The sequence below is a fragment of the Gossypium hirsutum genome, chromosome D03 (assembly GCF_007990345.1).
Source record: "Gossypium hirsutum isolate 1008001.06 chromosome D03, Gossypium_hirsutum_v2.1, whole genome shotgun sequence".
NCBI lineage: Eukaryota > Viridiplantae > Streptophyta > Magnoliopsida > Malvales > Malvaceae > Gossypium > Gossypium hirsutum.
The window spans coordinates 37,276,164-37,346,854 of record NC_053439.1 but is presented as its reverse complement, the minus strand read 5'-3'; the positions used below and the strand labels follow the sequence as shown (position 1 = coordinate 37,346,854).

Genomic DNA, 70,691 nt, shown 5'->3' with positions numbered 1-70,691 from the left:
CCTGGCAGAGCACGCAGCACTGGGGCTGGGCAGAAGCAGGAGCGGCGGCCAGTAGCTGCTAGGGTTCTCTGCTGCTGAAAATTTTTAGTTTCCTGGGCTAGAGTTTTTTATTTTTGGGCCTGTTGAGTGTAATTTGGGCCATTGTTTTTATTTTTTACTGGGCCAGCAAATTTGGACTTCTACAGTAAATATGAAGAGTAATCTTAGAAGTTTGTAATTTGATAAGTTTTAATTTTGTAATTTTAAAAGATTGACACAATCCTTTAAGAATATCAATTATAGATAAGTTTTATTTTTGACCGTCAATGTATAGTAAACTGTATCGTTGGATTTAGGGAAATTCAATTGTAATAGAGTTTTCCCCTTTATTTGTAATTACTCAATTATAATCATTTATGGTAATTGAATACTATTGAAGTATTTACTCAAACATTTGGTGTGCTTTTGCTTTTTTGTGGCTTTTTTGTTCTTTCATTACTCTTTTATCTTTGAGTTGCTTCCATTTTAATTTTGGTCTTAGAGAATTTTTATTGAGAATTTTCATAGTTTGAAATCACTCAATGAGTAAGGTTATATTTTGGATTAGGTTATTTAGTCAACTAAGTTTTTTTTTTTTTAGGTTTTGGGTAATGAGTTTAATTGTTATTGGGTTAATGATTTAATATAAATATAAATATATATAACTATTATTTAACATATATAGTTAATATAATATTTTTATAACATAATATATTTAGGCTTGCCTAAGGCCCAACTTATAAAAACGGGCCTTAAATTTTTTCCAAGCTCATTTTTTAAACTTCGTATTTTGTTTAAATTCTCTCAATTTTCAAACGAACCTTCAAGTCTAGACAGATGCCCAGCCAATGAGTAGATTTACTTACGAAACTCTTTAATTGAGTGATAAATTTACTCGTTTAGCATTTTTTTAATTTTAAAATAGTTGGGTTGCATTATGTATAAAAATTTCCATAATAATTGTACAAGCCCAATTTTAGCCTAAGGCCCAAAACCCAAACCAATTAAACCCCCAAACTAAACCTACCCAAAAAACCCATTACAAGCCCAATAATAAATCAGGCCTAACCTAATTACATGTCAAAACCCGAATGGCCCAAAAGGCCCAATAACCCAATTGGCCCAAAACCCTCTGACCCATTAGTCAAACTAGGGTTTCAGAAAGTCTGAAACCCTAGCGACGCATCTACTGACTGTTGGACTTCTGTCGCCGCCGCCTTCTAACGCCGTCGCCTACCACCACCTACTCCATCAATGCCTGCAAAAATGACAGAAAAGAAAGCAGAAACACGCAACAAACAGTGCAAAACAGTAGAAAAAAAACAAAAATACATTCTAAATCGGCTATAAAAGCCTGGAACGAATGCTTGTAGCTTCTTCTTCCTTTTTTCAGGATTTTTCAGAAAATAAAAAAGCAAAAAGCCTTAAGGTGATTTTTTGGATTTCGGTTTTAGATATCTATTTTTGTTCTTTTATCATTTTATTTTATTTTATTTTTTTCTCTATATACGTAAACAAAAGCGAATATAAAATAAAAAAAGGAAGAGGGATACCTGAATCACCTCGTCGTCCCACCGTCTTGGCCGTCGTCGGATTTGAATCGAAAAAGGGGGGCTCTCTGTTTTTGTTGTTTTTTTTCTAAAAAAAATATAGAAAAAAGTTTCAAGGTTAAGAATAGCAAAAACAAAACCAGCAAAAACGAAAAGGTTTTTTTTTACATTCTCTTTATTTTTACGAAGCCTTTTTCTTTATTTATTTTTTAGTTTTAAAAGAAAAGTAGTATATGTACATATGTTGAATATATATAAAAAAGAGGAAACTTACCTGGCGTTTGATTGCCATACGCGGCGGCAACGTGGTGGCCCTGTTCGCCGGTTTTTGCGTTCTGGCCGGAGTAGAGGGAAAGAGTTTTGAGAGGATTTTCAGTTTTTTTTTAGAAAGAGGGCTGAAATGAATTTTTGAGAAAATTTTTATTTAAATAGGCCCCCAAAATGACGCAGTTTTGGGCATGCCTTTTAGGTAGGGGTGAGTAAAACTCGATTCGATTCGAAAAAATCGAAAAAAAATTTGAATTTTGAGTTAAATGAATCGAGTTATTCGAGTTAATCGAGTTATTCGAATCAACTTGAATTTTTTTTCGAATTTCGAGTTCGAATCGAGTTGAGTTTTCGAATTCGAATAACTCGAATAATTCGAATATCAAACTATAATATTTTACAATTTTACCCTAAATTCCCAAACCTTTTTATTTTTCCCTCAAAACTTTTACTCCTTCCCACTTCCCCCGAAAACTTTTACTCCCCTCCCCTCCCAACCCCCCAATCTACCCAAAATCTATTTCCCACCAAAATTTTACTCTCCCATTTACTTTTTCTCAAAATTTTACTCCCCAAAACCCTCAAAACCTTTTATTTTCCCCCCAAATTTTTACTCCCTCCCACTTTTCCCCTAAAAGTTTTATTCTCTTCCCATCCCACCTCCCATATACCCCAAACCCTCCCCCCTCCAATTTTTTTTTAATATTTTCCCTCCAAAATTTTACTCCCCCTATTTACTTTCCCTTATTCCCCAAAACTTTTTATTTTCCCTCTAAACTTTTACTTCTCACCCTTTACTCTCAAAGAAAAAATCAAAATTATCCAAAAAAAAGTCACTAAGCATAAATAGTAATAATTTTATTTATATCTACTATTTATATTATTAAATTAAATTTCACATTTTATATTATTTATATTATTGAATTGTTTAGTCATATTGAATATTTATATTAAAATTGAATTATTAATTATGCCATAAAATATTCATGTTAAAATTTTATATTGGTATCAATTTCACATTTTATTTTTAAAATAAATTTTATTAAAAAAATCATATTTTTACATTTAATATATTTTTTAATTCCAAAATACATAGTGACAAGAATCTGAAGATAATTGAAACAACTAAGCAAGCAAAGAAGCTAACCAGTATATAAAAAATTAATAAATAAATTATGAGGTGATGAAAGTTAATAAAAAATTTGATTAAGGTGGTCAAATTTCATTACGATGGGTGACAATAGTTACAAGGACCCAAAATTATTTTTTAAAATTTAACTCGAACAAATATATTCGATTCGATTCGAATTCCATATCACTCGACTTGATTCGAGAAAACTTCAAATAAAGTTAGGATGATAAAAAGAGATTCGAAAACTCGATTAACTCGAAAATTTTCGATTCAATTCGATTCGATCGAATGCTTACCCCTACTTTTAGGCACCAAAACAGCGTCGTTTTGGTCAAGATCAGACCGACCCGACCCGAATCGCCTAGGATCCGCGTGTTTCTGGATAAAAGGGGTTATTTGTGCCCCCAGTCCTTCCGCTTTTGAGGCTGGTTATAATTGGGTCCTATCCCTTTTTACGTTTTTTAATTTTGCCACAGATTTTTCATTTTTCTTTTAATTTGGTCCTTAGACCGTTTAAGAAGGAAAACGCATGGAACGACGCCGTTTAAAGGGCAGGGAATAATTTCCCATCTGGTCCTCACCCGTTTCTAGCGCTTCCCATTGGGTCCTCTTTCTCTTTATTTATAATTTATACCTTTTAAATCTCATTGTATCCTGATTTAGACCAACTTTTTTTTGTGTTATCTTTGTTATTTTAGTTATTATCAGTCTCATATATATTTACTTTATATTTTTTTAGTTTATGTACATATTTATATATCTATATACATTTATTTTATTTTATTTTTTTCATGAATATAGATATATACTTGTATATATATTTTATATATATAGTTTTTATATACATATACGTATATATACATACTTACATATACTCTTATATTTAATAAACTTAGTATACATATATATATCTTTTTCATATTTTTTATGATTCTATATATATACATACATGTATATTTCTCTTACATGTACATATATTTTATAATTTTTGTCTATTTTCTTTATTTTTATTATTGTTTCACTTGATGTTCATTTATTTATTTGCTTATATGCCCATTATTATCCTAAAAAATGTTTTAGCTTTTATTTATTTATTTACTTGTTATGGTATATACATAATTGTTTTGTGTTATTTTTTATTTTATTTTTATTTGTTTTTGCTCGTATTATTTTTACTTTCATTATCATACTTGTTATTCTGTCATATATAATTTTACCCGAATTCGTAAACAAGAGAAAATTTTAAAAATAAAGGCAATACTCGGTATTTGGGATCTTCGAGAGGATTGAGCCATAACGTATTGGGTTCCAATTTTCTTTGTTGAATCTAAATAATCGAGAATGCTTGTATTTTAAAAAAATAAATAAAAACTCATTATTGGGAATTCAATCGTTGTGTCCTAGCGCATTGGATATGACACGTTGTTTTCTCGAAACGAGGAATTTTTTTAAAACACAAAAAATAAATAAAAGCAATATTTAATGTTTAGAATTTTGAGAAATTGTGCCCTAACGTATTGGGCTGCGATTTCTTCATCTAACTTAAACAATTAAATATCCTTTTAAATTTTATTGCATGAGTTTTTTAAGGATAAGCTCATCTTTGAGGATATAAAATATCATACCCTAACTCATTGGGTATGCCATTTTCTCTCTCTGAAATGAGAGGGTCTTAACATATAATTTGATTTATATAAGTTTTTAATACAAGGATCGTATTTCGAATTTTTTTAAACTTTTCAATCTTCGACACTAAGACATTAATTAATCAACTAGGTACAAATTTTGGGCGTTACGAGGGTGCTAATCCTTCCTCGTACGTAACCGACTCCCGAACCCGTTTTTCTGAATTTCGTGGACCAAAATCATTGTTTTAATAAAATAAATTGTTTATTAAAAACAACCGTTTTTTAAGGTTGCCCGATCACACCTTATCAAAAAGGATTGGTGGCGACTCCCATGTTCGTTTTCGTTTTTTAAAATCCAAGTCGACTCCGATTTAATCAAAAAATGGTGTCAACAGCTTGGCGACTCTACTGGGGACTAAATAAGAGAGTCAAGCCACAGGTTGATTATTTCTTTTCTTTTTGTCGAAAATGAAAAATTTGGTTCAAATTTACGATCCTTTTGTTGCACGTAGTCTGCATCGTTTTGTTATATCTGCTTTATTTGTTTAAGTCTCGATATAGTTTTTGCATATTGCATTTACATGATCGTTCGATTTTACCCTTTTAAGTGGAAGTGAGAAACTACACCTTCGTGAGGTTTTCACCTCCCATGGGATAGTGAATCGCTTCCGGGATATATCCGTACCTATGTCTTCGTGAGATTTTCATCTTCGCATGGCCATAGGGAAATGTATTCCCCTGAACTAAACTCAGTCCATATGAGCCTATAATGGGTGAGGATCGAGGAATCTGCTGGTAGAACCAAATCGCATATAATAAGCCCTAAGACCTTACCCTAGGTAGAACCACACCGAATCCCTAGAGGTAACCCGAAACTCGGTAAATCTATGATCATTTTGTTACGTTTTGTCTATTTTGTTGTTATTACTTCGGTTTATAATCACTCTATTGGTTTGAATTTTTTGATATGTTTCTGCATATTGCATTACATAACCGCTTGATTATACCCTTTTAAGTGGGAGTGAGAAGCTATTTCCTTCGTGAGGTCTTCACCTTCGTGCAGGATAGCGGATCACTTTCGGGATACATTCGTACCTATGTCTTTGTGAGATTTTCATCTCTGTGCAGCCATTGGGAAATGTATTCCCCTGAACTGAACTCAATCCGTATGAGCCTATAATGGGTGAGGATCGAGGAATCAGCCGGTTCAGGTACCCTTACTTTAGAGCCAAGCTGCATACAGTGAGCCCTAATTGCCCATCTTAGGAATAATTACACCAAACCATAGTGGTCTTCCGAGTAGGGGCTCAATTTGTTTCTTTCTTGCTTGCTTTTGTTTAGTACTAATCTGTTTTCTTTTGTTTTGGTTATGATCGCATTGCATTTTCATCATAGAAAAGAGGTATTGATTCACGTTCAGTTACTAAATAGAGAGCTTGTCACAGAAAATGAGTTTCTTAATAAAGTGGAAAATAAAATGGTCGTCCTAATACGGTCCGAGAAAACGTAACGAGGGAAGGATAAGTGCGTGACTTTGCTTCGTTGCTAGAAGATTCAAACTGACGAAGATTATTCGAGAGCTACTAACAGAGCTAATGACGCGAGGACAAATGACCAATGGGTCGCGGCTGGGATCAAGTAAAAATGAGATAGATAATATACCCCTTTGAAGAGTTCGCAAGATTCGATTTTAACATACGAATTTGAGAAAAAGGATCGATGTATTTACCTCGAGTATTAGGACAAGGTCGTATATGTAAATATCCGTTTTATGTAAAGAAATTTGTTTTTAGTAAAGTTTTCTAGATGGAATTGAATTAGAGTCAACGTCTTTTTTGCATTCATGCATCTACATTACATTTTATTGCATGCATCAAATTTTACTAAAAGACCCTAATCAAACGAAATCATTTCAGAGTCAATGGAAACCAACCTACCAAACCAACACCCTCACGGTACCTGAGCAGAAGCTAAAGGAATGGATCAGAGATTGGAACGATTAGAGCAAATGCAAATACAGATGCAAGAGCAATTGACTAAATTTCAACAAGTATGAAGGACCAGATGCTAGATGTCCAAAGAAATCTGATGAGCCAGTTAACCCAGTTATTGGATAAAGGGTTAGAAAAAGGAAAAAAAACCCAGCGGTCCACTTTGGGGATGATGAAGACCCTGCTTATTTTCCAAGCTTTACCCCAACAAACATCCAGGCACAACCAAATACATATTAACAAAGAGTAACTGTTAACGTCTGACCACAATACCAGACCGGTACCTCGACACCGGTGAATTTCTCAATGGGCTCAGGATCCAATTTGAGGAGCAATCTAGTTAAACTTGTTGCCTGTGATGATCCGAAACAAGCAAGGGTAGAATACTTAGATACTGTAAAGGCCTCAAAGAAGAAAATAGATAAAAGGGATAATGCGGGCAAGTATAACAAGGGCTACTCAAAACCAATCATTGTGGACCAGTCAAAGACAAAAACCACTAGCCATCAGGTCCCCCAAAGATAAGAATCTGGCACAAAGTAAAACATCGAGAAGCCTCAATTTGCGCTAATCCTAATGTCGTACTAGGAGCTGTATCAGAGTTTATTTGACGCACATGTTGTTTCCCCTTTCTACTTGAAGCCTTTACAACCTCCGTACCCCAAATGGTATGACACGAATGCGCAATGTGCCTATCATGTGGGAATTATGGAGCATTCTATAGAAAATTACACTGCCTTTAAAAAGTTGGTTAAAAGGCTCGTCAGTATGGGCATCGTCAAATTTGATGATTCATCTAGTACAGACAATCCGTTACCCAATCACATTGATAATAGGGTGAATACGATGTATGAAAAAGGAGGGAAGTGTTCACATCAATGCCATACATGAGAACACAATTGAAAAATGACCTTATTAGATATCTACCCTTACATACTTGGGGGTGTTTTGAACAATGAGACTGTGGAAGAGATCCTTATATTTTTTAAACCCAACTCAGAGTAATGTCTAAAACACGCTTATTGCTCTAAGCCTAGGAGCAGTAAGAATCCTTTTGTGAGATAGGCTTATGTTCAATATATTTATTTCAATAAAATACATCTTTGTTCCTCACTTTGAGCAAATATTCTTTTATTGTTTCCATTTCATTCATAATCATACTATACAGATAAATATTCTTAGATTCTTTTATTCTTTGGATCTACTTTCGTACCTATAACAGGTCTCCAGATATTAGTAATATGAGCGACATTGTTATTGACTCAGAACCTCCTTTTGAGCAGAATATGTGTCTAAATTAAACCTTAGGACTTTGGAGATAACTGAGCCTATAGCTTATCTCCTGATTTGTTAAGGATGGGAGAACAAGATCCTACCTTACAAAGAATCAATGGAAGCCATGGCCTTTCTCTATGTGGGGCACAGATGTCATAGGACCGATCTCGCCTAAAGTTTTTGACGGTTATCTTTATGGTCATCAATTACCTCACTAAGTGGGCAAAAGCTGCTTCATATGCCAATGTCGCAAAGTCAACAGTCTGTGAATTCTCGAAAAACCATATGTCAGTATGGAATGCCAAAAAGGAGCACATCTAACAATGCACTAAAATTGAACAACAACACGATATCAGAAGTTTGCAGTCTACTCAAGGTTAACACATTTCGCCCTAAAATGCACGGTGCAGTGGGAGCAAAAACAAAACAAAAAAGAGAGGAAAAACTGCTACTGGGGTAACACATTGGCTTATCGCAGTTTAGCTCATTCATTCTCTCCGAGTGTTGGATCAGATCTCGATTGAAGAGAAATGTTCAAAGTTATCCGTCTTGGTCAGATGTACCAAAAATAAAAGACGTGAGCTCACCAAAGAAGGTTCGCCTTAGAGAGTTCCATGAGGGGGACCTAGCATCGAAGAAAATCCTCCCCATACAAAAAGGGCTTTAGAAGAAAGAGGATATCAAATTGAAAAGGACCTTATGTGAAAGGTTTTATCTGGAGAAGCGTTGATTTTGACTAGAAAGGATAGCAAGGACTTACCTGATCCTACGAGTTCGAATTCAATCAAAGAATGTTAAAAAAAACAAAAAAAAATAAAAGAAAAAGAAAAGAAAAGAAAAGAAAAGAAAAGAAAAGAAGAAAAAGAAAAGAAAAAGAAAAAGTAGAGGCCAAGGTGAAAACCCACAATAGGCGCCTTGAGACCAAATGGGTTTTAAATTGAAAACCCAGGAATGGGCAATTCAAATTTTGATCAAAGGTGGGGCATGTGGTAGCCTTGTCCTCTCTGAATTAGCAAGAAGGTGAGAGACGCTACATCTCGAGGCATCAACAAAATCTTTTAGACACATATCAAGTTCAAAAGGGTCCTCAAGAAGTTTAGGCAAAGAAACTCATATTACGATATCTGAGGCACCTATTTCTATTTTATTCGTTTTCATATTTTGGCAAAATATGCCATCTTGATCAATTTATTCTCATTTCGTATCTTGGAATGTTATCTTGATTAATTTATTCATTTCGAACTTTGCTCTCAACAAAATTTCATCTTATCCATTTTAATAATCTTTTTCAAGCATTTTTCATTGAAATAACGATTAATGGACTGATAATACTCAAGCATAAGAAGTTCTACATATTACTCTGAAGGTTTCTAAATAGTATAAGGACCTAAAACAGGACTATTGTTTAGAACACACCAAGTTTAAAGGTTGAAATATCTAAAAAGGAAAAGTCTAAATTAAGACCATCCTTTTGGATTTTGTTGTCTAAACATTGATGGAACAAACTGACAAGATGTCGTGTTGGTGACAAAGCTTCAATGAACAAATCAGCAATGATTACCGAGTGAAAAGAAGAGGTTTCTCGGAAGAGAAAGTTCTATAATTATGCATAAACATTTGGTACAACACCTTGGGAATGGTGTATGAGACCAAAGAAATTCAGATCCTGTATCCCTGAATTGCAGCGGGAGAGGATTGGGAAAGAGCCAGATCTTATTCTCAGTGGGAGGAGGATGGTTCAAATTTTATGTCCCAAAGTTACAGTGGATTGAACTTTGAAGATTATAGTGGGGGAAATCCGATTAAGTAAGATACGAGCGTTACCAACCAGACAAGATAGCATTCTGACGGTAATAAAGCCTTATTGAACAACGAGCAATGACAACCTAAGCGTTAAAGAGGGATCATTCTCATGACATTTCTGCATTCATGCAAATATCATTCATACACATCTAGTGAAGAGTATTTGATTCATTTTGATTATGACATCCTAATCACTAGGCATAAATAAGTCTATGAAATGGATTTTACATATCCTGTTCCCTAGAGAATAGATCAATGAAGTTACCCATACCCCTGAAGTTGCAGTGGGATGGATTGAAGTTATCATATCCAGCCTGACCTCCCTGAGTTTCCAGCGGAGCAGATTGAAGATAGCAGATCTTGTCTTCCTGTATTGGCAGCGAAGCAGATCGAAGACACCAGCCTCGCCTCTTTGAGTTTGCAGCGGAGTAGACTGTAGATAGCAGATCTTATCAAATCGAATCTTATCTCTCCGGAGTTGCAGTAGAGCAGATCATATCAAACATTATCTCTCTGAAGTTGTAGTAGAGTAGGTTGAAATAACAAACCTTATCCCTCTAAAATTGCAGTGGGGCAGGTTGAAGATATAATTCCTATCTCTCTGAAGTTGCAGTGGAGCAGGCTGAAGCTACTAATCCTATCTCCCTAAAGTTGTATTGAAGCGGATTAAAACGATGAATCCTATACCTTTGAAGTTGCAGAGGGTTGGATTAAATCTTATCATATCAAATCTTATCTCCCTAAGGTCGCAAGGAAGTAGGTTGAAGCAATAAGTCTTATCTCCCTGAAGTTGCAGTGGAGCAGATTAAAACATCAAAGTCTTATTTCCCTGACGTTGCAGTGGAGCAGGCTAAAACCACAAATCTCGTCCCCCAGAAGTTGTGACAGAGTAGATTGAAGCTACAAGTTGTATCTTTTTGAAGTTGCAGTGGAGTGGATTGAAGCAACAAGACACAGTGGACTAGAATAAAGCTACCTAAAGAAGAGAAACACCAGAACGAGTCAAGAATCAGTGAGACCGGACAAAATTGGTTTTTCTTAGTCTTTGCTCTGTTCTTATTATACGACAACGAGTAAAGAGGGGTAGCTGTACAAGCCCAATTTTAGCCCGGGGCCCAAAACCAAACCAATTAAACGCCCAAACTAAACCTACCCAAAAAACCTATTACAAGTCCAATAACAAATCAGACCTAACCTAATTGCATGCCAAAACCCGAATGGCCCAAAAGGCCCAATAACCCAATTGGCCTAAAACCCTCTGACCCATTAGTCAAACTAGGGTTTCAGAAAGTCTGAAACCCTAGCGCTGCATCTACTGACTGTTGGACTTCTGCCGTTGCCGCCTTCTGACGCCGTCGCTTGCCACCACCTACTCCATCAACGCCTGCAAAAATGACAGAAAAGAAAGTAGAAATACGCAACAAACAGTGCAAAACAATAGAAAAAAAACAAAAATGCATTGTAAATCGGCTATAAAAGCCTGGAACGAATGCTTGTAGCTTCTTCTTCCTTTTTTTCAGGATTTTTCAGAAAATAAAAAAACAAAAAGCCTTAAGGTGATTTTTTGGATTTCGGATTTAGATATCTATTTTTGTTCTTTTATTTTTTAATTTAATTTATTTTTTTCTCTGTATACGTAAACAAAAGCGAATATAAAATAAAAAAGGGAAGAGGGATACCTGAATCACCCCGTCATCCCACCGTCTTGGCCGTCGCTGGATTTGAATCGAAAAAGGGAGGGCTCTCGGTTTTTGTTGTTTATTTTTCTCAAAAAAAATATAGAAAAAAGTTTCAAGGTTAAGAATAGCAAAAACAATACCAGCAAAAACGAAAAGGTTTTTTTTACATTCTCTTTATTTTTACGAAGCCTTTTTCTTCATTTTTTTTAGTTTAAAAAGAAAAGTAGTATATGTACATACGTTGAATATATATAAAAAAGAGGAAACTTGCCTGGCGTTCGATCGCCATATGCGACGGCGACGTGGCGACCCTGTTCGCCGTTTTTGGGTTCTGGCCGAAGTAGAGGGAGAGAGTTTTGAGAGGATTTTCAATTTTTTTTAGAAAGAGGGTTGAAATAAATTTTTGAGAAAATTTTTATTTAAATAGGCCCCCAAAATGACGCAGTTTTGGGCATGCCTTTTAGGCCTCAAAACGATGTCATTTTAGTCTGGATCAGACCGGCCCGACCCAAACTGCCTAGGATCCGCGTGTTTCTGGATGAAAGGGGTTATTTGCGCCCCCAATCCTTCTGCTTTTGAGGCTGGTTACAATTGGGTCCTATCCCTTTTTACGTTTTTTAATTTTGCCACAAATTTTTCATTTTTCTTTCAATTTGGTCCTTAGACCGTTTTAGAAGGAAAATGCATGGAACGACGCCGTTTAAAGGGTTGGGAATAATTGCCCATCTGGTCCTCGCCCGTTTCCAGTGCTTCCCATTGGGTCATCTTTCTCTTTATTTATAATTTTTACCTTTTAAATCTCATTGTATCCTGATTTAGTCCAACTTTTTTTTTGTGTTATCTTTGTTATTTTAGTTATTATCATTCTCATATATATTTACTTTATATTTTTTTTGTTTATGTACATATTTATATATCTATATACATTTTTTTATTTTATTTCTTTCATGAATATTGATATATACTTGTTTATATATTTTATATATATAGCTTTTATATACATATACGTATATATACATACTTACATATACTCTTATATTTAATAAACTTAATATACATATATATATCTTTTTCATATTTTTTATGATTCTATATATATATACATACATGTATATTTCTCTTACATGTACATATATTTTATAATTTTTGTCTATTTTCTTTATTTTTATTATTGTTTCACTTGATGTTCATTTATTTATTTGCTTATATGCCCATTATTATCCTAAAAAATATTTTAACTTTTATTTGTTTATTTACTTGTTATGGTATATACATAATTGTTTTGTTTTATTTTTTTATTTTGTTTTTATTTGTTTTTGCTCGTATTATTTTTACTTGCATTATCATACTTGTTATTCCGTCATATATAATTTTACCCGAACTCGTAAACAAGAGAAAATTTTGAAATAAAGACATTACTCGGTATTTGGGATCTTCGAGAGGATTGAGCCATAACGTATTGGGTTCCAATTTTCTTTGTTGAATCTAAATAATCGAGAATGCTCGTATTTTAAAAAAATAAATAAAAACTTATTATTGGGAATTCAATCGTTGTGTCCTAACGCATTGGATATGACAGGTTGTTTTCTCGAAACGAGATTTTTTTTTAAAACACAAAAAATAAATAAAAGCAATATTCAATGTTTAGAATTTTGAGAAATTGTGCCCTAACGTATTGGGCTGCGATTTCTTCATCTGACTTAAACAATTGAATATCCTTTTAAATTTTATTGCATGAGTTTTTTAAGGACAAGCTCATCTTTGAGGATGTAAAATATCATACCCTTACTCATTAGGTATGTCATTTTCTCTCTCTGAAATGAGAGGGTCTTAACATATAATTTGATTTATATAAGTTTTTAATACAATGATCGTATTTTGAATTTCTTTAAACTTTTCAATCTTCGACACTAAGACATTAATTAATCAACTAGGTACCAATTTTGGGCGTTACGAGGGTGCTAATCCTTCCTCGTACGTAACCGACTCCCGAACCCGTTTTTCTGAATTTCGTGGACCAAAATCGTTGTTTTAATAAAATTAAATTATTTATTAAAAACAACCATTTTTCAAGGTTGCCCGATCACACCTTATCAAAAAAGATTGGTGGCGACTCCCGTGTTCGTTTTCGTTTTTTGAAATCCAAGTCGACCCTGGTTTTATCAAAAAAATAGTGTCAACAATAAGTATCATAAATTTAATTGCAATAATTAACAAAATATAATATATCAAAATTTAATTTAAATTTAATAATTAACAAGTATAATATATTAAAACAAATATTATTAATTGGATTTTAATGATATATTTATACTTGTTTCTTTTTTGGATGATATAAGGAAACAATAAATCCTCATGCGTAAATGAAAATACCTATAATTATAGTAATACCAACTTGGAAATGAAAATACCTCCATAAAAGCAAAACTCAATTAATTATATACTCTCAATGTAAGTTTTAGACTTCATAAGCAAAACTATAAGGTTGACAAATATCATTTAGGGATATACCAAAATATTTTAGAAAAAATTGTCATGTGCTATATTTTATTCCGCAAGCAACTTTAAAAAATTTTATGCGTCTTTCTTTTAAATATTTATTACCCCCATAAAATATTTGTCAACTTTCTACTTTGCTTGCGGAGTTTAAAAACTCCCCATTATAATAAAAAAATATGAGGAGTATTTACTATTTATTTTATTTATATTTTTGAAAAATAATAACCCACTAAAATAACATTGCCACTTAAAAACTTAGGGTGTGTTTCGCTTCAGGAAATAAGAGTCTGTTTTCATTTTTATTTATTAGAAATTGAAAAATAATGAAGTATTTGGTTAAAAATTTTGAAAATATTTTTTAAAAAAAGAAATGAAAATTTTCGAAAAGCAGAGAATAACAGAAAAGAACATGTTTTCTTTTTAATAATAATGTTTTTGAAAAATGAAAAAGTTGAAAACAATGAATTATGCATTAAATTTACTTTATATGGAGTCCTTTTAGAAGTTACTTTTTATTTTCATAACCTTTAAAATTTTTTAATAAGCATTATTATCTTCTACATTCTTAGTTAAGTAAAAAATACTCTATAACCGGCTATGGGTTGATATAATTTATTTTTAGGTATAGTAAAATAATAATCAAATATTAATTTCTTTTTCTTTCTTTTTTTATTTCACAAATAGACATGAAAATTTGACAAGTGTCACTTATTATTATTATTTTACTATATCTCATACGACACTTGTCAGCCCTTAATCATGTTTGTGGAGTCTAAAAACTCTGTTGGCAGTACACCAAATAATTTTCCTTAAATAATTAAAAAAGACACTTGGCATCATCTTAGACATGTTTGTGGAGGGTTTTTTTTTTTAATTTCACTGGCCATGGACAGAATAATTACCCTTTTAATAAGTTATACTTTAATTTAAGAGAAATTTTTTGGTATACTACCAGTAAAGCTTTTAAACCCCACAAGATTGCCTTATAGGGATATAGTAAAATACTTTTAAAAAAAAATTAAAAAAAGAGACGAATGTGTTGTGGAATAAAAAAAGTGAATTGTCAAGATATCAAATACTCACTCTTAGTCTAATTATTTACTTATTTTTTCATTTATAGTATGAAAAATATATACCAAACACGTTTTTACTATTTTCATTATTTAAAACAAATTTCTATTTTTATTTACCAAACCTATTTTTTCAAGTCTCGAAAAATAAAAATGAAAATTATTTTCTGAAAATAAAAACGGAGGGTGTTCTCGGAAATCAAACGCACCCTTACTTTCCTATTTTTAAATTTCAAATTATTTTTATTTGAAAAAATATATTTTAAATTAATATTTAAAAAAATCAAATTAATCAAATTTAAAAAACTTCTCATCATCTATATTAATCCTTATTTGTATAAAATCTTCAAATTAACTCAAAAAATATTAAATTTGTGACACACTTATAAAAATATTAAAAATAACTTCTCATCGTTTAAAAGAATTCCTCTGAATTACTTTTCAAAATCTAATATAAAGAAAATATTCTTTTCGCCCAATTTGTTTTTTCAAAACTCACAGTTTGTTTGGTTAAAAAATAAAAATTAAGTTATCCTACTTTTTATTATTTAAAAATCAATTTTAAATTTGGATTAAATTGTCCTGTCACCTATAATTTAGAAGGAGATTTAAAATTGGAAGGAGAAGAAATGTGAAATTAAATAGAGTGAAGGGAGTAAGAGCAAATTTTAAGGCATTTGATTATGAAATGTAATTTCAGGCCTGTTGAAAATCTAAGTATATATATTTATACATATTTACTTAGCATTCTCCATCTTTTACTGAGTCCTTTTTTTAGCAATCCAACAAATCCGCTCATATCAGACCTGTTCAGCTCAATTTGCTACCCTTTTCAGTTTCATCTTTCAACAATAATCTCTCTCTCTAATCCCCTTTTCTTCTTCTTCTTCTTCATTCTTCTTTTCTTTCATCAATTTATCTGACCATTTCATTGATTCCTCAACACACACACACACTTGAAATGCAACCATGACCCTCAAGGGTGGCGCCACCAGTGCCTGCGCCGCATGCAAGTACCAACGCCGTAAGTGCATCCCTGAATGTCTTCTTGCCCCTTATTTCCCCGCCGATCAAACCAAAGTCTTTCAAAACGCTCATAAATTGTTCGGCGTTAGCAATATTGTTAAGATACTACGAAGCTTAGATCCTTCCCAACATGCCGAAGCAATGCGTTCCATCAAATATCAAGCCAATGTCCGTGATCGCTTCCCGGTTTACGGTTGTTTGGGTGTCATTCGTCAGCTTTATTATCAGATTCAGATGTTGGAAGAGGAAATGCATACCGTACTTACACAACTCGAGATGTATAGACAACACCATCATCACCAACAACAACAACAGCAACATCAGCACCAGCACCAAATTTCATCAATGGCGGACGATGTCATTTCTCAGTTAGAACTCGGCATGGCATCGTCTAACAATGCTCTTCCTCTCTTTAATCAAGTTACTCATCAACCCTACACTATGCAAAACACTTACTCCTCCTCAGACATCGATTCTCCTCCTAAAGACAATGTAGAAAACAATTCTTTGTGGATCCAACATCTTTTTTTCGACACTAATAATCACGGTACTAGCAACAATGATAGTCCCATTGCCATTCAATCTCAGTTATTGGTCCCTAACTCCGAACCCTTAGCCGATACTCAACACCAAGTGGTTCAAGATTACGATGAAATTCATCCCTTTTTCGATTCCATCGACGACAGACAATCTTATATTGATACCAAAGATGCCGAAGACTCCAGCAGGTAACAACAACCACCATCTAATTTCTTAAAACATTCAAACAAAACCGATATTTTTTTATTCATAATTTATGATTGGAGAAATGAATATAGAGCAAAATGCAGTTCAGAAGAATCACTCAAAGAGACAACGCAATTAATGGTGGGGAATGTTGGAAGCAAAGATTTGAAAAGTGCAGCCGCTTGTTTCAGTCTCGCCAGTGTCAACTGATCAGCTGCCACCCAAAAAAACTAGTACTGCAACTCCCATTCCTTTCTTCTTTTTCTTTTTCTTTTTTCTTAATCAGATCTTATATAGTGCACATCCCACAATTTTGAGTTTTTTTTTTCTTTATTGTAAAGTTTTAATATATATTATATACATATATATATATATTTGGTAATTTTGGTAAATGATTTTACATTCAGTATTCACACTGCTGAAATAAGTGTTAATTCTTTTTTTCACTAGATAATAATAAACTTCCTTTTTTCCCAAGTTTAGATGATTATAGCCATTTACATCATCCTTTTTGTAAGTACTTGTGTTGCATATTGGATAGGGATACTTTGATATTGGGTTAAATTTAATTCATTAATTTTTTTTATCCATTAACTTTTTAATTTATGAATCATCATTATTCATAGCTTGGTTCATGAATATAATTCTCCAAAAACTCTCTAAATAAATAATTATAATAATTTTTTATTAAGTTCATATATTATTATTATTATTATTAGATATTTTATCACTTGAATCTAATTTAATTTGGTGTGGATAGTATCTGAATATGATATTTCTTTGTGGAATTCTTGCTTAATTTTATTTTTATCTTTAAATAAATTTGATTTAACAAATTTCAATTTTTAAAAGATTTGAATCTTCACTCAAATATTATGCATACTTATTCAAAAATATTATAAAATCAATTTGATATGTTATTTAAAATATAAAGACTAAATATAATTAGTTTATTTGATAAATATAAATTTATATTTTATATTTTTCATTTTCAAAGTTTCAAATATGTTTGGATATAAATTTGCTTTTGAATAATCATTGAGTGTCTAATTGTGTTCACCATATGTGTCTTATAGCGTAGGTGCAATGTCAAAAATTGTGTGATGAGATTTAAGATTAAAAATTTTGTATTAAAATTATTTTTTAATTTTTTAGAAGAAAAAAATTTATCAAGCTAAAAAGAATTAAATTGAATTAATAAGATTTGAAAGGACTAAGTTGGAATTATATAATTTTATGGAGTGAGCCTAAATATATATATATTGAAATAAACCTTAATTGTTGAAAAACATAAATTCAAAATTCAAATATTAAACTAGAAATAAAAAATTATCACTTATAATTAGACCTGATCATGGGTCGGGCCACTCGCCCTGACCCGAAGGCTGCCTGAAATGTGGGAGGGTTCGGGTAAGGTATTTTTGGCCCGGGCCTGGCTTGGTCCGAATTTACTAAAAGACAAAAAAAATCTTCTCTTTTTTTTTGTTTTTGAATTTTATTTTCTGGTTGTTTTCTCCCTATTTTGCTACCACTTTACTATTATGTTGTTGCTATTTTTATTGTTATTGTTTGGATATTGTATAAAACTTATTTTATTGTTAATTTTGTTATAATTTTAAAGACATTTGTTAATTTTGTTATTATTTTAAAGGCATTTGTTAATTTTGTTATTATTTTAGAGGCATTTGCTTGTTAAGTTGTATTTATTTTAGTGTTATTTAAGTCTAAATATTTTTTAAAATTTATTTTCAATTTGTTGAGAAGTATTTATTTTGATGTTTTTAGTATTTTTGATTTATTATATATATTTAAAAATTATATAAGAATAATATAAAAAATTAATATGGGCGGACCGGGTCGGGGACAGGATTTTTGGGCCCGGTCGAGCTTGGGCCTAGTAAATGAGCCTAAATTTTTAGTTGAGCTTGGCCCAAACCTGGCCCGGCCCAACCCATGAGCACCTCTACTTATAATTGATAGTTTACTTTTAGGAGAAAATTTATTGAATAAATAGATATGTAATTAGATCTGATTATGGGTTGGATTAACCGTCCAAGTTCGGGAGAACTGATATTGTTGTTACCTTCATTTTCTTCAGTTTTTTTTTCTTGTGTAGCTTTGTGAAGAGTGAGAACTCCATTTCAGTTTCATCTAATTTTCATGCTATTTCAGTATCTGGTGATAGTTTTGGTGCTAGTTCAATAATTGCTGATATGTTGGTATTGGCTTATGTGAACAATATGAAAAGTCATTTAGCATTTGAAGCTTTTAAGAGAGCCGGTGACTATGGCTTTAAGTTGTCAGCTGCATCTTGTAATCCTCTATTGAGAGCTTTGGTGAAGGAGGATAAGATTGTAGATGTGGAGTATGTGTATAAAGAGATTATTGGAAGGAGAATTAAAGTTAATGCAATAACTTTTAATACGGTGATCAATGGACTGTGTAAAGTTGGGAAATTGAATAAGGCTAGTGATGTTTATTCAGGAAATGAAAGCATGGGGGGCCTTGCCAGATGTAATTACCTATAATGCTCTTTATCTCTGGTTATTACAAGAAAGGTAGGATGTATAAAGCTGATGCTATTTTGAAGCGGCTAAAGCCTTCTTTGTATTTTTTTTTTTACTTTACGAGGAATTTTCTTTTGTTTACTCCTTTTGTTGTTGAGAATGAAGACAGTGTTGAGATCCTATACTTTAATGGCGTATAATCTTAGCAAAAACTTTATATTTTTTGTTAGCAATCTGAAAATATATTTTTATTAATAATTAAATCATGAACACCAACTTCTTTTTCCCTCAATTCTAGCATTGCTATTATAAACTCACCATTTTCCGAGACTTCATTATTTCATAGTTGTTTTGTTGTCATTCTGCCGTTATTTGACTATTATAATGTTACTTGAAATATTTACAATATTTATTTATAGACATAAGAAGTATAAATAAAATAGAGATATACTTCTAATGACTATTAGAATTTAAAGTTTATCAAAACTTATCTAGATCTTGATGGACATCCACTTAATAAGATATTCATAACACTCTCCCTTAGATGTCCATTGGTAGATAATGTGTCTCGTTAAAACCATACTAAGATAAAAACCCTGTGGGAAAAAAATTCTTAGTGAAAGGAAAAAGAATACACATATCTATAATATGCATAATACGTTGCCTCATTAAAAACCTTACCAGGAAAACTCAATGGGGCAAAACCCATCATGAAAACATCACATACCTTTTTATATTCTATGTATTCAATCTTGAATACTAGTTTTTCAAATGACTATTTGAATGTATTTGCTAAGCATTTATATCACTATTATTTTGAAAGTCATGAGTGAGGGAAACTACTATTCACTATGTCAAATTTACCACAAATGTTCAAATTATTTCAATTCATATAAATGAACAATTTCCCGAGAATTTCAATATGCTTCTGGCATTCTAAATCCTTTAAGGATTTTAATATAAACTTCACTATATAGTGATTCATAAAAGGTTGTAACAACAACCATTAGACGCAAGTTAAATTTTTTATGAATTGTTAGTTTAACAATATATCTAAAAGTTATTGCATCCATCATAAAAGAATATTATATCTTTCATAATCAATGCTAGAACTTAGCAAAAAAATTCATATTTTTATGCCGCTTTTGCAAAACTGCTTCATTTGTACCCTCACTGACTTTATATCTTTAGATATTTGGACTGTTGGTCCAAAAACTCTACGAATTTGAGTTGCGTCTTTCTATTTTGACCAATCTATTCAATATCTACATTTCTCAATAGATTTATTCAAGATCCTTCTTTTATTTCATTATTTCAACAATAATATTGCATGCAAAACCATTGTTGATCACTCTTATTTTCGGTTCCACATTTTCTTGAATTGATATAACTTATCAAGATATCTTATTTTTACTATTTTAATCTTCAATTTCAGATACCTAAATCTCTTTTGGAGTTTTAGTTATGTCTTTGGTCTATTCTGGAGCACCCGTCTCCACTATATAACCATCTAGAAGAAATATTTTATTTTATGAGAATTTTCATATTTGGAACTTGTAATTGAGTTATCCTTATTGAACTTTCGATTCAAATTACTCTCCCTGGCTCATTACAAGTCATTATTTCTCTCCCCCTAATGCCGAGAAAACTATATCAAAATAGTAGTCACAAATCATGTATAATTGAATCTCCAAAATATTCAAAACGTATAATAAGACAAGGAGCTCGTAATTAATATATATTCCCAACTTTCGTTGATGATTCACTCATCTTTGTGCATTGTGGTGGATCAATTGGAATATATATGCACATACAAAAGTTCAAAGATGAGAAATATTTAGCTCTTGACCAAAAACCAACTGTAATGGGGAGTATTTATAACTTATTGGCTTGATGCATACAACACGTAAATAAACATAATCTCATGTTGAAATAGGAAGTTTAGTTCTCATAAATAATGGTTTAGATATTAATCAAAGACGTTCAATCAACAATTTCTTTAAATCATTATGCGCATAAATAACAAACTTTTACAAAAGTTTTTCAAACTCAATCAATAAAAGATTGAGATATAAACTCATCAGTATTAGAAAAATGAATTGTCTTAATTGCATGAACTAAAATTAATTATTTAAACAAGAAATCTTGCAAACGACAGATTGCAAGTTGGTAATACATACGCGATTATTTTGTAGATGCATCTACCAAAATCATATAATATCAAAGCCATCCACATGGTGTATGAATGCGCCCATATTCATTTCAAAAATGCAAGACATTAAATCTCAACTTTAGCTTGTGAGTTTCTAACAATCAATTTTTATTGAAAACAAACAATAAATGAGAATTCTTTCAGACCCCCTCTATTTTTTTATTTTCATTTTGGCAACTTTTACTTCTATATTATTGAATATGTCTTAAAATCTGAAAAATTCGTGGGAGGGGTCATTTTTGGATTCAGAATGGATAGATTCAAGAAATAAGAGTATTAAGGATACTCATTAGAAAAACTAATCCAATCCATAAAGATGTACCAGAAAATACAATATTTTTGTTTCTCAACCAACCATTAGGAGAAGCAAATACAACAGGTACACTAATCAGTAAGATTGATGAAGTAGTAATGCAAAAACAACCAATTGGAAAACAATAGTCATGTTTCTAATCCTCCAAGCTATCAACAAAAGAACTGTACCATTTGATCCCTCTATGATATTGACCAAAAAAAATTAATAAAGTGCAAGGTAGAGGGATTTTACCATGAATCGATTGATTCTATATGATTTATTTCCAACCCTTTAATCGCTTTTATTCGGACATGGGGTCAATGGTGATATCTTCTGGTTCTTTAATGAATGTCTATATGAATTCTCAATTAATTTTTGCATCATATAGGATCTAGGACGGTCTAACTGATCACGTCAAGTAGTAAATGCATTTGTTTTAGTAAACTTCTGGTTTACTTTAATATGCATTTCAATTGTACTAATAATGTCAATATAAATTATGACAAATTGATAATTTTACTGTCATTCATTTTACTTTGTATCCACATATAAGTATTATGTGACATTTACTACTAGAAATGTCTAAATTAATGTGAAGTCTAAACCACTATTTTCCAGGAGTACAATCGGTACATAACCAATGACTTTTTATGCATAAGTTTTCTCTCTTACAAGTTCTCAACAGTAATATTTTTCCATGTAATTTTAATAGAAAACTTATTCTGAATACTGTAGAGTTATACTCATAGTTAAAAAAAAACTTGCAACTTCAGGTGCATCCAACCATAATGAGCTTTAGATAGAATTACCATATTTTGTTGCTCATAAGTAGATATTTTACAGTCAAATATTTTACTTTCAATCCCTTAATGAGGATGATGACAAAATAAGATAACAAAGATAATCACAGTCAATTCAATTTAATAACAAGAGTAATCAATAACTCAATCCTTCTTTTTTTTTCATCCTTTCAGAATAAATATTTATAGCAATAGTGATTCATATGAAATATAATTTTTCTTCATTCACAATCTCAATATGAGATCCATTATAAATATATTTTAAAACCAATGGATTAACCATCACAAGATATTAATATATTAGCTCTTCTGGAGCTTTCGACTAATTTTGTACTACCAAATATTGGAGTAATATTGGTTTATATTTTCTTTTGCGTTTATTCGGGGAATGCAATATTTTTACTAGGATGAACTTATAAACGTCCCAAAAAATTCTTTATTTCATAATCACCATCGTAAACATGCATGAATTTTAAATCAAAATCTATCTATTCATGTTGTCATGATTAGTCTCCAATTATAATAAACATGATATAATAAATAAATTATAGTAAAATATACCTGAGATTCTTTAATATCATTGTTATCACCCTGGCTAAGTGGTTAAAGGCTCTAATAATTACCCATAGTGCGCAGGCCTCAATTGAAATAGCAGCAACTCTAGGAGGCAATCGACAATAGCAAAATTTGGGATATTTTTGTGACTTATGGAGAAAAACAATTTTATTACAACCTGGCCTAGCCCAATCTATAATCAGGTCTATATATAATAAATGTAAAATTTAAGATAATATAATCTTAAAAAGCAAAAATTCCTTTAATGATGTAACTCATCGTTTACTTATTATTTTTATTTAAAAAAAAATTACCCCATAATTTTCATTACATATTATCAATCGTATTTAAAAAATTAAATTAATGAAAATTTTAGGTTTCACTTGTTGAATTTGTTCACATGTCATTAAATAACCGTCCATGGATTTATATTGGATGCAAATTGAATTAGTAACACATTTAATATCATATAAATTAAGTTTAATTGTAAATTTTATCTTTTTATTTTACAAAGCTAAAAAGTTAATCCATAACCATTGTACTCTACTAAAACAAGGAAATTAGTCCAATTAAATAATTTTGTTAAACTTTATCATTAAATTGTTAACATAAAATTAAATAATTCCATGTGCAAGAAATTGCAAAACTTAGCAATTCAATAATTTATACAGCAAGTCATCAAAAACTAAGGTTTAAGTTAATGTGTTTACTAAAAATTGGATGAAATTTTGTATTTTTCATAAACTACAAACACCAAATTATAATAAATTAAAGTTGAAGAATTAACTTCTTAAATTTTAAAAAATTCAATCATGATATTTTAAGAACTATGAAGGCCACATTTCAACATTTTTTGGACCTTCATTTGTTCACATGCATTGATGCTCTCTTTCTCCTTTTTACATTTTAGAAAATCGATTAATTTTAGTTTTGATATTTTTATTATAGATATTTAAGTTTTATATTTTAATTTTTAATATAGCTTTACCTCTATAATTTATAATTTTATTAATTAATCCAAATAGTTAATATTATTAACTTTTCAATTAAAATATTATGTTTTGTATAATTTGAATGCTTTAGAGTTTTAGAAACTGACATACAACTTTCCATTTCTTTTAGGTTTACATTACTTTTCTTTACATTATAAGACAATTGTCAAATTTCAATTCTGAGCCTTATGCTGGAACTTAATATTTAATCTATATACTTTATTTTTTTACATAATTTAGTCCCTTCACTTTTATAATGTCATTAGTTAGTCTAAATAGTTAATATTGTTAATATTTCAATAAAAATGCTGACATCAATTTTTGTTAAAAACACTATTCCAACAAAAAAAATTATTTTGTCATGATCAGTTTGAATGAGTGTTTTTAAGAAATATTATAATCAGTATTTTCAATATTATTTTTATTATTAAAGATTTCCAAGTAAATATTTTTTAATTTCAAAATGTCAAACTAGATAATTTAATAGAAGAATTTTAATGGTGGTAACAACTAGATCTAAATTTTTAAAGCTAAAAAAGTAAATGGACTAATTTCTAAAAAAAAAAAAGTAAGGGGATTAAATTTCAAATGTATGAAGTGTATATGAACTTAAAGCATATTTTAACTTTCAAATTTTTACTCTATAATTTGACACAAACAAATTATAATTAACTCATGGTTTAAGATGACAACTATAGTAAGAACTCTTAAAATGAGAACCATGATAACCAAATTAGTTTTAGCCCTTAGATCAAAATGAATAAATCTAACTCTTCTATTTAAGATTTAATCTATCTCACTAAAATAAAGAGCACAACACCTAAACCATGTCTGGTTGGGGGAAATATGAATGCATTATTGTCTAATTCAACGGGACTACCACCAAACCATTGTTTGGTTGGGGGGAATACTCTATTACGACCCGTGTTGAATACGGGCTTATTCTAGGTAAATGGCGGTGCATCATTCAGTGCTTTCCCCACTGAATCCCCTTTTCTCACCATTCCCATTTTTCTTGTTAAGCTATACTAACAGCTTAGAAAACAACAAAGACTTAGGCTTTATTTCATTGTAAAACTCATATCTTTGAGTACAGGCTTCTCATAGTTTTATACACAAACGTAAGCATAACTAACTACTCAACTGTTGACTAACCGTACAACAGTTTTAACAACTACTAACAGCTTTACTAACTACTCTAACATTCCCCTGGTTCGGTTGACTTTTGAGCACCAAGTTCATTAAATGAGACAACACGTAGAGCACGTCGAAACAATGCAAAGTTCTTCGGTGTGATAGTTTTTGTGTGAACATCAGCAATCTGCTGATCTGACGGTACAAAATTAACTTGAAGCATGCCAGCAAGAATCTTCTCACGCACAAAGTGATGGTCAATATCAACATGCTTCATTCTGGCATGATGTGTGGGGTTCTCTGCCACGGACACTGCAGAAGAATTATCACCCCAAAAGACTGGTGTTTTTGCCATTGCTATACCTACTTCATCCATCAACTGCTTGATCCACAACAATTCAGATACACAGTTGGCTAGGCTGTGATACTCCACTTCAGCAGAGGATCGTGATACTACTGACTGCTTCTTTGAACACCAAGCAATCGGGTTTGGCCCTATGTACACAACATAGCCAGATGTAGAGCGACGATCATCAATAGATGAAGCCCAATCTGTATCCGAATAACACACCAGGTCTGGTTGGCCCTTTGAAAAATATAATCCATGATCTAACGTACCGGCCAAATACCTCAGCACATGTTTAACAGCTCGCCAATGAGTATCACTTGGAGAGTTCATAAACTGACTGAGCTTATTTACACAAAATGAAATATCAGGGCATGTGACACACACATATTGAAGCATTCCTACAACACTTCGATACAGATGAATACCAGAGAACAAAGGACTGTTGTCTGACACAGTCAACTTGGGCGTATTCACCATAGGCGTAGGAGTAGTCGCAGCCTCAACCATACCAGCTTTTTGCAGTAACTCCATGATATACTTCTTTTGGCTAAGCAACAGCCCCTAAGTTGTCCTTTGTACATCAAACCCTAAGAAGAAACTAAGATCGCCCATATCTTTCAGTGCAAACTTACTGTGAAGCTGGCGAACCACCTCACATGTGTCATGCGCAGAGCTCCCAGTAAGCACAATATCATCTACATACACCATGAGCAGTAGACACTTTCCCACTGATACTCGAATGAACAGTGACGAGTCTGCTTTGGACACTTGAAAACCAAGTTGAGCTGCCAAATAATGCTTAAGTGTTTGAAACCAAGCACGAGGGGCCTGGCGAAGGCCATATAGAGCCTTATTCAGTTTGCATACAAGCTTTTGCGCAGTACCATTTGATACCTCAAAACCAGGAGGTTGCTCCATATATATATCTTCAGTCAATTCACCATTAAGAAAGGCGTTATTGATATCAACCTGTTTTAACGGCCATACCTGCATAACAATAAGTGCAAGTATTGTCTGAATGGTTGAAGCCCGAACAACTAGACTGAAAGTGGCATGAAAATCAAGTCCTGCATACTGAGAGAATCCTTTGGCAACCAAGCGAGCTTTATACCGGTCTAGGGACCCATCTACCTTTGTTTTGACCTTAAACAACCACTTACATCCTATAGCCTGGCGATTTTCTGGTAAGGGACAAATGTCCCAAGTATTGTTGCGAATTAACGCCTGCAACTCCGTATGAATCACAGCATGCCAACATGCAGACTTCATAGCAGTATGAATGTCGCTAGAAACATCACTGGGTGAGAGAGACGATGTGCTGAGAAAAACTTTTGGCTTAAAGACTCCAGCTTTACTTCTGGTGACCATGGTATGAGTATTGCATGGAATAGACATAGCAGGTGAAGCATGATGGAGGACTGTTGTGGGGCAGGTGAAGAGGACATATGTGACTGTAGTGGGGCAGGTTAAGGAGACCTATGTGACTGAGATACAGGTACAGATACAGGTGGTTCATGATATGGTGACAACATAGGTGTAGATATAGAACGAGAAGAAACAGTAGCTGAAGGTCTAGTACATGGATGACAAGATGGAGACAGTACAAAAAGTCTAGAACTAGATGGAGTTGAAGCAACAGATGAGGTTGCTGAGACAGGGTTACTTTTGTATGGAAAGGTGGACTCATGAAAGGTAACACTTCGAAAGACATAGATTCTACCAGGTGCATCTTGAAACTTATAGCCTTTATGTGATGGTGAGTAACCTAAGAACACACAAGGGGTTGACCAAAATTGCAACTTTATTTTGTGAAAAGGTCTAAGATTAGGGAAACATAAGCAGCCAAAGGTTCTAATAAATGTGTAATCTGGTTGTGTGTGAAACAACTTTTCATACGGTGAGATGTTATCCAAGACGGAAGAAGGCAGACGATTGATCAAGTATACAGCGCTGCAAAATGCTTAACTCCAAAATGTCAAAGGCATGGACGCATGAGCGAGCATAGACAAGCTTGCTTCAACTATCTGCCTGTGCTTGCACTCAACCAGACCATTCTGAGCAGATGTGTAAGGGCAGGTATGTCGATGTAGTATTCTATGATGACTAAGATAGTTCTTCAGTACTTGGAACTCCCCTCCCCCATTAGTTTGCAAGGCTTTAAGCTTGCAATCTAGAGCACGTTCAGCCTGTCTGTGAAAATGTGGAAACACTGTAAACACATTAGACTTCTTCTGGAAAAAATACACCCAAGTGTAGCGTGTAAAAGCATCAGTGAACGCTACATAATAGCGAAAACCATTAGACAAAATTGGTGTTGGTCCCCAAACATCAGCAATAACCAACTGCAATGGAGAGGTATAGTCAGTGACTGATTTGGAAAGTGGAAGTTTGTGCTCTTTTCCCAAATGACATGTAACACATTCACTAGATTTATTATTGTCATCAAACTGTATATTAAAATGATGAAGAGCCCTTATAAGAATGGCTCGGCAAGGGTGTCCTAATCTAGAGTGCCAAATGCTAAATGGAAGCATCGAACTGGCTGTCAAACATTAAGCCTATTTAAAGTAAGCATAGTTTTTGATAGAACTGTTGAGGTGTATTTTATACAATCCACGATCAACTGACCCGCGAAGAAGAACCTCTCTGGTGTTGAGATCAGGAACTTGGCAGTGATTAGGAAGAAATTCAAACATGACATGATTATCTTTCGTGAACTTGGACACTGATAACAGATTCTTAGTAATGCCCGACACAAAAAGCAAAGATCGCATATATAAGGGACGAGAACGAGTGAGCAGGGATGACTGTCCTGTAGACAAAACAGGAAGAGCTGACCCATTCCCTACATACACTTTACTTGGTCCTTTGTAGGTAGCAATGTCACTGAGTGATACAACAGAGTTTGTAAAGTGATGCGTGGCACCAGAGTCTGGGTACCAGGAATTATCACCAACTGTATCAGGTGTTGCAACAAAAGCTTGATGTGGAGATACACTAGACGATGGAAGACTGACCTGCTGAGTAGGACTTCCAGCAAACACATTAGGCCAATTAGATGAAAAAGGAGTTGGAGAAAACCAACCTGGTGGACACCACGCTGTATTTGGCTGTGTTATGGGCAAAGAAGGTAAACACCATGGTGCAACTTAAGGACCTGCACCAACCATGTAGATATTTGCCTAAGAAGGAGGTCTATAATTGGCACTTTTGTAGGAAGCATCAAAACGATGATAGCAACGATCAACAAGATGCACAGGCTTGCCACACAATTGACATTGAATTTGCGAGGCAGAAGAGCGTCCTTGCCCACGCCCCCTATATGCTGAGGAAGGGCGATAAGATGGAGTATAACCAGTGGTATGCTCAGACGATTGATCAGTAACCACATTTACAGAACTAGAAGAGTCACCAAGAACAACCTGCTGTCTGGCTTCAGCATCGACAAGCATAGTTGCTACTCCTTGAACAGTGTATGGAACTTGACTTACTGTGATAATAGCAATCACTGATTCGTACTCAGGTGATAGACTATTGAGAATGGCAGTCACATGTTCTTGTTCACTAATAATCTCACCACAACTAGCAAGATTGTTACAGCATCCTTCTATTTTCATCAAGAACTCTTTCATGCTCAGATCACCTTTGCGTTGAGAATGCAAGGCTCATCTATAGGACATCAGTCTGGAGGTGGTTTGACTGCCATACAAGTTGAGGAGAGCAGTCCAGATTTGAGCGCTCGTGTCCTTTCCAATAAGATACGGGAGAACCGCTTGACTAATAGAAGACAACAGCCAAGAGGCTAGGACACTATCCTGCTGCTCAAAATGGGCAAAGTCTGAATTTTCATGAAGTGCACCACTATCATCAGATAAAAAATGAATGGGAGGAGTCGTTCTTGAATCCAAGAAGCTTTGAATCTTCCTTCCATTGTAATCATCAACAAGTCCCCAGCTTCATCTATTCTTCACTTAACTCTAAAACAAAATACCTGAGCCTATTTATGGTATCGATTTAACCTCCTTACTCAACCCGACAGCCCTCAGTCCCTTGGCTTGCTGGCTCCACCCATAGTTGAGCCATCGATGTCGATTTAACTATAGGTTCTTCTCTCTCTCTCTCTCTCTCTCTCTCTTGTTTCTTTTTCATTTTTCAAAATTTTTTTGAATTGGTTTTCTACAAAAAAAAAAAAAGAAAAAGAAAAAAGGTAAAAGAAAATTACAATTTTTTTATTATTTGTAATGTGCTAAACTACTAATTAAATTTATTAACTTCAGGGTTTGTTGGAGTACCGTGCTGTATTTGATTTTGGTCATCATAACTACATTCAGGTTAGTTGACTATCATGAAGTCTGTTAAGTTTGTGCTTCTCTAAGATGGTACTAGCTCCCCATGCATTTATATGAGTTGCAATTATTTTCTTTGTTTCAAGGAATTATATTTAGCTAAGCTGTAGATATTTGTTTTTGACTTTTCTAATTAGCAGGAAATATAAATTTGCTTGATTTTAAATTGAGTTGAAACAAATTGTGCATATTTACTATTGTACTATGTTGTGCTACTTGATTTTGCACTTATATTGCAGCGTACTGGCATGGTCTCTTTCTTATTTTTGTTTATAATACAAGGATTACAAGTTTACCTCTTTATGCATGGATGTTAATTTCGTGGTTTGAGTCAATGTTTCAACTCTAACATATATTGTAGTTCAAAATGAGATTAACTTGTCATGATGTTAATATATATATATTTCAAATACCTTTTCCTACTTGGATTTTTATTTGCATATGCGACTATGCTTACCTATCAGTGTTTTTAACTTTTCAGCCACTGCTCAGAGGTAGATTCCTACGAAATGAAAGACCAATTGAACGTACCTTCCAATTCCTACCTAAGAGACAACGTAATGAACGTAGCTCAGCCATCAAACCGTTAATAGCTCCAACTGCCAACAGAGATTCCACAAGAAGAGCATTGTCTCACTCCAACTCAACCTTTCTTAATGCTTTTCCTCATGCTAAGTTGAGACCCTCTAAAATAGCTGTAAGGTGTCTCCTTATCCACCGACATAGAAAAACCACATACATAAGTAACATCAGTATCTCAAGTCACTTATCCTATATACGTAGACGTGCCATTCCTCAACAAAGCCGCATCGGTGTTAAGTTTCATCCATCCTCTCTCCAGTGACGACCAATAAGACTTCATAATCGATGGATTCGGAGTAACCAATTACGAACAAGTTTGATTATAACTTCTTGCCCAAGTAAACTTGTATCCACTAGGTTTTGCATATAGTTATTACTATTACAAAATACAAAGAGGTTACAATTTTTCCATAGTAACCAACAAAAAATGGAGAACAAACTTTGCCATGTAAGATCATCTCTACCACATTTCCCTTCATCTTGCAGATTCCAAACCAACCATTCTTAAAGTGACATAGAGAAAAACATACCATGCGCATAGTTGGAACGACGAAAATGTACAAGTGTACACAATCGCAACAAGTAATAAAGTGACAAGTAAATGTCGAGTTATCGTACCCACAAGGACTGTAAAAAGAATTATTTATGAATGCTATTTAAAACACTTTGGTAAAGAAAAATATTTTGTTTAAAGAGGGCGATTAAAACCTAAGATTTTAAACTAAGTGAACTAAATAAATAAATCTCAAATGTATGATTTCAAAATACGATTTTAATCAAGATGACATAATTGTGTTAGATTAATTACATTTCTTAACTTAGAATTATTAAACTCATATTTATATTGTTGCGAATAAGTTCACGACAACTCGGTAATTTGCTAACTTATGAACATACTCACCTACCAAAATCCATTTATCTCTTGACTATATCCCTATGTTAATTCAACCGATTAAACAAATCTTAATAGGCAAATATGTTATTGCCCATACATACTTATTAAATCGAAATAATCTCTTGTACATATCCCTATGTCAATTCAAACAATTAGCTAAATTTAATAAGCACGTAAAAGACTATGTGAGGTAACAAAGTATCCTTACCTTGAAACAGTTTAATCACAATAATCTTGCAAGTTATGCAAGGCAAATGTATCGTCAGATACTATTGCAAATCTAACCCTCAGCTACCTTAGATGATTAAACATGCACTGATTAAGTATTGTGTCCATTAATTACAATTTCAATCCGTTTAAATAATTAATTCATTAGTTACCTAACAATTGTAATGGAAGAATAACTTAGTCATGATTTTACTTAATCAAGCATATTACCGAGGCCTATAACAACATAAACACAATTTCAATAATTTTAACAAATGAAATGCAATCAACCTAACACGAATTAAATTCAAGCTAAATTGATTAAATTAACCATTCCAACAACAAAAATATTCATAGATATGTTCAACATAACAACAACAAAAATTAAAGAGATAGGGAACAAGAATCAAATCTGGTGTTTTTCCGTGGCTTGACTAGTTGCTCCGTTCTTCCTTCTCCATTGTCCTCGTTGACCAAGGCTGCTATGAACACTTAATTGCTGCACCAAATAGCTGATGAATGCCCCTTTGCCAAGAGGAGAAATCAGAAAGAGAGCAAGGGAATTTTGGAATGGAAAAGAAGAGAGAAAGTGGAGAGAAGAGAGGAAAGATATGAATGCTTGAGGTGTGTTTCTAAAATGACCAGCCTAAGGGGGTTTTTATAGCTGAGGAGGGCTGGTAAAAATAGCTAAAATTATCATCCAAAGAGCCCTCCCTTGACCAGCCACACATGTGGCAAGGTTGATAGTTTCAACTTTGCTAATTTAGGCTTGGGGCAAATCTATAAAGCCACAAATTGTGTAGGGGTTTGAATCCAACTTGAACAAGTCCTCAAGGGCCTCTTTGCAAGCTTAAATAATCAGCTAATAAGCTGATTTGGGTCAGCTCTTGGGACGATTTTTGGGCTATCCATTTCTTGGTCGGTTCGGTTCACTCGGTTCAGTTCAACTGGACCACTTTTTCATAATTAATTAATAATAATTTATTAACCCAAATTAATTTGGATATAAATTAAAATTAATTATATTATGAATTAATACATATGATTTTGGACCGTCTTAGGTTGAAATTTAGTTCACCTTAATACTTCAAATTGCTTCTCAGTTTTGTGCTTCTGGCAGTGTCTGTCGAGCCATTTTTTGCCCTTTGTGCAAATCTGTCGAAAATAACCAAAATTCATCAAAATTAATTATAAAATTAAATAAAATTCAACATGTTTATATTTTAAGTGCACTTTAATTATTTTGTAAAAATTAATTATTTTTTCAACAAGAATTTTATCGAAACTGTATAATTTTAAGTTAAAAAGGGTATGTAAAAATGTGTAAATTTCCGTTTTTCCACACCCCTAAACTTAATTCATTGCTCGTCCCGAATAATGCACAAATTAAAAATAATTACTCAAAAAACACCTTTGAAAAATTTCTTTAGAATAACATTCTTCCCAGAATTATGAATTTAATATACTTAGGCTCAAAAATAAGAAATTTGATAGTTATACTACTTAAGTATGCATATCGTTCAAATTAATCTCAACAACTATTATGATAGAACAATTAGACTAAATGCTTCCTTAACAAGACATGTTAGCCCTTACCAATTTGATTTTATTTCCTTATTCAATATTAAGCTGCAGTCATTAAGTTTAACTTATGCCTTCATATGTTGAACATAGCAATTTCTCTCCACTAATGTAGGTAGCATAGAAAACTTGAATCAATAGGTCTTTAAAAAGGTTGTAACGTAGCTAGGCTAGAGGTAGGTAAAAGATAGATAAATTTAGGCTTTTAAACCCTAGACTAACCTTCAATCGGACCTTTGAAATAATTTCCCTCAATACACCAACTTACTTTGCTTTCACATGCTCCTTTGTACATCTATTTTCTTTCAAGTACATGTGCTCTTTTTTTTTTGAGCATTTTACTGTATGTACTACAATTTTTAGAGCATTTGATACTTCTTTCAACTCCCTCAAACTTATTTTCAAAGAATATTTTGAATAGTATTGAGTCTAGTGTTTAGGACAATTTAAAGATAATTAAGAGAGAAGTGATGGCTAAATATTGCAAAGGTTCAAATAAAATTAGGCCATATAGTCTCAAAGTTGGGTTTCAAAGGATAAAATTTCATCAAGGTTGGCTTGAAAGGCTCAAACGGCCCAAACAAGAGTTGCCTATATCATTTTCAACATTCCATACTTCTTAGGATTCCGCCTCAAGAAACCACTAAGTCAATTCTAGAGACTTAAAAATTCATGCATGCCTACCTTTCTTAAGGAACTAAAAATTTTATGGTACGATTTGCATGCTTTATTAAAAATACATTTATATCATTATTCAGCTAACATAACAATTTATTGAAATAATAGAACTTTATTTATACTGATGTTTAGCATACTGAAGCAACCTAAAAATTTCTGTACGGGCGCTAATCGAAGCGATTATTGAAAATTTGAAAACAATGTCTCGATTTTATTTGGAAATGAGTCGCCACCGATCTTTTTTTCTAGGTGTGATCGGACACCTAATAAATTCTCTTTTTAGAAGAAAAATTTATTTTTAAATTTTCCTAAAAAAGAGGTAATTTTAGGTCTGCGTGAAAATCCAAAGAAAATTAGGGTTCGGGAGTCGGTTACGCGCGAGGAAGGTATTAGCACCCTCGCGACGCCCAAAAACTGGTATCTTGTTAAACGCGTGTTGTCTTAATTTTCAAAAATACAAGTTCAATTTAATAGTTAATCGCGATCCGATCAAAATACGAAATTTTTTTAAACACGAAGATTTTTGAAATAATTATTTTTTTGAGAACACGAAAAATTTTTAAAACACGAGGATTTTAGAAACACGAAAATTCTTAAAAACACAAGGATTTTTTTTGAAACACGAAAATTTTTGAAAACACGGAAATTTTTAAAACACGGGAATTTTTTGGAAACATGAAAATTTTTGAAACACGATTAGTTTTTTTTAAAGGTACCGCATTTGACACGAATCAATGATATTCACCCCTACATGGCGATGAAATCATTGAATTAGTGTTAAATCGATTCAACTTAATATTTAATCGTGATTCTATTAAAACACGAGAAACCTTTTTTATTTTTAAAAAACACGAGAATTTTTTAATATCTTCGCTTTTTTTTAAAAGGGCGTCCCGTATTTAACACGAGCCACCGATATTCACCCAACATAGCGATGAAATCAATGACTTAATGCTAAATCGGTTCGTGGCCTCATGCATCAAAATTGTTCAATTTTAACGAATAAAATAAAATAAAATTAAAAAAAACATAAATATAAAATAAAAAGATTTAAAAATATGCAATAATATTAAAAACGAGACAACATTTAAATATTTAGACAAAATTAAAAGTTCAAGAATTTACCAAAACCCAAAGTTATGGGCTGCACAATTTTGGGCCTTTTCCTTTTTTTTTCTCTTTCTTTTCTCTTTTTTCTTTTTCTTTTCTTTTTTCTTTTTTTTCAGGTTGGGCCGCTGGGCGCTGGGCCGGATGCTGGCCTACTGCTGGAACGGGCCTGGGGCTGCTGGAGCTGCTGTTGGGCCTGGAGGCCTGCTGGGCCTTTGCTGGAATGGCCTGCTACTTACTTTTTTTGTTGCAGTTTTTTTTTAAAAAAAGCCTGCTGTTTGGGCCTAATCTGCTGGGCCTGCTGGGTGTTGTGGGTCTGCTGGCTGTTTTGGGTCGGGTTGCTAGTTCGGGTCGGGTTGGGTCGGGTCGGTTCGGTTCGACCCGACTGATTTAATTGCTTTTTTTATTCTTTTTTCTTTTTCTTTCCCCCCTTTCTTCTTCCTTCTTCTTCCTTCTTCTTTTTTTTCTTTTTTTTTCTTTTTTCTTCTCCTTCGTTCAGCCCCCGACGGCGCTTCCCCGGCCTGGTGCGATGGTCGGCGGCGGTGCGCGGTGGAGATCTCCTCTTCTTCTCCCCTTTTCCTTTTCTTCTTTTTCTTTTTCTTCCTTTGTCTTTCTCTTTTATTTTTGTTTGGTGTTTGCTTCTTGCTCTCTTTTTTTGCTTCTTGGTTGTTGTTTGCTTTGCTAGGTGCCGGCGATGGGAGTGCTGCGGCGGTGGGCACGGTGGAATTGGTGAGATGGCCGGCGATGTGCTGCTGTTTTTGCTTGATTTTTCTCTAAAAAAATTTTGTTGTTGTTTTTTTTTGCTTCCTTGCTTCCTCCAATTTTGGGGTTTGAAACCCCTTTTAAATTGTTGCTTTTTCTTCCTTTTTGCAGGTAGCAAGTGGGTTAGGGAAGGCTAGGTCGGCCGCCGCCTATTGCAGGCGCAAGTTGGACTGATTGCTGCCAGAGGGACCAAATCGTAAACGTAGCAAAATTTTTGGGGCTTAACTCGAGGCTTAACTCGCCTCTCGCAATATGAGTTGATTTTTGAAAAGCAGAAATTTAAAATACCTCAGCGTGCGACCTGAGGCTCAACTCACCTCTCGCAATATGAGTTGATTTTTTGAAAAGTAAAAAATGAAAAATACATCGATGTGACTCGAGGCTCAACTCACCTCTCGCAATATGAGTTGATTTTTGGAAAACAAAAATTTAAAATACCTCAGCGTGCGACCCGAGACTCAACTCACCTCTCGCAATATGAGTTGATTTTTGAAAAACAGAAATTTAAAAGAAATACATCGGCATGTGTCCAAGGCTCAACTCACCTCTCTCATTATGAGTTGATTTTTTGAAAAACAGAAATTGAAAAGAATACCTCGGCATGCGATCCGAGGCTCAACTCACCTCTCGCAATATGAGTTGATTTTTTTAAAAGACGAAATTTAAAAGAAATACCTCGGCATGTGACCTGAGGCTCAACTCACCCCTTGCAGTATGAGTTGATTTTTGAAAAACAGGAATTGAAAAATACCTCGGCGTGACCCGATGCTCAACTCACCTCTCGCAATATGAGTTGATTTTTGAAAAACAGAAATTTAAAAGAAATACCTCGGCATGGTCCAAGGCTCAACTCACCTCTCGCAATATGAGTTGATTTTTGGAAAACAGAAATTTAAAAGAAATACCTCGGCATGGTCCGAGGCTCAACTCACCTCTAGCAATATGAGTTGATTTTTTGAAAAACAGAAATTTAAAAGAAATACCTCAGCGTGACCCGAGGCTCAACTCACCTCTGTATTATGAGTTGATTTTTAAAAAAAGACATAAATTAAAAATACCTCAGCGTGACCCGAGGCTCAACTCACCTCTGTACTATGAGTTGATTTTTTGAAAAAAGCAGAAATTTAAAAATACCTCAGCGTGACCCGAGGCTCAACTCACCTCTGTATTATGAGTTGATTTGAAAAAAAAGACATAAATTACAAATACCTCAGCGTGACCCAAGGCTCAACTCACCTCTGTATTATGAGTTGATTTTTAAAAAAGACAGAAATTAAAAATACCTCAGCGTGACCCGAGGCTCAACTCACCTCTGTATTATGAGTTGATTTTTTGAAAAAAACAGAAATTAAATTAAAAAAATACCTCAGCGTGACCCGAGGCTCAACTCACATCTGTATTATGAGTTGATTTTTTGAAAAAAGCAGAAATTTAAAAAAATACCTCAGCGTGACCCGAGGCTCAACTCACCTCTGTATTATGAGTTGATTTTTTGAAAAAAAACAGAATTTTAAAAATATTTCTTGAAAGAAACAGGGTTTCAAAAAAACATCAGGTGAAACTAAAGCATTCTTCTTCATTGATTCTGTGCAGCTTTCTCCTAGTATTCCTTGCTTTACTGGTATACCTGTATATGTCATGTATGATGTTATTGCGATATGCACATGTTTGTCCTAAATGCTTTTGTGTCTACATGATCATGCAATGCACCGTGGGCTGTTTGTCACGTGCCCCACTTTTGATTTTTGTGAGGGTCCGCATTCATTTCCTCAATTATTGACTTTTCTCTCTGGTTTTGTACTCATCCTCAAGTCTTGTGAGTGATCCACATTTCTTCGTATATCACCCTCCTGCCCCCTTGTTGAACTTTGATTCTGCTTTGGGGCCCTTGTATTTATCAAATTCTCATCCAGGTAATGCTCAACATTCCTTTTGTTTAGAGTATGTCATCTTACTATTTATCATTTAAATGAATCAAACACAAGATGCATGACAAAAAAGGCAAAGTAGGCATGAAAGAAATACCTCATACTCAAATTATTTCAAAAGCAACAAAGAAAATTGACAAGGAATAGTTCAATAAAGAAAGTATCACAAAGAAAAGAAAGTGAATCCAATGGCTACAAATGCTTTAGATATCCAACGCATGAACTTCTCCACGTTTCTTCGTCCTGGATCTTTTCCGAGCACAGCTTCTCGTGTAAAAGATTTCGAGCTTCTAAGAATGCTTCAAATATTGTAACCTCGCCATTTGACTCCCCATTCAAGTCACTTTGCTTCTTCAAGCCCGAGCCCACTTCATTAGGACGCCCTTTTGGGTTTTCATCCTAATCCTCTTTGTTTATCAAGACCCCCTTTTCGGGTTTTCATCTTGATTTTTCTTTTTCTTTTCTTTTTTGTTTGTTTTTTTGTTTTTTTGTTTTTGTTTTTTTTTGTTTTTTTAGGCATAATATTTCTTTACAGCATCTGAGTTTACTGGATTAGGTAATTCTTTCCCATCCATCTCAGTGAGAATCAGAGCCCCTCCTGAGAATGCCTTTTTTTACAACGTATAACCCTTCCCAATTTGGCGACCATTTTCCTCGAAAGTCCTTTTGTATCGGGAGGATCTTTCTTAGTACCAGCTCCGCTTCGCAAAATTCTCTTGGCCGCACCTTTTTATCATGGGCCGTGATCATTCTTTTCTAGTACATCTGTCCATGGCAAATTGCCTTCAAGCATTTCCCTTCAATAAGGTTTAGCTGATCATATCGAGCTTGAACCCACTCTGATTTTTCTAATCTTGTCTCCATTAAGACGCGCAGGGATGGGATCTCTACTTCGATAGGCAGAACGGCTTCCATCCCGTAAACCAGAGAAAAAGGAGTTGCCCCTGTAGACGTCCGTACCGAGGTGCGATATGCGTAAAAGCGAATGGTAGCTTCTCGTGCCAGTCTTTATATGTCTCAGTCATCTTCCCGAGAATCCTCTTAATGTTCTTATTAGCCGCTTCTACTGCTCCATTCATATTTGGGCGATAGGGCGAAGAATTATGATGCTTTATCTGAAATTGCTCACATACTTTTTTCATCATCTTGTTGTTCAAATTTAAAGCATTATCTGAAATAATTCTTTCAGGCAGACCATATTGACATATGATCTCATTTTTTTAGAACCTACAGACTGCAGCCTTTGTCACATTAGCAAACGAAGTGGCTTCTACCCATTTTGTGAAGTAGTCTATAACCACAAAGATGAATCGATGTCCATTGGAAGCTTTCGGGGAAATTGGCCCTGTAACATTCATGCCCACATAGAAAAAGGCCACGAAGAATTCATGACATGAAGGGGAGATCGAGCTGCATGAATTTTATCGCCATAAATTTGACATTTGTGGCACTTTCGTGCGTAGCCAATGCAATCGCTTTCCATCGTCAGCCAGTAATAACCAAGTCTCATAATCTACCTGGCCATAGGGAAACCACTGGCATGCATTCCACAAATTCCTTCATGAACCTCATCAAGTATCTTTCTAGCTTCAACAACGTCCACGCATCTTAGGAGCACTTGATCTTTCCGATTTTGTATAGGATATCCCCATCAAGAACAAATCCAATCGCTATTCTCCTGATTGTTCTTTTGTCATTCTTGTTTGCTTGCTCGGGGTACCTTTGATTCTTGATATACTTCAAGATATCATGGAACCATGCGCAGGGATCTCATATATGCTCATTTGGATGGGCATTATCTCAGTTTCTCTTTTTGCTTTAAACATTGAAGCCAAGGTGGCCAGAGCATCAGCCAATTGATTCTCTTCTCGTGTAAAGTAGTTAAAAGTCACTTCTTTGAATTCTTTGACCACTTCTACTATGAGACTAAGACTACTCCTATCCCGTGCCCCCAACGCGTTTGATGCACCATCAAAACTCATCTTCCATGATTGATCTTTTGATGATTCACCTTCTTTTTCTGAAATGCACATCAAGTCTTCAACTGGGAAATCAAATCTTAAAGGCTCGTATTCTTCTGCTGTTCGACTGACGAAGAAGTTAGCTATTGCGCTTCCCTTTATCGACTTTTGGCTCACATACGCAATGTCATACTCAGTCAGTAGGATCTACCATCGTGCCATTCTCCCTGAGAGTGCGGGTGATTCCATTAAGTACTTTAATGGATCTAGCTTTGAAATTAATCATGTTTTATGATGCAACATGTATTGTCTAAGCCTTCAAACTACCCAGACCAATGCATAACAAAAATTTTCAATTGACGGGTACTTTGCCTCATACTCTGTGAACATTTTGCTGAGGTAGTAAATCACTTTTTCTCTTTTCCCCGACTCATCATGTTGTCGCAGTACGCAACCCATTGAGTTCTCAAACACGGTCAGGTACAATATTAAGGGTTTTCCAGGGGTTGGCGGTACTAGTACCGGAGGGTTAGATAGATACTGTTTTATCTTGTCGAAAGCCATTTGACATTCCTCGTTCCATTCTTCTGGATTATGTTTTTGGAGGAGTCGAAAAATTAGATCACACTGATTGGTAAGTTGGGCAACGAATCGAGCAATGTAATTCAACCTTCCTAAAAATCCTCTGACTTCCTTTTGTGTACGCGGAGGTGGCAGTTCTTGTATAGCTTTTATCTTGTCTAGATCAACTTCAATACCTCTCTCACTGATAATGAAACCTGGCAGTTTTCCCGAGGTAGCCTCAAACGTACGTTTGGCTGGGTTAAGTTTCAACTGGAACTTTCTTAACCTTTCGAACAGCTTCTTGAGATTCCCAACATGCTCTTCTTCTCCCCAGGACTTGGCAATCATATCATCGACGTAAACTTCTATTTCTTTGTGTATCATATCATGGAACAATGTCACCATGGCTCTCTGATATGTTGCCCCAGCATTCTTTAATCCGAACAGCATTACCTTATAGCAGAAGATCCCCTACATTGTTATGAATGTAGTTTTCTCCATATCTTCGGGAGCCATCTTTATCTGATTATAACCTTGCCATCTTTTTTCGGTACCGAGACTATGTTAGCCACCCACTCTGGATATTTGGAGACTTGTAGGAAGCCAGCGTCAAATTGTTTCTTGACTTCTTCTTTTATCTTCAACAGCATTTCAGGTCTCATCCTTCTTAGCTTCTGTTGAACAGGTTTACATTCTGATTCAGTGGGAGCTTATGGACCACAATATCTGTGTTCAACCCTGGCATATCTTGATAAGACCAGGCAAACACATCCTTGTACTCATGGAGTAAAGTGATCAAGTCCTGCTTGGTATTTTCTTCAATGGAAGTCCCAATCTTCACTTCTTGTTTCTTTTCTTCACTCCCCAAGTTCACTACTTCAACAGATTCTTGATGGGGTAGGATCTTTTTCTCTTCTTGTTCTACCATTCTCAGTAAGTCAGGAGGCGGGGCACAATCTTCAGCACTTTCTTCGGCTTCGAATTCTTCTAAACAAACAGCCTTCTCAAAATCGATTTCAGGACTTGTAACGGGATTGTTCATGCCGTGGATATCTGATCACCTAAAAGGCGGATAGAAAAGACTGCTATAGGGGAGCATCAAAGTATTGGAATCAACACACACAATGTTATGGAATGAGATACATGGAGAGAAAGGATATGAAGCGATGGGGGTAATTATGAAACTGATAAAAATGAAAAGATCATAACAAAATGCATCTTCATTAATGTCCATTGAAATGATAAATAGCAAACATAAGCTCTTACAAAAAGAATCCCATTACTTAGGGACATACAAAATAATGGAGAATTAACATTGGGCATTACTCTAGAGAGGACTTAGAAACTACAATGAGGTCCATAGCAGTCCAATTGTTCAAAATATGTCTTGGGGGATAAGAGCGTATTATTGAAGCATCCTCAATTGTATCACTCTCGTTGAGTTCAACATCCATAGCTCTAGAATGACGTGATTCCAGACTTGTAGTGTTGCAATTGTGGATTATATGGTTTTGGCCTTAGTGAATGTTTAGGGTGATATGTACATGTAATGAATGAATGAATGAATGAATGATGAATGTCAGTCATGCATAAATATGCAAAAAATGGTGTTGATTTCAAGTTAGCCCCATATTTTGGCATTTCATTAATCCAAAAGAGTCCATTACAAAATATTTTGCCAATGAAGATGCCGCTAGTGTCTGAGTCCCACTGTTTCCAAATCCCAATCAAGTATTCAAGATCATTCTGACGCACATTCAAGGTTACAGGCTCGGGAAGATCAGAGGTGTATCCTTCCTTCAAACTGTCCCCTTTCACTTTTTGAGTCCTCAAAGACCAATCTCGGACTACAGTATTTTTCTCGGTTACTCGTGTAATTGACTCCTCCATTAGAAACCCGTTTTTGGCAACCAATCTCTAATCAACACCTTCCTAAAGAGATGCCTATGATGCATGATGACAAAAAGAATAAAAAAAACGAATAACCTTGGTTAGTGATCACAACAGATATAAACAGAGGAAAAAAGAAAAGTAAAAACTATGGAAAGTTTAACAAATTAAGCTAATCAATCATGCAATTTGGTGGAACAGACCCACATTTTTTTTGCCCCAACAAGCTTTACAAAAACCTACCCCACATACCATCAGACAATCTATCCGACCCAATTTATTAAACAGACTCAATTCATTTGCAAATAAGTGTGAATGTAAAAGAAATAAAATGGTCAGAGGCGTTTCTCCCGTGTACTTATTTTGGTGACTATTCAACAGACAGAGGTTCGGCATGGCTCTAATTGGATGGCTCGTACGGTTCACTATATGTGGTTTTGGTTCTAGAAAGGTACTCGAATTGTCCATGCTGTCATCTACTAAGGTTAGTACGGAGCGTCGGTTATTGCCCGTCATGGGCTTGCGAGCTCAATTCGAGGGATTACATTTACTTATGCCTATGCGGAGGGACAAGTTAACTCACGAAAGCATAAGTCATATGTAACCCGGAAGTAATTCACTAGCCTGTACGGAGGGACGAGTTAACTCACGAAGGCGTAGTGTTTACTTCCATTTAAACAGACGGAGCCCGGGTAGAGAGCTCATGCAATGCAAGAATGCAAGTGCACGGTGTGTAGGGAGAAACTCACAAACCTTTTGAATTTTATTTTTACTAAAAAAAATGTAACACCCCTAACCCCAAACCGCCGCTGGAACAGGGTTACGAGGCATTACCGGACATATCAAACAATTTACAAATAATTCTAAATAAATAACCAACATATTAAAATACTTCATAAATTGTTATAAATTTGTACTAATTGATTTCATTCATTTTTTTAAAAAAATTTCGGCAGCATTTCGACTTATTTTTACATTAAAACCCCTGCAAAATTTCAAACATAACCAACCCAATTTCAGTATTTCAACCAAGGCATTTATATACTTAATCCTACTTGACATATAGACATAACAACTTAAGTAAATAAAATCCTATTATCATTTCTAATTAACACATAAAACTAACTAAGCCATTTCAACTTGATACCAATGCTAAAAAAAAACTTATACCATTTTTCTAATATAATCATCAAAACACATAATATCTTACTTTACAACAAAACTATATAACATGCCAAAATAACTATTATAAATCCTATGTACATGCCACTTTCTCTTAAAGGAAGAAAACATCACCAAAATCTTTATGTCGGAGTCGGGATTGTCCTGGATGCTGAACCGAGACACTAACCCCTTTTCAACCTGCGCACGGAAACAACCGTACGCTGAGTATTTTATACTCAGTGGTATTACTATAAATTAAACTATTTAATAATAATAAAATTTCAAATATTGACCATAGTCTTTAAAAAAATCACTTTAAACTAAATATAAATATTCATATATCATTCCATAAATCTGAAATTTATATATTTAAATATTTACATACTAAATCAATTCATAATTTATATCATACATTCTTTCTCATATTTTTCAATAGTGTCAAATCAACTAATCTCATTTTCAAATTTCCATTTCAATTATTTACCCTATTAACAAGGCTCGGACTCTGACAGATACGCGGATTCCACCCAAACACACCAAAATATCCAACCTAAATACACCCGAAATAATTTAAATCCTCCATAACATACCAGTATATCATAACCTCCCAAACACACCAATAAGGCATTTAATGCCTCTTCGGATAAACCGAAGCATTTAATAACATAGTCATCTTCTCAGCCGAACTACAAATCTCCTCATCACATCACAAATCCTATGGCATGCCATTTGTATCCAATCTAGTCCGATAAGTTAATAGGGTATTATTTTACTTTTCCTATTTCGAATTCATTTCCACAACAATTTCAAATATTCAATTAATACAAAACATCTATTATTTCAATTCACATATAATTCAATATACACATATTCTTACTTAATTTCTAATGTTAATACTTACCTTCCTTTAAATGTCTCATGAATACAATTTCAATATAGCATTTATTAAATAGATTAAGTTATAGTAATACAAACCCGGAATACGCGTTTACTCCTCAACGATCTTTTCTTTTCCTTTAGATGCCGATGCCTCGTTTTCCTTGTTAGCTACGAAAATAATAATTATTTTCACTTTTAATTATAATCATTAAAATAATAATAATTATTATTATATTAACAATAATAATAATAAAATTTTTATTCAATTCCTACTTATTCCCAATTTAATTCTAACTAAGCTTACTTATTTTTCTAACTTAATTCACACTCTATTTCTATTCAAATTCCTTCAAAATCCAAATTTATCTACTAATTTTTCAGCATTTTTCACTAATTTCAAATTTTCCTCAATTTAATCCCTAAAATTCAAAACTTATAGTTTAGTTCACAATTTAATCCTTTTATCAACTCTAACTAGAAACTCTATCAAATAAACCCTCAATTCCATCATTTATTCAACATAAACCCTAATTTAAGGCTTTTTATAACTTAATCCCAATTATGTAAAACTTACAACTTAGTTCACAAATCATTCTTTTTATCTATTCTAACTAAAAATTCTATCAACTAAACCCCTAATTTAACAACTTGTTCAAAATGAATCATGTTCAAAAACCTATGAACTTCCATAACCTCCACTTAACTTCAACAAAATTTTGTTTTAAAGCTTTTAAAATATCAAAATGAAGAGGAAAGGGCTAAATTTAGCTTACCAATTAACTTGAAGCTTTAAATCCTTAGTTTTCTCTTTCCCTGCTTCTTTTCTAGCTATTCTGTTTCTTTTCTTCTTTGTTTCTTTCTTTCTTTTACTTTATATCTTTTATTTTAACTAATAATATATTAAAAAAAATCTTTTACTTATTAATTAAGCACATATTTATTTTTATTACAAGTGTACCCATGTAATTATTACTATTACACATGTCTTCAATATTTACCATACATTTGTCATCTTTTTTTTTACTTATATAATATAATACAATATAATATAATATAATATAATATAATATAAAATAATATATATAAAGCATAAAAATCTAAGATTTTTATCACTTTACCGTCCCATTTCTTATTAATGGCTTAATTGCCATTTTAATCCTTTTTTTTATTAATCTATAATTCAACTTTTACCCCTAGATCAATTTAGTCCTTTTTTTCTTAATTTCTCTTAATTAAACTAAATTCACCCAATTAATACCTAATTAAACACACAACTAGTCTAATAAATATTTCTAATAATTATTTTCGAACTCAATTTACTAAGACGGAGGCTCGATAATGTACTTTTTCGGTGCTTGTGAATTTTGGGTCATTACATTTCTCCCCCCTTAATAAATTTCGTCCTCGAAATTTACCTGAGAAGAGATGAGGATATTGTGCTCTCATCGTCTCTTCTGGTTCCCAAGTCGCTTCTTCCAAACTATGGCTTCTCCATAAGACTTTTACTAAAGGAACCCGTTTATTTCTTAATTCTTTCACTTCTCGTGCTAATATCTGAACCGGCTCTTCTTCATAAGTTAAATCAGATCGAATTTCAATGTCTTTAGTGGGAATAACATGAGAAGGATCCGATCTATATCTCCGAAGCATCGAAACATGAAAAACATCATGAATCCTTTGTAATTCCGGAGGTAAAGCCAATCGATAGGCAACCGGTCCGATTCTTTCCACAATTTCATACGGCCCAATAAAACGTGGACTCAATTTTCCTTTCTGACCAAATCTTAAAATTTTCTTCCATGGCGAAACTTTGAGGAATACCTTATCACCAACGGAATATTCAATATCTCGTCATTTCAAATCTGCGTAAGATTTCTGTCTGTCGAATGCGGCTTTCAGTCTATCTTTAATCTTTTTAACTGTTTCCTCTGTCTCTTGAATCAATTCCGGCCCAATCACTTTTCTTTCTTTTAATTCTGTCCAACATACTGGTGATCGACACCTTCGACCATATAGTGCTTCATACGGAGCCATCTGAATACTAGATTGGAAACTATTATTATAAACAAATTCTGCTAATGGAAAATATCGTTCCCAACCTGACGTAAAGTCGATAATACAAGCTCTCAACATATCTTCCAAAATCTGAATTACCCGCTCGGACTGTCCGTCAGTTTGTGGATGAAATGCAGTACTAAAATTGAGCCGAGTTCCCAGTGAATCATGTAATTGCCTCCAAAATTTTGATGTAAACCGAGGGTCCCGATCTGCGATTATCGATACCGGAATACCATGTAATCTAACAATTTCCCGGATATAAACTTCGGCAAGCTTCTGTAGTGACCAATCAATTCTGACTGCTATAAAGTGAGCAGACTTGGTAAGCCTATCAACTATCACCCAAATAGCATTCTTTTTGCTTGCTGACAACGGTAATCCTGTAACAAAGTCCATAGTAATACAATCCCATTTCCACTCGGGGATACTAATAGGCTGAAGTAAACCTGTCAGTACCTGATGTTCTGCTTTTACCCGTTGACAAGTCAGGCATTTACCAACATACTCGACTACATCTTTCTTCATCCCTGGCCACCAATACAGTTCTCGTAGGTCACGATACATCTTCGTTCCACCTGGGTGCAAAGCAAAAATACTATTATGTGCTTCTCGAAGAATCAACTCTTTAATCTCAGAAGTAGTTGGAACACAAATTCGATTCCGAAATCTCAAACAATCATGCTCGTCAATACTAAAATTTTCCACCGTACCAAGCTGTACCATTTCTCTTTTCTTCATCAACTTTTCATCTTTTAGCTGTGCTGCTCTGATTTGATCAAACATTACTGGCTTGACTCTTAACTCAGCTAACAAACTTCCATCATCATTAATACTAAGCCGAGCAAATATTGCCCGTAATTCAACCGCTACTTTCCTGCTCAATGCATCTGCTACCACATTTGCCTTTCCTGGATGATAATCTATAACACAATCATAATCTTTCAGAAGTTCTATCCATCGTCTCTGTCTCAAATTCAACTCCTTTTGTGACAGAAGGTATTTGAGACTTTTATGATCGGTATATATGTAACATTTTTCACCATAAAGATAATGCCTCCAAATCTTCAATGCAAAAATTACAGCAGCTAACTCCAAATCGTGTGTCGGGTAGTTGCGTTCATGTGGCTTCAACTGTCGAGATGCATAAGCTATTACTTTTCCATCTTGCATCAATACACAACCCAAACCATTCAAAGAAGCATCACTGTACACTATGAAATCTTTCCTCGATTCTGGTAAAGTTAAAACCAGTGCCTCTGTCAACATTTGTTTCAATGTCTCAAAACTTCTTTGACACCGATCATCCCAGATAAAAGGAACATTCTTCTGTAGTAACTTGGTCATCGGCAAAGCTATCTTCGAAAACCCATTTACAAATCTTCTGTAATACCCAGCCAAACCAAGAAAACTGCGTACCTCTGATACATTCTTTGGTGCCTTCCATTGAACAATTGCCTCAATCTTCTTCGAATCAACTCTGATTCCATCTGCCGATACTACATGTCCCAAAAATACCACCTCTGATAACCAGAATTCACATTTGCTGAGCTTTCCATACAACTGTTTTTCTCGCAAAATCTGTAACACAGTTCTGAGATGCTGATCATGCTCTAACTCTGATTTCGAATAAACTAATATATCATCAATGAAAACCACCACAAACTGATCTAAATACGGCTGAAAAATACAGTTCATCAGATCCATGAAAGTAGCTGGAGCATTAGTCAATCCGAACGGCATCACCAAAAATTCATAATGACCATACCTTGTACGAAAAGCTGTCTTCGGCACATCACTTTCTTTTACTTTCAACTGATAATACCCGGACCGCAAATCAATCTTCGAAAATAGCGAAGCTCCTTTTAGCTGATCAAATAAATCATCTATACGAGGCAACGGATACCGGATCTTGATTGTGACTTTGTTCAACTGCCGATAATCAATACAAAGCCGCATTGATCCATCTTTCTTTTTAACAAACAATGCCGGAGCTCCCCAAGGTGAAATACTCGGTCTAATAAATCCATGGTCTAGCAAGTCCTGCAACTGCACCTTCAACTCTTTTAATTCAGTGGGCGACATTCGGTACGGAGGTATAGAGATTGGTGCTGTACTCGGGTACACTTCTATAGCAAATTCAACCTCTCTGTCAGGTGGTAAGCCCGGTAGTTCTTCAGGAAATACATCTGGAAACTCACATACAGTTCTGATCTGACTACACTGACTACCCACCAAATCAGAATAATAACATAAGCTAGATATGCTGTACAACCCTGTCGAAGCAATTTACTAGCCTTGATTGCTGAAATAATACGTGTCGATCGACTTGTACGAATACCATTCACCTCAATTCTGTCTCCATCCTCTGTCTGAATACCGAACCTCTTTTTGTAAGAATCTAAAATCACCCCGTATTCAGATAACCAATCCATCCCCATTATTATATCAAAATCCCAAAATGGCATAATCAACAAGTCAACGGAAAACATTTTATCATGTATCATCAACGGGCATCTCCGACATACTCTATCTACAGACACAGTTTGTCCCAAAGGGCTAGACACTTCTATCAAAATTCTAGACATTTCAGATTTTAACTTTCTCAGTTCAACCAGTTTTGAATTTATATAAGAGTGTGAAGATCCGGGATCAATTAAAGCATAAACAGGTTCAGAATATAGTAAGAATATACCTGTTACTACATTATGGGCGTCGCCTTCTTCCCTTGTTCTGACAACATAAGCTCTGGCGGGTACTTTCACTTCAGACTGTTGAGTAGCTATATCACTGCTCCTCCTAATACTTCCTCCCCTTGAGAGTGAACTACCTTTACCTGACCCTCTGCCTCTAGCAGTAGATACTGATCTCTGAGATGCTGCAGGTAAAGCACCTTCATTTTTTTGACAATCCCGGATGAAATGATCTGTAGACCCGCATCGAAAACATCGTCGAGTTATCCTCCAACATTCGCCCAAATGCTTCTTTCCACAGTGTTCACAGTCGGGGATATCAATATTTCGTGAAGGTCCTTTTACACTACCGGTAGAAACAACAGTCTGTTTGCCTCGATTTTTATCTCCTCGATCTGATCTGAAACTTGACTTTCAACTGTCTCTGAATTCTCGGGATCTTTTCGGTAGAGGACTTGAAATAGTAATGCCAGCTCGTTTCCTAGTCGATCTAGCTATCTCAGGCTTTTTATCCAAACCCAACACCTGCTCAACCATCTTCGCTCTCTCTACTAAATCTACAAATTCTGTAATTCGATGTGACACCAACTGTACCCTGATCTCATCTCTCAAAACCCGAAGAAACCTTTTACAACTATCAGCCTCTGTCGGTATAAACTCAGAAGCATATCGGCTGAGTCTGGAAAATTCACGTTCATAATCTACAACAGACAGGTTACCTTGTTTCAACATAAAAAACTCTTGCCTCTTATCTTCAATATACAGCTCCCCAACATATTTCTTCTGAAATTCTTTTTGAAATAAATCCCATGTCACTTGTTCTGTAGGCAGATGTCGTATTACAGATTCCCACCACAAATAGGCTTCTCCTTGCAGTAGAGAAACAGCACAGATCAAGCTCTCTCGGGGGGTACATTCTAATTGCTGCAGAACTCGTTTAGTTGATTCCATCCAATTCTCTGCAGTGGATGGATCAATTCCCTTCAAACCCAAAAATTCAGTAGCACCGTATTTTCGTAATTCTTTGATTAAGGCCCGTCTAGTAGTAGGAGTAGATATCGTAGCAGGTACAGTTCCCGCTACTCGTTGCAAAGCATCAGCTATAATTCTCAGTAAATGAGAGTCATCTCTGTCTCTAACATTTTCCCGTTCTATATTAGGTTGGTTACCTAATGGATTTACACTCGGTGTAGCTAATTCTGTTTCATCCAATTCTCTATCTCTGATATACATTTCTTGATCTACATCTTCCACGTGTTCATTCGACATTTTAACTATAAAACAAAACAAATAATTATATCAGCATCCAAAAATCCCGACTCAGTTTGACTTGATTGTGGCATGTACATCTAAACTCAATTCTGAGCCCGATTTAGTCCGAGAATCGACTAAACCCGATAGCTCTGATACCATAAAATGTAACACCCCCTAACCCCAAACCGTCGCCGGAACAGGGTTACGAGGCATTACCGGACATATCAAACAATTTACAAATAATTCTAAATAAATAACCAACATATTAAAATACTTCATAAATTGTTATAAATTTGTACTAATTGATTTCATTCATTTTTTTTTAAAAAATATCGGCAGCATTTCGACTTATTTTTACATTAAACTCCCTGCAAAATTTCAAACATAACCAACCCAATTTCAGTATTTCAACCAAGGCATTTATATACTTAATCCTACTTGACATATAGACATAACAACTTAAGTAAATAAAATCCTATTATCATTTCTAATTAACACATAAAACTAACTAAGCCATTTCAACTTGATACCAATGCTAAAAAAAAACTTATACCATTTTTCTAATATAATCATCAAAACACATAATATCTTACTTTACAACAAAACTATATAACATGCCAAAATAACTATTATAAATCCTATGTACATGCCACTTTCTCTTAAAGGAAGAAAACATCACCAAAATCTTTATGTCGGAGTCGGGATTGTCTTGGATGCTGAACCGAGACACTAACCCCTTTTCAACCTGCGCACGGAAACAATCGTACGCTGAGTATTTTATACTCAGTAGTATTACTATAAATTAAACTATTTAATAATAATAAAATTTCAAATATTGACCATAGTCTTTAAAAAAATCACTTTAAACTAAATATAAATATTCATATATCATTCCATAAATCTGAAATTTATATATTTAAATATTTACATACTAAATCAATTCATAATTTATATCATACATTCTTTCTCATATTTTTCAATAGTGTCAAATCAACTAATCTCATTTTCAAATTTCCATTTCAATTATTTACCCTATTAACAAGGCTCGGACTCTGACAGATACGCGGATTCCACCCAAACACACCAAAATATCCAACCTAAACACACCCGAAATAATTTAAATCCTCCATAACACACCAGTATATCATAACCTCCCAAACACACCAATAAGGCATTTAATGCCTCTTCGGATAAACCGAAGCATTTAATAACATAGTCATCTTCTCGGCCGAACTACAAATCTCCTCATCACATCACAAATCCTATGGCATGCCATTTGTATCCAATCTAGTCCGATAAGTTAATAGGGTATTATTTTACTTTTCCTATTTCGAATTCATTTCCACAGCAATTTCAAATATTCAATCAATACAAAACATCTATTATTTCAATTCACATATAATTCAATATACACATATTCTTACTTAATTTCAAATGTTAATACTTACCTTCCTTTAAATGTCTCATGAAAACAATTTCAATATAGCATTTATTAAATAGATTAAGTTATAGTAATACAAACCCGGAATACGCGTTTACTCCTCAACGATCTTTTCTTTTCCTTTAGATGCCGATGCCTCGTTTTCCTTGTTAGCTACGAAAATAATAATTATTTTCACTTTTAATTATAATCATTAAAATAATAATAATAATAATTATATTAACAATAATAATAAAATTTTTATTCAATTCCTACTTATTCCCAATTTAATTCTAACTAAGCTTACTTATTTTTCTAACTTAATTCACACTCTATTTCTATTCAAATTCCTTCTAAATCCAAATTTATCTACTAATTTTTCAGCATTTTTCACTAATTTCGAATTTTCCTCAATTTAATCCCTAAAATTCAAAACTTATAGTTTAGTTCACAATTTAATCCTTTTATCAACTCTAACTAGAAACTCTATCAAATAAACCCTCAATTCCATCATTTATTCAACATAAACCCTAATTTAAGGCTTTTTATAACTTAATCCCAATTATGTAAAACTTACAACTTAGTTCACAAATCATTCTTTTTATCTATTCTAACTAAAATTCTATCAACTAAACCCCTAATTTAACAACTTGTTCAAAATGAATCATGTTCAAAAACCTATGAACTTCCATAACCTCCACTTAACTTCAACAAAATTTTGTTTTAAAGCTTTTAAAATATCAAAATGAAGAGGAAAGGGCTAAATTTAGCTTACCAATTAACTTGAAGCTTTAAATCCTTAGTTTTCTCTTTCCCTGCTTCTTTTCTAGCTATTCTGTTTCTTTTCTTCTTTGTTTCTTTCTTTCTTTTACTTTATATCTTTTATTTTAACTAATAATATATTAAAAAAATCTTTTACTTATTAATTAAGCACATATTTATTTTTATTACAAGTGTACCCATGTAATTATTACTATTACACATGTCTTCAATATTTACCATACATTTGTCATCTTTTTTTTTACTTATATAATATAATACAATATAATATAATATAATATAATATAATATATAAAGCATAAAAATCTAAGATTTTTATCACTTTATCGTCCCATTTCTTATTAATGGCTTAATTGCCATTTTAATCCTTTTTTTATTAATCTATAATTCAACTTTTACCCCTAGATCAATTTAGTCCTTTTTTCTTAATTTCTCTTAATTAAACTAAATTCACCCAATTAATACCTAATTAAACACACAACTAGTCTAATAAATATTTCTAATAATTATTTTCGAACTCAATTTACTAAGACGGAGGCCCGATAATGTACTTTTTCGGTGCTTGTGAATTTTGGGTCATTACAAAAAAACAAACTAAAACCATAAAACTTAAAGCTAAAAAAAATACACGAAAATAAAACAGGTTAGAAAACTATTAATTTCAAAACCGGATACGGATGCATGATTCTTCAAAAAATAAAATTCAAGGATCACGATTAAAAATAAATTTGAACAAGAATTTTTGAAAATTTCACAACGCGCGTTTAACATTAGACTCGACTCTCAAAAGTGTCCCCAGTGTAGTCGCCATCTGTAGCGACCTAAAAATTTCTGTACGGGCGCTAATCAAAGCGATTATTGAAAATTTGAAAAAATGTCTCGATTTTATTTGGAAAGGAGTCGCCACCGATCTTTTTTTCTAGGTGTGATTGGACACCTAATAAATTTTCTTTTTAGAAGAAAAATTTATTTTTAAATTTTCCTAAAAAAGAGGTAATTTTAGGTCTGCGTGAAAATCCAGAAAAAATTAGGGTTCCGGAGTCGGTTACGCGCGAGGAAGGTATTAGCACCCTCGCGACGCCCAAAAACTGGTATCTTGTTAAACGCGCGTTGTCTTAATTTTCAAAAATACAAGTTCAATTTAATAGTTAATCGCGATCCGATCAAAATACGAATTTTTTTTAAACACTAAGATTTTTGAAATAATTATTTTTTTGAGAACACGAAAAATTTTTAAAACACGAGGATTTTAGAAACACGAAAATTCTTAAAAACACAAGGATTTTTTTTGAAACACGAAAATTTTTGAAAACATGAAAATTTTTGAAACACGGGAATTTTTTGGAAACATGAAAATTTTTGAAACACGATTAGTTTTTTTAAAGGTACCGCATTTGACACAAATCAATGATATTCACCCCTACATGGCGATGAAATCATCAAATTAGTGTTAAATCGATTCAACTTAATATTTAATCGTGATTCTATTAAAACACGAGAAACCTTTTTTATTTTTAAAAAACACGAGAATTTTTTAATATCTTCGCTTTTTTTTTAAAAGGGCGTCCCGTAATTAACACGAGCCATCGATATTCACCCAACATAGCGATGAAATCAATGACTTAATGCTAAATCGGTTCGTGGCCTCATGCATCAAAATTGTTCGAATTTAATGAATAAAATAAAATAAAAAAAACATAAATATAAAATAAAAATATTTAAAAATATGCAATAATATTAAAAACGAGACAACATTTAAATATTTAGACAAAATTAAAAGTTCAAGAATTTACCAAAACCCAAAGTTATGGGCTGCACAATTTTGGGCCTTTTCCTTTTTTTTCTCTTTCTTTTCTCTTTTTTCTTTTTCTTTTCTTTTTTCTTTTTTTTTTCAGGTTGGGCCGCTGGGCGCTGGGCCGGATGCTGGCCTGCTGCTGGAACGGGCCTGGGCCTGCTGGAGCTGTTGTTGGGCCTGGAGACCTGCTGGGCCTTTGCTGGAATGGCCTGCTACTTACTTTTTTTGTTGCAGTTTTTTTTAAAAAAAAGCCTGCTGTTTGGGCCTAATCTGCTGGGCTTGCTGGGTGTTGTGGGTCTGCTGGCTGTTCCGGGTCAGGTTGCTAGTTCGGGTCGGGTCGGGTCGGTACGACCCGACTGATTTAATTGTTTTTTTATTCTTTATTTTTTTTCTTTTTTCTTTTTCTTTCCCCCCTTTCTTCTTCCTTCTTCTTTCTTCTTTTTTTTTCTTTTTTTCTTTTTTCTTCTCCTTCGTTCAGCCCCCGACGGTGCTTCCCCGGCCTGGTGCGACGGTCGGCGGCGGCGCGCGGTGATCTCCTCTTCTCCTCCCCTTTTCCTTTTCTTCTTTTTCTTTTTCTTCCATTGTCTTTCTCTTTTTTTGTTTGTTGTTTTCTTCTTGCTCTCTTTTTTTGCTTCTTGGTTGTTGTTTGCTTTGCTAGGTGCCGGCGATGGGAGTGCTGCGGCGGTGGGCACAGTGGAATTGGTGCGATGGCCGGCGATGTGCTACTGTTTTTGCTTGATTTTTCTCTAAAAAATTTTTGTTGTTGTTGTTTTTTTTTTGCTTCCTTGCTTCCTCCAGTTTTGGGGTTTGAAACCCCTTTTAAATTGTTGCTTTTTCTTCCTTTTTGCAGGTAGCAAGTGGGCTAGGGAAGGCTAGGTCGGCCGCCGCCTGTTGCAGGCGCAAGTTGGGCTGATTACTGCCAGAGGGACCAAATCGTAAATGTAGCAAAATTTTTGGGGCAAAAGTGTAATTTTGAGAAATTTTAGGGGTTAAAATGTAATTTTAAGGAAGTTTAGGGGTCAAAATGTAATTTAAAAATTTTAGTGTTGAAATGTAATTTTGAGAAAGTTTAGTGGTCAAAATGCAATTTTAGAAAAGTTTAGGGGTCAAAATGGAAAAAAAATTAATTTTTTGTTTTAATTTTTTTAAACGAAAGTTATTCCCGGACAAAATTCAGTGATTACACATACTTAACAAAATTTCAAATTATTGAACAAAATATATCCTAATCATAATTAAAAGAACTATTTATTCTGAGTGGAAATAATTTCAAGTTTTCGGTCCCCCTACTTAAAATGAACAATGTCCTTATTGTTTAAAGTGAATAGATACTATACACCATGTAGGATTCTAGAAAAGAGGAGGTGAGTCAATTTGACTGCTTAAGTACCAAGCTCTTTCTAAATCCAATCCTAGACATGTATATATCTATTGCCACACTTTATACTTCACGACTTGTTCAATTTTATTAATGGTTTCCATCTCTTGTTTTATTATGCAAAAATTCCTAATTAACTTTATCTTAAAATAACCTAAGAACATAAATAAAATAAATTCGAGATCCCCCCTTTATTTATTTGCAGATCCTTCCGAATTTGACTCATCTTTTGCTCCATCATTATTGTCTTTGCATGAATCGCTTCACTCCTTTTTCGATAATGGGCTCCATGGTTAAAATATGTAATCTAGAAACTCAGGCAAAAAAATAAATGGGTCATTGTAAATTTTCGTAAGAGCACTTCTCATCGAGTCAGCCCTTATTTTTGAGTATTTCCAAAAAGCTTGTTGCTGCCACTGCATATGTTGCATTATGTCCATTAACTTTGACAGTTCATCTCGAAGTTCTGGGCGAGGAGGTTGAGCTCTAAACATTGAAGTCTCGATATCAGGTTCAACTTTTGGTTCCATTGGTTCCACCTTATCAAGGACTTCAACCAATTGCACTGGCTCGATCTCTGAGGGATCTCATTCTTCTTTTTCGGGATCCTCACTTTCTTCAACTCATTGATGTAGAACAGAGTCTCTAGCTATTCGATAGAGGTCCCAATCTGTAATTGTGCCCTGGCTATAGCCTGTCTTTTTTACGTTTGCAAGAATTTTATCTTTCAAGCACAGAATTGTTATCGTAAAGGGAAAGTAAGCTAGGCCAGAACGTGAACGTCTAACGGCAAAATTTCGCATTTCCCTAAAGATGATTTTCCCCACATGAATTGTCTTCCCAGTTAGAATCGAGTATAATAAGACCATTCGTTCTAACGAGATTGTAGTCCCATGTGAGCTAGGCATAATGCTGAATCGGATGAAGTAGAACCATACCTTTGCGAGTGGTGTCAAATATTCTTTTCGACAAGTGTGGATTCGTAGCTTTGACACAGTCCACTTAGAACCTTGAACTGTAAGTTCCTCGAGAATTTCTTGCAAATTTTCAGGCTCTATATTGCTCATCAAGTAGGAATATTCGTCGTTTTCGAAATCAGGCAATTCAAAGAACTCATTAATAGCATTTGAAGTTATTGGTACCTTGATTCCGCGAACTGGAACTTCCATCAACTCACTTGAGGTTAAATTCGCATAGAATTCGTGCACTAACTCCTCATCCACACTAGGTCTCTTCTCACAAAACAACTTCCAATTGAGAGTTTCAACAACCTGACGAATATGTGCCATAAAACCAATATAGCTGCTTTCTTTCAATGTGAAACCTTTCTCTGGATGCATCTGTTGATTCTTGAAGAAACTCTCGTATCTTGCTTCGGCTTCTTCACAGTGGAACTTGTTTTGTGATTCGTCAATTTGGGCAAATGCACAAGTTCTCTTGCGAGGCATGATTAACCTGATCATAAGATGGTAACAATTATTTTCTCAAAAATTTAATTAATATAAAATATTAATAATTCAATAAATTGAAAAATTAGATAATTAAATTAAAATTTAGGAGAAAAATTGGTCTTACCACCTTTTTTGTAAAAATTAAGAGCTCTTAAGAAAAATAATTTTGAATCAAAAGATGGCAAATTAAAAAAAATTGAGGGGTTTTTGGCTAAGGATGGGTGAAAAGGTGATGTGCCGCTCGGGTATGCAAGGCAGCAGCACACAGCAGGGGATGGATGTGAGCAGCGTGCTGATCGTTGAACAGGCCTAGTGTGGGCACGCGCGGGGTGCTGCTGACCGATCAGCTAGGCGATGCTGCAGCTAGGGAATTGTTAGGAGGTTTCAGCACTTAAGGGTTTTGGTGTTTTTGGAGGGAATGGTGTATGAATGAAAGAAAATAAGAATAGATGGGTGGAATTTATAGTGAAAGGAGTAGGAGCTATAGTAGAAATCTTAAAAATTCTAAGTTCTAATTCTACTCAAAGTAAATAACAATTAATAATTAATATAATGCATATTAAATTATTATTTGCTATTAATTTATTAAGATAAAAACTTATCGAATAAAATATAATTAAATTAAAACTAATCCTATCTCTAAATAAAGCTGATAATAATTAATATATATTATAATGGATATAATTATATATTAATAATTATCATCTTTTCTTTTTTCTTTTTTTTATTGAACTAAAAATATTTATTCTAGATGCTTTTTGAAAATATTTACAAAAATAGGCATCTAATTTTTAATATTTACAAAAAGAGCAACCAAATTTTTAAAAATAATTCAATTAAGTTCCTAGACATAATGAAAATTTAAAATTGAGTTGCAACATAAAACTTGGGTCAAAATTGACTCTTTTATTTGAAAAACTAAAAATTTATTTTGTCATTTAGGGAATAATTTCTTGGGAAATTATGTTAAAAACCAATTCCCAAGAAAGATTGGAGAGGTCACAAGCGGTCCTGCTTAAGTTCCAATCTCCTAGAAAGAATTTATTTAAACATACTAATCCCGAAAATATACCCTAAACCATTTATTCAAATGGAAGAACAAATAAAATTAAATATCTGATAAAATGAACGAGATTTGATTCTGTTCAATTTTCTCTCCCCAGTAATGTTTCAAGCGTTGAGCAGTAACTCGAAAATTACATCCCTTACTTTGAAGTTCAACAACTCCGTATGAATAGACTCGATGAATCATAAATGGACCAGACCAATGTGATTTTAACTTACCTGGAAAGAACATTAATCTTGAATTGAATAGCAAGACTTGTTGACCTGCTTCAAATTCTCGAACTCGAATGTGCTTGTCATGCCATTTCTTGAGTCTCTCCTTAAGTAATTTGGCATTCTCGTATGAAGACATTCAAAATTCTTCTAACTCGTTAAGTTGAAGCATCCGTTTCTCTTTGGCAGTTTTAAGATCCAAGTTGAGTCGTTGGAGAGCCCAGTAAGCTTTGTGTTCTAACTTCAAGGGTACATGGCAGGCTTTCCCAAAGACTAACCTATAGGGTGACATCCCTAAAGGTTTCTTTTATGTTGTCCTGTAAGCCCATAAAGCATCATCCACTCTTTTGGACCAATCTCGTCGATTCGGGAAAACTACCTTCTCAAGCATGCCTTTGATCTCCTTGTTTGCCAGTTCATGTTGCCCATTTGTCTGTAGATGGTAAACTGTAGCGACCTTGTGTTTCATTCCATGTTTATCTAATAACCATTTCAACCACTTGTTCACAAAATGGGACCCTTCATCACTGATGATGGCTCTTGGGGTTCCAAACCTTGTGAACACATGTTTCTCCAAAAACTTTATTGCAACCTTAGCATTGTTTGTCGGATATGCCTCTGCCTCAACCCACTTAGACACATAGTCTACTGCTACTAATATGTACTTGTGACCAAAAGACGGAGGGAAAGGATCGAGAAAGTCAATACCCTAAACATCGAATAATTCTACCTAAATAATGTTTGTTCGAGGCATCTCATTTCTGTTGGTAACATTTCCTACCATTTGACATCGATCACAACTTTTTATGTAAGCATATGCATCTTTAAATAGTGTTGGCCAAAAGAATCCAACTTGCAATACCTTGGTTGCAGTACGTGTACCTCCGAAGTGTCCCCCACTCGGCGCTAAGTGAAAATGGTATAAAATCTTATGTACTTCATATTCTGCCACGCATCTCCTGACCATTTGATCTGTATACTTTTTAAACCAATACGGTTCTTCCCAGAAATAATACTTCACATCGTGAAGAAACTTCTTCATTTAATGATATGTCTTATCAATCGGCATCAAACCATAAGCTAAAATGTTAACAATATTAGCAAACCAAAGGGTATTATGGACATGATTTACCTTCAGTATGTGTTCATCTGGAAATGTCTCTCGAATTGGTATAAGAGGAGAGTTCCCTTCTTACGGCTCCAATCTGGACAAGTGGTCTGTTACTTGGTTTTCCACTCCCTTTCGATCTTGAATTTCTAGATCGAACTCTTGAAGTAGGAGTACCCATCGAATCAGTCTCGGCTTAGCGTCTTTCTTGGCAAGTAAATACTTAATTGTTGAGTGGTCCATATAAACAGTCACTTTGGTACCTACAAGATACGATCGAAACTTGTCAAAAGCAAACACAGTAGCAAGTAACTCTTTTTCTGTTACTGTGTAATTCAGTTGAGCTCTTGTCAGAGCCCGACTCGTATAGTAGATGGGATGAAAAACTTTATTCCTTTGCTGACCCATGACAGCTCCGATCGTGAAGTCACTTGCGTCACACATAAATTCAAATGGCAAATCCCAGTCTGGTGTGACTATTATGGGTGCTGAGACTAACCAACTCTTCAAATCATTGAAAGCTCTTAAGCACTCATTATCAAATTTAAACACTGTGTCCTTCTCCAATAATTTGCTTAAGGGTTTAGCAACTTTGGAGAAGTCCTTGATGATTCTTCGATAGAAACTAGCGTGGCCCAAAAAGCTCCTAACATCCTTTACAGAGATTGGAGGTAGGAGTTTCTCAATAACATCTACCTTTACATTATCTACCTCGATTCCATATCTTGTTATCCGATGCCCTAGAACAATACCTTCTCGTACCATGAAATGACACTTTTCCTAGTTAAGTACAAGGTTTGTTTCTTCTCATTGCCTTAGTACCTTAGCTAGATTGGCTAGGCAATCATCATATATATCTCCGAATACTGAAAAATCATCCATAAAAACTTCGAATTTTATTTCTCAACCATGTCAGTAAAAATAGACATCCTACATCTTTGAAATGTAGCAGGTGCATTACATAAACCAAATGGCATCCGCCTAAATGCAAATGTACCGTACGGACAAGTGAATGTTGTCTTGTGTTGATCTTCCAGTGCTACTGTAATCTGATTATACCCCGAGTATCCATCGAAAAAATAGTAATAGTCTCTCCTTGCGAGTCTATCCAGCATCTGGTCCAAAAACGACAAAGGAAAAGGATCTTTCCTAGTTGCCTTGTTCAGCTTTCGGTAATCGATGCAAATTCTCCATCCTATAACTATTCTAGTCGGTATCAACTCATTATTCTCATTTTCAATGATCGTGATACCTCCTTTCTTTGCCACGCACTAGACCAGACTTATCCATGAACTATCTGAGATAGAGTAAATTATACCTGCATCTAACCACTTTATGATTTATTTCTTGACTATGTCCTTCATGATGGGGTTCAGTCTTCGTTGTCCATCAATCGTCCCTTTTTTGCCATCTTCTAAGCTAATCTTTTGCATGCATACAGATGGAATAATTCCGCGAATATCAGCTATGGTCCATCCGATAGCTTTCTTGAATTGTTTCAACACCAGGATGAGTTTCTCTTCTTACTCAGTAGTTAATTCTGCTAAAACAATCACAGGTAGAGTAGAAGAGTTACTTAAATAAACATATTTCAAATGTGAGGGAAGTACCTTCAATTTTAATTTAGGTGGCTCTTCGATTGACGCTTTTGGTTGGGCATAATCCCTTTTCTGTAACTCCAAAGATTCAAAGTGGGATTGTAGATTAAATCCCCTTTGATTAGATTTTAACAAAACTAAGTATTCATCCACCTCTTCATCATTTGGAGGATCTGATGTCAAAATTTTTTCTAATAGGTCCTCAACATAATTAAGTTCCTTCTCTACGATTAAAACCTCTAAATCGGACACTGCAAAACAATCATCAATCGTGTCAAGAAATCGCATGGACTTAAAAAAGTTAAATGTTACATGATCATCCTGAACACGCATAGTAAGCTTGCCCTTCTGGTCTTCCTAAGATGATTGACACCTCTTTGTCTGCTTCAAAGTCTTGAATCATAAAGTCACAAAGTCAGCAGGAAAGGTAAATTAAGTTCCTTCTCTACGATTAAATCCTCTAAATCCGACACTGTATAACAATCATCAATTGTGTCAAGAAATCACATGGACTTAAAAATGTTAAATGTTACCTGATCATCTTGAACACGCATAGTAAGCTTGCCCTTCTGCACATTAATAAGGGTCCTTCCAGTTGCTAAGAATGGTCTTCCTAATATGATTGACACCTCTTTGTCTGCTTCAAAGTTTAGAATCACAAAGTCAGCAGGAAAGGTAAATTTTTCTACACGTATCAATACGTCATCGATTTTTCCTTCTAGATGTGCTAAAGATCGATCTGTTAATTGAAGCGTAACCGTAGTAGGTCTAACTTCACCTATCCCCAACTTCTTAAATATTGACATGGGCATCAAGTTAATACTCGCACCCAAGTCACATAGTGCCTTACCACAATATGTTGCTCCAATATTGCAAGGTATGGTAAAACATCCAGGATCTTTCAATTTTAGGGGTAGTTTGTCTTGAAGAATTGCACTGCATTCCTTCTTAGGGCTACCGTCTCAAATTCTCTAAACCTTCTTTTAGACAGGATATCCTTCATGAATTTGACATAGCTCGACATTTTTTCAAGTGCTTCAACCAATGGGATGTTGATATGAAGTTGTTTGAGTACGTCTAGGAACTTGTTAAATTGAATTTTCTGCTTTTGCTTCTGAAGTCTTTGAGGGTAAGGTGGTAGAGGTTTCCTTACTGGAACTGGTTGATTCGTTTTCTCTGGTAATTCTGCATCTAACGGAGTTATTAGTTGATCAGAATTAGCTGGTTCCTATCGAGTTTTGCAACTTCAATTTCTGGTGAAATTGGAATTTCAACACTCGGTTGAACTTCCTCTGAGTCTTGAGCATCAGCTGGCTCTTTTTCAACTTTGACGGAATTGGGCTCTAAATTTTTTTCGCTCCTCAATGTTAACGCTTTACAATGCTCCTTTCTTGGATTCCTCAGATTCTCTGTATCACTAGGTAAAGCACCTTGTGGTCAGTTTCTGAGTTCAGTTGCAAGCTGGCCCACTTGATTCTCCAAATTCCTTAGAGAGGCATCATTTTTCGCCATGTATGCCTTCAATAAATTATCTAGGCTATTGGATGGTTCAGCTTGGGTTAGTTTCTGAGCTTGTTAGGAAAAACTAGGTGGCTAGGTCTATCTAGGTTGGACATAATTGTTACTGGTTCCTGCCCCTTAGTTACTCCAGGAAAAATTCGAATGGTTTCGCCATGATGAGTTATATAAATTGGATTGCAGCCCTTGCCTTCCTCAATTTTGGTTCTAGTTACCTATATAATACACAGATTCTGGGTTCGATAGACATTCTTCGAACAAATGTCCTTCCCCACAATAAACACATACTACATTTTCAAATTAATTTAGTGGTTGTGCTGTAAAACTATTACACCCATTAGTAGTGAGATTTTTTAATATTGAGGATATTGATGATACTTGAGATGCGAGTGAAGTAAGAGCGTCAACTTTCAGCGACTCGTCTTCCTGACGCTGCTCGATTGGTTGGCTATTGATAATTGTTGCTACAATCCTCTCAATGATTTCATAAGCCTCATTATAATACTTATGAAAAAGAGCACCATTAGCAGAAGCGTTCACTACCATCCTCGTGTGAGCATTGAGACCATTATAAAATGTCTCAAGTTGTATGCAATGTGAGATTTCGTGATGAGGACACTTCCGTAATAATTATTTGTACCTTTCCCATGCCTCACATAATGACTCATCATCTATTTGTTGGAAAGCAGTGATCTCGTTCCTCAACTTAGCATTCTTGCTAGTCGGGAAATACTTCATAAGGAATTTTTCTGTTAACTCTTGCCATGTTGAAATTGAGTTTGGTGGTAATGAGTTCAACCAAGCTCGAGCTTTATCCTTTAGTGAATATGGGAACAACTTCAATCGTAATGCATTTTCGGGTACTCCGGCTAACTTGAAAGAATCGCACACCTCCATAAACAGTTTTAAGTGTAGGTGAGGATCTTCGGTAGGCATTCCACTGAATTGGCCCACTGTCTGAAGCATCTGGAACATGACTGGCTTCAACTAGAACTGTTGTGCCTCAATTTCGGGTCTTCTAATACCCGATTTAAGATCATGGAATATTGGCACGACATATTGTCTCAAAGCTCTATCTCTATCATCAGCAATAAGGATAGGATTTTGAGCAAGGTTTGCTCTGTTTCCTTGATTCAGATTTTTGAAGTTCATCTCTTCAGTCCTTCTCTGACTTGCTTGTCTTCTTCACTGTCGAAAAGATCGTTCAATCTCGGGGTCTACAGGGAGTAAATCAATGATTCGGTCAATACTCATAAACACTTGAAATAATCACAGAAAAACTAACTAAGTTAAAATTTAAAAAGAAAAATAAACCAAAATGCAAAACTAACAACTTCGCAAATAATGACCTTTTTTTATAACACAGTCCTCGACAACGGCGCCAAAAACTTGGAACGACAGAAATGTGCAAGTGTACACAATCGCAAGAAGTAATAAAGTGACAAGTAATAAAGTGACAAGTAAATGTCGAGTTATCGTACCCACAGGGACTGCAAAAAGAATTATTTATGAATGCTATTTAAAAAACTTTGGTGAAGAAAAATATTTTGTTTGAAGAGGGTGATTAAAAACTAAAATTTTAAACTAAGTGAACTAAATAAATAAATTTCAAATGCACGATTTCAAAATACGATTTTAATCAAGTTGACATAATTGTGTTAGATTAATTACATTTTTTAACTTAGAATTAGTAAACTCATGTTTATATTGTTACGAATAGTTCACGGCAACTCGGTAATTTCCGAACTTATGAACATACTCACCTACCAAAATCCATTTATCTCTTGACTATATCCCTATGTCAATTCAACCGGTTAAACAAATCTTAATAGGCAAATATGTTATTGTACATACATACTTATTAAATTGAAATAATCTCTTGTACATATCCCTATGTCAATTCAAACAATTAGCTAAATTTAATAAGCACGTAAAAGACTATGTGAGGTAACAAAGTATCCTTACCTTGAAACAGTTTAATCACAATAATCTTGCAAGTTATGCAAGGCAAATGTATCGCCAGATGCTGTTGCTAATCTTACCATCAACTACCTTAGATGATTAAACTTGCACTGATTAAGTACTGTGTCCATTAATTACAATTTCAATCCGTTTAAATAATTAATTCATTAGTTACCTAACAATTGTAATGGAAGAATAACTTAGTCATGATTTTACTTAATCAAGCATATTACCGGGGCCTATAACAACATAAACACAATTTCAATCATTTTAACAAATGAAATTCAATCAACCTAACACGAATTAAATTCAAGCTAAATTGATTAAATTAACCATTCCAACAACATAAATATTCATAGATATGTTCAGCATAACAATAACAAAAATTAAAGAGGTAGAGAATAAGAATCAAATCCGGTGTTTTTTCGTGGCTTGACTAGTTGCTCCGTTCTTCCTTCTCCGTTGTCCTCGTTGACCAAGGCTGCTATGAACACTTAATTGCTGCTCCAAGTAGCTGATGAATGCCCCTTTTCCAAGTGGAGAAATTGACAAGAGAGCAAGGGAATTTTTGAATGGAAAAGAAGAAAGAAAGTGGAGAGAAGAGAGGAAAGATGTGAATGCTTGAGGTGTGTTTCTAAAATGACCAGCCTAAGGGGGTTTTTATAGGTAAGGAGTGCTACTAAAAATAGCTAAAATTATTAGCCAAAGAGCCCTCCCTTGACATGTGTGGCAAGGTTGATAGTTTCAACTTTGCTAATTTAGGCTTGGGTAAAATCTATAAAGCCACCAATTGTGGAGGGGTTTGAATGCAACTTGAACAAGTCTTCAAGGGCCTCTTTGCAAGCTTAAATAATCAGCTAATAATCTTATTTGGGTCAGCTCTTGGGACGATTTTTGGGCTGTCCATTTCTTGATTGGTTCGGTTCACTCGGTTCAGTTCAACTGGACCACTTTTTCATAATTAATTAATACTAATTTATTAACCTAAATTAATTTGGATATAAATTAAAATTAATTATATTATGAATTAATACATATAATTTTAGACTGTCTTAGGCTGAATTAATACATATTATGAATTGATCCAATCCGGCTTTAGCAGATGGTGGTAAGATAGATGCAATATGTGCGAGGCACCATTAAAACACCACTTATCCGTCCCAATCCACAATCCTATTTCATTTCCTTCTTTCCATCATACAACTGTAGAATATTTATTATTCCAATCCCCATTACAAAGCCACTGAGACCTAGATTTCTGGAACCATAATAGTTCCTTATGCTTAAGAACCTCCTCTATCTCTTGACGTAATTCCAACTCTCGCTTGCGTAGTTTCAAAAAGGGCCTTAAGTCTGAATTTTTTTGCACAAGAGCTAACTCAAAGATTAAATGTCATTTGTACACAAAAATATTTCTATATACCCTTTTGTTCCAATCAATAACTATCTTTTCAAATTTCTCCAATCCATTCTCACCTCCACCTCATTATTCTAATTCTCACCAACAAGAGCTTTGAATTCAGCATAAAGTAACCACCCTAAAATAAAACAAAAAGGTCTTGTGCCTCTCTGATGCTCTGGATTAAGGGACACCAATAATGGTCTATTATCTAACTTAAGTAGGTGAAGATTACGAACCAAACAATGAGGCACGAACGAATCCCAAGCTGAATTGCTAATTGGGCTATCTAATCTTTGAGATAAATTGCCTCTACTCCAAGTAAATTTTGGGCTGCAAGCACCCAAATCATGTAACCCACCATTAAACAAAAAGGATTGAAACCATCTACAACCATGACACATAGAAATCGTCCCCCCAATCCTCTTTGAACCATCCAAAATGGAGTTAAAGTCACCTGGCACAATCCATGGCTAAGAGATCGACTTTGCAAGAGAATTCAAAACATGCCAAAGTTTCTGTTGCACTCTTGTGAGCTAGCATAAACAAACGAGCACCAGAAAGTAGCCAAGCCTTGCCCATTATTGACTTTGAAATGCACCAACTGCGAATGACACTTCAAAATATCAACCAAAATCGAGTCACTCCAGAGCACCCAAAGACCCCTAAAAAAACCATTAGTCTTATCTGAAAAGAGTTAAGGAACCCAAGCCTTGAAATAATTCCATCTACTCTAGAGCCACTTACACGAGTTTCACAAAAATAAAGAATATCAAGTCTGAAATCTTTCCAATACTCAGCTACAATTTTATGAAACCGAGGATGTACGGTTCCTTAACAATTCCACAAAAATAATTTTATGTCTATAAGTAAATGAGAAAAAACCAACAGTCCTCGCTTGATACACTGATTTAACAACTTATCGTAGTATTATCATCAATTATGGCTCTCATAGCCTCCTCTTAAACCAGGACATCATCCTCCATGAGAGCTATATCCAGATGTCCCCAATCCAACTCCCCGATAATACTTTGAACCACCTTCATCAATTCCACTGACTGAGATAATTCTTCCATTAAGCCATCCAGAGGCTTTTTCTTCCGAATAATTCCCTTTGAAATTTCTTGAAACCCTTGCTCGACAACATTTTTGCTCCTTTCCCCTCAAAAGAAAAACATTATCCTCCTTACCCAAAACTAACCTATTCTAACAACTCGTATTGCAACATGTTTTTCTCTATTTATTTGCGTTGAGACCATAATGGGCTGTGCACCTACCTTATTTCCTTTTAGTACACCAAATTTACCACCCATTTTAGACCCATCTTCAAATCCATCGCCCAACACTTGAATTAATAGGCCTTAAAATTTTCACATTATTTCTCAGCCTAGCTACAAATATTTTCTTCTTCCCTTCCCTTTATCATCATTTGCTTGCTTAGTTGTCGTCAATCACGACCCCTCTTTGAACCTTATCCATATCCCCGTTAATCACGGTAAGAACGTCATCCTGACACCCGTTAAGAGCCACAAATCGTGAGCCCCCTAATTTCACGCCGTGATTTTTGCCCTTGCCAATCCCTCACTCCTGCCTTGCCGTCGTTGCCGGCGCTCCACCAGTATGTAAGGGATGAAATCCTCCTCTTCTGTACGCTTTGGAATCACCAATTTATTTGCCACTTTTCTGTCAACCACTGATTCACCCTCCAACAATGGAGCTTTCTTCCCCAAACAGAAGTCCGTGTTATGTCCATACATGCCACACTGAAAAACAAATGATAGGCAAAGATTTATATTTTATCCTTTGTATCCTCCCATTTATTTTGATTTTTGACATCAGAGGTTTTTTTAAATCTATAAGCACTACTAGCCTCGCAAATCTCCCTTTCCGCGCACTGTTGGTGTGAGCATCTAGTTTCACCACCTGTCCAAGTAGTTGGCCAATGGCCCGGATAAGGAAATCCGAATAAAAGCCTTCAGGCAATCCAGGTAATCTCACCCAAACTAATTGAGTATCAACTTTCGATTGACTGGTTGAAAAATCTTTTGACCACAGACGGACAATCAAATATTGTCCAAAAATCACCCATGGACCACCGAATACAACTTTATTGTAGTCATCTTCACTATTGAACCTGATTAAGTAGTAATCATTCTCAAGATCCATGAGTTGAATGGGGCTTCTAGGACACCACAGAGAAGTAATCTTCTTGAGCAAAACATTAAACCCTATACTTCTCCCCAACAACTTCATAATAATCATTTTCGCCATCTTGCGTTCAATATACTTATGCACCTGATCAAAAAATATAATTGTTGGAATACCATCGACCACTTCCGTAACCACTTCACCGTCCTTCAGTTCAAATTCCTCCTCCATGTTCACATCTTGTATAGGACTCGTAGACGACCCCAATAAATTAGACTTATAAGAAGACTTATAAGAGTAGGGAAAAACAATAGTATTACCCAAATTTCTATGATTTTTATATATTCATAAGTTATGATATGATATATATATTTATGTATTATGTAAGTTATGATTCAAAGTTTTTTTTTATTCTTTAAATGTTTATATAAGTTATGATTATCATCTGTAAATTTTAACCCTTTAATTATACTCTTTTAATTTTTAAATTTGTGTTTTTTATCACCTTTATGTTTACTGTACTTAGAAAGATAAAAATTAAAAAATTAATAATTATATGTTAATAATGTTAACATTTGCTAAATTTTCATCTATTAATAATTGAATTAAGAAAAACAAATTTTCATTTATTTTGGGTAAGAACAAAAGGGAAGAATGAAGAAGACTACTTTTGTATTTTGGTTAGATCAAAATATCTATGCGAAAAAAAGAGAGTTGATCCAATTGATTCATAAATTAGTATGAATCAATTGAATTGGATTTAAAAAAATCAATTAATCTAATTTTATTTATATTTTTAATTTTATAAATTTTTAATTATTTTATTTAATCGAATCGGTCGAACCAATAACCTAACTAATTTAGTGATTGGTTCGATTCTGAAAATGTTGATATAAGGCTTAAGGTGTGAACTTAAAATTATAATTAGGATTTGAACTCTTTCAATATATAATGGTTTTTTTTTTAAACATTGTGCTTAAATAAAGGAAAATTTAAGTCTACACTAAGAAGAAACAATAACCTTAACTTGCTTTGTAAAAAAAGTATATATTAAATGTGTATGCATTTTTTGTTGTCAAAGATTGGTGCAAAACTTTAAGTTATACAAGCATGAAATTGAGGAAATGAAAAATTACTTTAAACATATATATAGCTTTGATTTTAATATTGTGTAGTAGTTAAATCAATTTAGTCAAATGTATGCTATTAATTTCGTATAATACATAAGTTGTAGATTTAATCTTTGTTTTCAAATTTGATCTCTTTAATCTCTATTTTTTTTTATTTTTGAATTTCAGTCATGACTCAAACCGTAATAGTTAGTTAAATCCATTAACTAAAATGACATAACTTTTATGTATTATGTGAAAATAATAAATTGATATAATATTTTTGTAATTCAAAAACATAAATACTAAAAAGAACAAAATTTGGAACATGCTTAACAAATGTTAAAAACAAATATTACTTTTCAAATGTAAAATAAAATTTGGAGAACAAAAAGATTAATTGCAGAATAATTTTTCAAGTAAAATAATATTATTTTGTAATTTTCCCAATTAAAGAAATTGATGTGTAAATAAAAATTACGAAAAAAGAAAAAGAAAAGGAATTTTACTATGAGAAGAGTTCCATACAGTGACAGATAGTGGAAAATGCCTTTAAAGTTTTCATAAGGAAGAATTAATATCCAATAACTAACATACAAACATACGGCACTCTCATACTTCACAAAATGAAATTTGTCAGGTTCTATCTATAATCTGCTTAACTAACATACAAACATAAGGCACTCTCGTACCTTTTTGCACATAAAATATACAATAAAAGTTGCAATGGAGAGAAACATAACTTTAAGTAGCTAAATTATTATTGGAAGCAAGGATAATAATTTAATGATATTATGTGCAATTTAAATTTAGCAAATTAAATATACATACCTCTTAGAAATTGTAAATTGGAAGGTAGAGTCGATTCCAGCAACTAGTGTTGTGGTGAGCAAAGCACTCCCAAAACTTTTGAGATGCTATAAGAAGAATAAAAAGAAACTCCATAATAGAAAAAATAATAAAATAAATGAAAAATAAAAGAGTATAAATAGAAAAATTACGAGTTAATTAACTTACATGACGAGTGAGAATGGTGCAAACTGCAACAACTACTAAGTATTTTTCCCTTTTCCGAGTCAATAACAAAATTTTTTCTATAACATTGTTAAGGATAAAATTACACTTGCAAACAATGAAGATAAGGTAATTAACATCTTTAGTTCATAAGCCCAATTTTACAGAACACATCAATTCGCATATGCTTGAGAGAATTCTAGGCTTTGCGCTATTTTTACTTTCAACTTTTCCAGCATTTCAAACAATCAGCAGACATATATATAATAAATCACAAATGAACATCCAAAATTTTTACACCTGCATAAATAAACTCCAAAATTTCAAGAAACTGACAGTACATATCCTCCCAAAAATCTTAATAAATAGATAATTGTTTTTTATTTAAAAATTTCTTAATAATAGATATTAAGGGGGGATTTATGAATTTTTTTTCAAGTAGGTGGATATTTTGAAAATAGTATTTTAAAGACCCAACCATCTCTATTTTAGAGGTAAATTATTATAATTTTAATAAACATATTATATATATTAAGTAATTTTTTCCGACAAACAATATATTTAACAAATTTTAAGCAAAATTTGATAAAAATGCTTAAATTTTTTTAAAAAGTATTTAACCTTAAACAAATTTCCTAAGAAGACTAGCACTTGTGTTCATTATTTCCCAATCCTAGAG

General features: G+C 34.0%; 1 protein-coding gene, 2 long non-coding RNA genes and 1 other non-coding gene across 5 annotated transcripts; 2 read left to right on the top strand and 2 right to left on the bottom strand.

The window, feature by feature from the left end:
- The first annotated feature begins 15,750 nt into the window (after window positions 1-15,750).
- LOC107950851 (LOB domain-containing protein 27) lies at window positions 15,751-17,141 on the top strand. 2 transcript variants are annotated; one of them, XM_041090053.1, is made up of 2 exons: window positions 15,751-16,666; window positions 16,757-17,141. In XM_041090053.1, the coding sequence occupies exons 1-2, from the start codon at window positions 15,882-15,884 to the stop codon at window positions 16,872-16,874; spliced, it is 903 nt and encodes a 300-aa protein (XP_040945987.1). In that variant the 5' UTR covers window positions 15,751-15,881; the 3' UTR covers window positions 16,875-17,141. The 2 variants fall into 2 exon arrangements, with proteins under 2 accessions (XP_040945987.1, XP_016741280.2); XM_016885791.2 differs by having other exon boundaries at window positions 15,758-16,666; window positions 16,769-17,141.
- A 25,888-nt stretch (window positions 17,142-43,029) lies between these two features.
- On the bottom strand, window positions 43,030-44,220 carry LOC121215472 (uncharacterized). The gene is made up of 2 exons (XR_005911321.1): window positions 44,149-44,220; window positions 43,030-43,371 (listed from the first exon to the last, which is right to left on the bottom strand). It is a non-coding gene; the product is annotated as an uncharacterized lncRNA (long non-coding RNA).
- Window positions 44,221-50,457: 6,237 nt separating this feature from the next.
- On the bottom strand, window positions 50,458-51,648 carry LOC107950853 (uncharacterized). Its single transcript, XR_005911320.1, has 2 exons — window positions 51,577-51,648; window positions 50,458-50,799 (listed from the first exon to the last, which is right to left on the bottom strand). It is a non-coding gene; the product is annotated as an uncharacterized lncRNA (long non-coding RNA).
- An 11,333-nt stretch (window positions 51,649-62,981) lies between these two features.
- LOC121215683 (small nucleolar RNA R71) lies at window positions 62,982-63,088 on the top strand. The gene has a single exon (XR_005911659.1). It is a non-coding gene; the product is annotated as a small nucleolar RNA R71 (small nucleolar RNA).
- Window positions 63,089-70,691: the final 7,603 nt, after the last annotated feature.

Coding starts and splice junctions, on each gene's coding strand:
- LOC107950851 (XM_041090053.1), top strand. CDS start 15,882: ATGACCCTCAAGGGTGGCGCCACCAGTGCCTGCGCCGCATGCAAGTAC. Junction 16,667..16,756: donor GATGCCGAAGACTCCAGCAG/GTAACAACAACC, acceptor AAATGAATATAG/AGCAAAATGCAGTTCAGAAG.